The sequence below is a fragment of the Sceloporus occidentalis genome, unplaced genomic scaffold (assembly GCF_023333645.1).
Source record: "Sceloporus occidentalis isolate IW3139 unplaced genomic scaffold, rSceOcc1.0.p SCAF_252, whole genome shotgun sequence".
Classification (NCBI taxonomy): Eukaryota; Metazoa; Chordata; class Lepidosauria; order Squamata; family Phrynosomatidae; genus Sceloporus; species Sceloporus occidentalis.
This window is the reverse complement of record NW_028317232.1, coordinates 200,901-272,989: the sequence shown is the minus strand read 5'-3', so window position 1 is coordinate 272,989 and position 72,089 is coordinate 200,901. Positions and strand designations below refer to the sequence as shown.

The following is a 72,089-nucleotide window of genomic DNA, read 5'->3' as shown; positions in this document are numbered from 1 at the left end:
TACACACTAATGACTTTTATATCTATTAATAATTCTGAAAGAAAAAAGTAGTTCCTAATAGATTGTGCGAAGCGGCGAAAGACAGTTTCCTGGATGATTAGCAACGTTAGGTAATGGCAGATTATAGAAACACACATTTCAAACTCCAGTTCCAAGGGGCAGACCTGGAGACAACTTGTGGTGAAGGGTTGAGCCTCTGCCTGAATAAACCCTTATATCATCTACTTGTTCCCCTAAAGAACAAGTCCCTCCAAACTAATAAATACCATATTGGAGGACAGCGGTATTCATGATGTTTAAAAGGTCCCTCCTCTGAGGAACTTGGAGCTTTTGTAACTAAGCTAAGCATTAGAAACATCATCTGTAATATCGCTGAATGCCCACGTCATTCCCAGAACTCTTTATTCAGAATTTTTTGCCAAGAATACTTAGTTATCATGTGACACAAAAGCTGGCACTGGTGGGATATTGCCATCGAAACCAAGAAAGCTTCTTAAAGCCTACGATGATTCAGAGGAAAACATCTGATTAGAGATCTGCTGAGGTTTGCGTAACATACAAGGGAGTGCAATTAATAATTTCTAACGGGTCTTGAGATGATTTGGTTGCCCAAACGGTCAACATCGCAAAGAGTTTTCCAACCCTTAAAGGGTTAAATCTGTAAAAAAAAATAAATCTGTGATCTTCCCGGCAGTCAGTATTCCTTATAAATGTAATTTTTATAGCACAATAAACTGAGTTAAAAGGATCTTTATTACTGCAGGGTGTTCGCAGTTCTTTTGCCTTTATTGCTTGCACTCATTTTCCATGTGAAATTGTATTTTCAAAAATTCTTATTTTTTTCCAGTAAAATTCTTGAAATTTCCATTTATTTTCATACATTTAGGAATTATTATTATTATTAAATATTTTTTTACAAATATTTTCGTGCAGGATAAAAACAAAAAGATGTCCAACTCATGATTTTCATGTAAGCTACTTTGCTATCTGAAAACATTGATTATTACGTTTTAAAAATAAATAAAAAAATACAATTATGACCATTTTCATATTCAAAGATGATTGATGGAAATATAGTTTTTTCACTTAAAAAAATTCAGCAATGAGCAGCATTTCCCACATTGCCTGGTTAGCAGTTTTTCTTCTCTCACTCCCTCCTTTTCTTTCTTTCCTTCTTTATCTTTCTTCTATCACCATTCCCTCTCTCTATTTACTAAACAAATCAGTTATTCTTTAACGGATAGAAAAAGTCACCTAGCACGTGATGCCCATTGACATTTATTCCTGCCATGCATGTTGGAGCATTTACCGTTACAGGTTCTATCTATTCGATTTTATTCTTTTTCAATAGTGTGGTTTTTCTTCTTCAATGTACAACTTGGGTCTGAGATGCGGGCATCATGGCGCCAACAACACAATAAATCCAACGACCAAACCATATTGTTAGTCTTATACGGCATGTGAGTGGTCTTTAATTAAATATGGATGAGAAATGGAGTATAAGGGGGGGGTATGAATTAAAGGAAGGCGTGAAAGTGGCTTTGCTACCCCTTCTCCGCCAAAGTCTACGGCAGAATATTTCACAAATAGCACCGATCTCAGCGTTCTTTCATTGGATCTGCTCTATTACACTAGAGGCCCCCAGGGCCAGTATAATGGACATTAATGTAGTGAGCCTGAAATATTCTGAATTCTTTGAAACTGGCACGTAAAAAAAAATGCACATATTTTGAAACTGAATATTTCCTCATTCAGGTGACGGCTTTTAAGGAAATGTAAATAAACTGATTTTCTATTGACCCAGGATTGCCACGCAATAGCGGGCCGGCCGCCGGCACATTCCTGCTGCCGTTTCTAGAGTAAACATAGGAGGCATATCTTTAAGTTTACACAACTGTTCAAAAGTTTGGGGTCACTCAGCTGTTTTCTTGGAAAAACATTTCGGGCTGTAACATAATTGCAAAAGGGTTTTCTAACGACCAATTAGCCCTTTAAACTTGGATCAGCGAGCACAAATCCAGTAGGCCACCGGGCATTTGCTTGGTGTGCCAGATGGCCAGCCCAGGCCTGGTAGTAGCCTTTAAAGGCGACGTCCCTTTGCCATCCTATTTAATCCCTTAAGGACAATGGGCGGTCCCTAAACCCACTGAAAACAATGCACTTTGAGCCTGTACATGTATTGGCTTTGTCATTAACCCCTTAAGGACAATGGGCGGTCCCTAAACCCATTAAAAACAATACACTTTGAGCCTGTACATGTATGGGCTTTGTCATTAAGGGGTTAATAAACTATGTCATATTATATACATCGTAAAATAAGAGGAATGAATGGAATAAATGTGCTGTTCCACTAAGAAAAAAATTACTGGCATTCCCTAGATAGTTAAGCAAACAAACCTTAGCAGGTCTGTCATTTTATTCTTTGACTACTTAAAAATAAAAGCTTTTACAGGGCTTTCCTTCGTTTCCGTGGCAACAACCTATCCGTGCTTGTGTTTGTGCCACATAACAAGTAAGAGATCCTGGCAGAATTGGGAAGGATCTGGCATGTGTGAGCAGTGACCTCGAAACGTGCACCGCCATCAGACCGACAGCCTGGGATCAGGAGATCACCCGGTACGTTTTGTTTAAAGGGTAAGTGCGTCAGTGATGGGTGAAAGCGTGGAGTCATGCATGTCGATGGGTAAGAGGTGGATAATGGTAAACAAAATCAAGTATGTGGAAAAACAAGACACCAAGAGAAGAACATAGTTCAGATTCTCCATTTGAAACTAAAGCTTTTCACAACAAAGTGGAGATAACTTTGGTTTGTATCGGTCTCAGATGTAAATAAAGGGGGTCTGGCTTTCATAGATATTTTTTTAAATAAAAAGAATAACGGGAATGCAAACATTTTAAAACAGAGCCAAACTGGAGATCACGAGGAGGCCCGGGCACCTTAATGCTGGTGTCTACCTGATGATGTAAGGACGCTCATGTAGAGCTCACTCATCGTATTGAGCCACTGGCCGGACCCGATCTGCTGCTCGGGTGAGTATGGGGTGCTGATCGCCAGCCTGGGCCTGCTTCAAAACACTTAGCTAAAAATACACAATTATTTTGCTTAAAAACCAACACATTTTCTCAAAGCAATTTCATGGTGTCTTGAACCATAGTGGCCATAGGTCAAGACCTTGAAGGCAAATCAAGAACGTTGACTTTTTATAGAAAGACAACAAATTCCTACACCGGTTTAGAAACACCACCGTAAAAAGGAGTTTATGAAGCTCCGGAGTGTGAACCATAGAATACCATTATAAGGTTAGTTTATCTATACATTCCAGATCATGATAACCAATAACATACACAAATATAGTCTACAAAGAACACGATTTCCCTTTTCAATGTCAATCTTCTAGGGAGGTCAGAATGTCTGGTGGGTATTAGGGTGTCCAGGGCTGGACTGGTGATGACAGGGTGGCCCTGGCACTTTAAGGCCAGCGGCTGCCTGATGACATCAGAGCGACCGATGGCTGGATATGGGGCAGGATAACCAGCCACTGGCCACACCTGCAGTATGACTATAAGGCGCTGTTGCCCACCGGGCCAAATGGCCCATTCGGGCCAAAGCATATCACAGTTTTATGCATAGAAACAGCCGGAAATCTAACTTCTGTAAATAAAACACACTATTCTTCCAAATACCTTACTATGTCATACATAACATCTACATCAATCCCTGCCCTAGCCATGCCTCTAACCACACCCCTTAAAAAAAAAGGGTCCCTCTTCGGACATTTGAAATGTCAGGCATGCAGAGAAATTCCAGAGTTTCCAAATTTAAATCCTATTAGAATGTAGTAAATTAACACTTTCAACAACTCTGTGAAAATGACCAACCTCCTATTATCCTCCAACTGAATAAGCGTGTGTGATAGCGGCACCAGTAGATCAATTATATACAGCGGTTACGGATATACAAAGTTAATTAATCACAGCAAAAGCAAATAAAATAGCATCAATGCATTCAACTGGAACCGGCTTGCTTATTTGCACCTAAGATTTTGAATATACACCATTTTAACGGAATAAGACCCAAAAATATATTTTATTTAAACAGTGCCAACAACTGGCAGAGCGTCTTACATTCCATACATTCATAGGGTCTAAAAAACTACAACAGACAGACGAACCAATATTATTAAATAATGAGGCTCAACTTAAAATCATCTTACCTGTGCTGTTTTATTGTCTCTACTACCACCGAATCATGAGTCGTGTGCCGTGCTGAACTTTTAAGAATCACTAGAGAAGCCTGACAACACCTGACCGGAGGGGATGGACTATTTACCCAACCCTACCTGTTACCTGGGACGTCAGGAGTGTAACACTACACCTGCCTGCAATAATTATACTCACCAGTAGAGGGCACTTGAGTTTTACGTTCAACATGTGAAAGAGAAGAAACAGCTCATTCTGTTTATTTTTATTAAAAAAAGGTGCAGCTTGCAAGCTTACAATCTATTCTACAACACTAAAAAAAAAAAACTTTTTTTGTAGTTTCTTTTTTACTGTGGGTAAGGATCTGTTAGCTCACCTGGTCTTCATCGATGTATTTTACACCGTGTCTTAAAATTACACCAGATATTTAAGTCATCCTCTACCGTTTCTGTAAAATGTATTTCCTATGGTTCCTAAACTGTCTGCTATTTAAGTTTATAGTAAAGCTGTTAGCTCCGAACAACTGTTTTAGAGAAAAATAATACGGCTTTATATAATTGAATAATAAATGACTAATTTGTAAAATAAGTAAAAGAAATATTCAGACAAAAACTCAGGAAGCTTCCCTATAACAGTTGACGATTCTAGAGAATCATAGTTCCTATGATAGTATAGGAGGCAGAGTAAATGGACCAAGAAATGTAAAAGGGAATTATTTATCTATACATGTGGGATTTTGCACTGAGCCCTAGACTCATCAAAGCATTACTCTTTTAAATCTATCAGCAACATTCTTTAGAGAATTGCCAGTTGTGGTAAGAAACCAGAAACATAGAATTTGGTGACAGAAAAAGACCAATTCAGCCCATCCAGTCTGCTCATTTTTCATAGTTTAAAGACTCAAAATTCTAGTAGATACCGATGTACATGTTTGGATTTGTGAAGGTCCTTAATAAAGTCACTTGCACCAGATGTTTAAGCTCTGGCACAGTTCTCAAACAAGTACCAGTTGAAAGACTTGTTTCAGTCCTACAAGTAATTCATGGAACATATCTGCCCCCTTGTGTCATATTCATGTATTGCATTTTGGAATGGCACCACAATGTCACCACATTGCCGGTGATGGCAGCGAAATATCAGGCAGAATGGCTGGACATCTGCAGAATGAGGCATACGTCGGAAGGGCTAATATCTTACCATGTTCATAGAATATAGCTCTTTGGCAGTACAGTTTATAGGAAAACTATGTTATCTTGCGTTTGGCAGTCAACCAAATGGCAGATATTTAGATTCTGAATATTTCAATATAAAAAAATGGAACACGGCAAGGGTGCCCACTAGCGCCATTATTATATACATTGTCTATTGAATGCTTTGCTGTAATGATTGATTTATCGAATAAGATTCAAGGGATAAAAATGAAATTTAAAAAAACTACAAGATAACATTATATGCGGACGACACCCTCCTAACACTTACATCCCCACAAACATCAATTTCTGCCATACTGAAAACCACTAAGGAATATGGTTTCTATTCTAACTATAAAATCAAAATCTATCTAAAACTCAAGACTGGATGAAGATTGAGTTATCATGGCTGGGACGAATAAACGTGCTTAAAGCATATATAGTACCAAAACTATTTTATTTATTTAGATTTATCCCTCTACAAGTTCCAAATGACATGTAGACTTTAAATGATGCTACAGAAAACAAACCAGACAGATGACAATGATCTAAAATACGGAGACTCCATAACACTTTCATATAACTTAAATCTGATCTTCTAGATAGGATGGACATAAATTGGAGCATTCCCTTTCTAAACAGTCACACATTGCAACTGGTGTCTGCGCAGGCATGTTACGCATGATAAACGAATGTTGTATAATACAATCAATATTAAATTACATTATCAGATAAAAGAGACTTTGTGGAAATAGCATAAGCATTAACTTTTTAAGCAGACCATAACCAGACCTGGGCTGGCCATCTCAGTTGGTGGCCAATACTGTTGTAATGGTGACAGATTAGGTCTATCGGCTTGATACCGGCCAAGCCACATGCAGTGAGATTATAAAAACATAACTTGCAGCCTTTGGTCCTGAATTGCCAGAGCCATTTATCATCTTGTGTTCACAATAGTAAACAGTACTTACCATTGAATCCCATCGATCAGCATGGAACAAGGTGTAGAAGCCTACAATAAAACAGAGATTTTGCTTAGGAAAAGTCATCCATACGATGTCAACCATCCACTCCAAAGGGGAGCTTAAGGATAGAAGACAAATACATTTCAGCAGATTACAGACAATGTGGCATTTAAGATGATTTCAACGATTTTAGTCCTCATCTACAAGTTTCCAAGTCAATTAACTAGCGGTAGTTTGCCCCAAAAGTTATGAATCTTGCATACTACCTAAACTTGATGATTCCAAAAGTAATCTGGAAGAGGAAACAACCATATTCTCTAAAGAGGCCATTTCTTCATAGATTGGGTCAAAGCAGGTGATGTTAGAGCCTAACCTAGCAGATAATCTCAGATTACTAAAAGGAAGAAAATAGTAAAAAAGGTTTTCCATGGGCAGCACCAAAAATATTTATCCATCGCTCTAAACGTCCAGATCTCAATATTTCGGTGCTACAAAGTTGTATTTTTAGAATAGGATTTGTGTTCCAACTTGCTTTGAAACCTAGTGTTGCCATTCTGCTAAGATGTTCTGGAACCCTATGAAGAGGGTGGCTACTCTATTGGCATTCACCTCTAGTATTTAGTTATTTACAAGCACTTTGTTAGAGAACCCGCTGATCTCATAAACTATGTTTCAAGTTCCCCATAAAAAAAAAAAAAAACTTGGCCACAATGATGTGTTCTTGGCCACTTTTGGAAAATGGTCACTTGTTGGAGTTTTCTAGATAATCAGAACTACCTGTAACTCAGTAACTTACCTTAACAATCAAGAATAAATAATACAAAACCCATCATCACTTCTGTAAAAACAGAAGTCAGAGCAAATTTATACTAAACTTAAACTCTGCTACTGCCTAGCTCTTATGCCTACTGATGAACATAACTTCGGCAACACATTTAATACTCCTCACACTTTGCTTAAATTGAGCAATGAAAAGGAACTTACCATTAAGTAGAATTTTCTATATTCTACTTACATTCAGTAGCATGAGACCAAGTACCCAAATCCAGGCTGTGCTAGGGCTTTCCCAGACATCTTCGCAATGATGGTTGTGTGCATCAGTTCTGTGGCTTACCAGGTCCACCAGCCCACTGTGGGATTGCCTCATTGTGGCAGGTCCCAAACATGAGCTACGCAACCCTACATCCAAGGCGTCTCACCAATAAGCCCAGCATTAGAACTATTAGGTTTCTCCCTATTTGCAAAGTGAGCATAGTCAACCAAAAAGATTTTAAAACACCTCCGCTCACCCAGATGCCCCAGAGAAGACACCAAACATTATGCTCCAACTCCTAAGAATATAAGCAAGAAGCCACTGCACCAACAGGAGGAACCACTTTGATTTTTTTTTCTCGCCTAAACATTATTCAGATTTTGGATTTATTTGATATGTTGGAATTCACTTGTCCACTTAAGAAGAGCACTCCTGTGGTTTAAGGACTCTCTGCAAATATGTCATTGACTTGCTTTATTGGACCAGAACGTAAACACGATCTTGGATCTAGAACACAGTCTGAACAACCAAAGGTAAGGGGATAAGATCATAAAATAATATCCAGATAGGGTTATATGGAGTAGAATAATGTCTACATAACCCACACTCCAGAGTAAGTACCAGTCTAAGCTCCTCATGGAATGTTGTTGGCTTGAAGAGCACCAGCATTTGTCAATTGGTCAATTTTCCTCTAATTTAAATTAACGTGAAGCTGGGATATTTCAAGAAATGACTTGAGAAATTGACAAACTAATAAAAGCTTTGACTGAGAACCACAAATGTAAAGCTTTAGGTGGATATTCCTTTTATATTAAAAACCGTGGTGATGCAGCATTTGCTTTTGAAGGCTTAATAAAGTCTCCAGTCCATCTCCACCAAATGAAGAACTTCTATGCATTTTCAAAACGTTAAAGATTGTAACTGTTCTTACGACAAAGACAAACAGACCGCAATACGCATTGTCTGAGAGACAATTTAGATACATTTGGACCTCAGTTGAAACCAAGCTAAACCCTACCTAAGCAGAGTTTGAAGACGGAATACAAAGGCATAGATATTCTAAACCTTATTGTGAAGATGTATCATTCCTTTACCAAATAGTTTAAATAAACAAGGAAAGAAAAAAAAATGTAGATTTGAAAATTTTATTTTTAAATATTAAAGTTGCTTTTCTTGAAGAATTCTTCTCCATCATTTTTGTTTCTTCAGTCAAACCCACGCCATGTTGATAAAATGTAAGAGCGCCATTCACAGAGCTTTTAATAAATTTGAGGTACTGTAAACCAGGGAAAACTTTACAGTTGCTGAAGCCAGTTGTTCTGTAAAGAACATCATTTCTGAACGATTCCAACAGCGAGGTGAAGTCTTGGAATTCTGGAGCAACCTTGGCTTTGAGATCATCATCATCAGTGAAATTCCACCATTCTAGAACCACCCGTCTCCAATAACGAAGACCTGCTCAGTGCAAGATCATGTCTCGGTGACCTGAACAGCCAACAGGTGGACTCAATTCTATAAAATAACTGTAAAAGGTTGTGTTTACGGAAGACTTTATGGAGCAGCTGGATGAGGTGTATGGTATAGAGAAAAAATATGGCATTGTCCCTGGGAATTACCTACGCTTTTGATCGTCTCCATTGTATTTAAATATGTTTCAATGTAGGGTTGGATGGTAAAAATATTCTAGTCGGCAATTATAATATAGATATTTTCTTTATATGCCCAATATGATCTACAACACCACAAAGTTGACGGCCTTTTTAAACACACTATTCTGCAATAATACAGTAATCCTAGGAATCAAAATAACCATCGCGTGGATGAAGAAATGGGACACTGAAAGAGAGAAATAACCTTTTTTTTTTTGTCTTGTTCGTCTCCAAGGATAAATCGTAATGAAATAAGGGCAGCCCGGATTCTGTTTTACTTCAGGGCGACCTACAGTTAACTGCAAGACCTACTGATTAGCGAATATTAAAACAATCAGGAGTGAAACACTGGCGTCATGATGAATGAAGAGTGATTATTTATATGAACCTAAGTCAAGAGCTAACAATACACGGAACGGTTCCTTTTTATGATGTTTTCCCTTTTTCTTTTTGGTAACAACCAGTCTTTGCAAAAACAAAGAATGGAATATCTAGTTCCTCTCTTCTATGAGTGAGCTCGTGGGGCTGCTGAGGTCACTTGGGCTACTAGGGTTGGTGGGAGTGCTGGCGTTGCTGGCATTGCTGGAGTTTCCCGTGTCGACAGAACCTTTCTTGGAACGTTTGCGCCACTCGGGCGCCGGGCCTGTTGCCGCCATGCCGGGGGGCTTGATGTTTTGCCGGTCTTTCTCAGCCTCTTCCTCCTCATCGTATCGCTCGTCATCTTCTGTTTCGCTGTGGTGGGGGCTGGAGTGCCGGGACAGGGATGGAGAAGGCGGCACAGACGCTGGCCGAGGGTAGCGGAAGCCCTGTGCCTGAGAAGACATAACGAGAAAAACAAACTGCTGAGGACTTTTAATGGGTCAACGCAACTAGTGGACTACTTGAAGTTAAATTAACACCAGGAGAACGGCCTAATGTACGGGTACTGAGGCCTAAATACCTTTGAAAATCAAATTTAAGAACAATTATATGCAAGCAATAAAGACTGAAGAACTAAAAGACTTTAATGTGCAGTTAAATTGTAATTTTTGTAGACAAATCATAGCAAGCCAAGGTAGATCTACTTACTGCTGTGGGTTCGTGAGGCTCATAAGTGAAATTGTCAGGGAATGCCTTCGCTAAAGCCATGTGCCGGGCATACATGTAATACTGTAAAGAAAGTAAAAGAAAAAAAAAAACACTGAAAGAAAGAAAACTAAATGTATCTTATGAGTTATCCAGACAAAATCTCATCACCAAAGGATTGGGCACCACATAGGATCCTTGCACCGCACTCGACACCTTCTACTCTCCTGGATCCTTTCTAAATCAATCACATATTAACTCAATAATTAAATAGTTAATTAAAAAAGTGTTGCCTGCATGGCGCATTATGCGACATTTAATAAACCAAAGCAGAAGCCTACACACAAAATGTAAGGTGCCGTTTAGGTGAGGTATAGATATTTATATTTTTGAAGTTTTAAAACATATATATATATATATATATATATATAAAGATTGTCTTACGCGTCCCAGGTACTTCCAGTCTAGCAGGTCGGAGAGACGCTCTGTGCGGTTCCTCTGGATGATGCGCTGCCTTCGTGTTTGCTGGCAGAAGCTGTAGAGGAAGGACGTGAGCTGGGTGCAGGAGTCATCCACCGAACGGAAGCGCCGGTCTAAGATATAGATACCTGTTGGGGAGATAAGGAAAGAAAGCAAAACTATTTAATTCTGTAACGCGTGCTTGGGTTTCAATGGGAAACTAGGCCCAGGGAGCAGAGATGTTACGCCATATGCTCACCGTATGCGGAAGGGTCTGCAATGTGTTCTTCCATAAAACATCCAAATCCAGACAGGTTGGTGGAAATGCTCGGGATCCCCATAACCGTGCATTCAGCTAACATGAGAAAGAAAACCTCTTAACGTTAAATCTTCTCATTAATTCCACTCCATTCATTTTATTTTAAGAAACAGCTTGGGAAACTTGGATAGGGGGGGGACTAAGCATTATTAAATAGCCCAGGATACAAGCCGGTGCTAATTGGTTTACCCTGCTGCCACGGCACGACAGGAGTCGTAAGATAGGGGAGGAAATATTGAAGACCTGACGATGATCCACATTTCCCTTAGAGGGTTGGTTGCAGAAATAGGCCCGAGTCCAATGGCTGTCATACTGAGGCTAAAGTACTTAATGTGTGTCTGTCAGAAAGACACGAGGACCTGTGTATCTCCAGAGAGGGCTTAGACCGCCATGGCTGACTTGCCCACATCCAGGGCAAATTTAGTTTATTAATAAGTAATTCAGATACCATGAATGCCATAAAATGTGTTATAGCTGAGTGAGTGAGGAAAAGGAATGCTTATTGATCCCCCTTACAGAACTACATTGGGGGGGGGGGGGATTTTAGTAAAAGAAATTTGGAAACAGAAGCAGTGGCCAAAAAATAAATACAAAAACAATATTCAGAAAATCTTCAGTATTGTAACCACCTACGATAAAGGCTTCTCCAGCCAAATTAATCTTTGGCGTCTCAACCCGCCTTCCTTCTGGCCTGGTGCCATGCTTTAGATGGTAAGGCCTTCTTCTGATTTATGAACTGTGTATGTTGCTCAATGTGAAGCATTTTTTTGGCATCTGCCTAAAAGTACAATTAGCCAAATGGCCGATATAAAACTACGAGGACGGCGCTCCACACTGGCAGCCAACTGATTCATGGTCTCAAAAAGGAGCCGCGTTTCTACCACCTAGTTGTGCACGCAGTTGCATCGGTGCTAGAGAAGACCTCAGTAATCTAAATTTTAGCAGGTCCGCATATACTGGGTTTGGAGTTACGTTACATTAGCAATACTATACTATACCAAGTTTAAAAATAACATTAAACACTTACCAGGTGTGTACCCCCAGGGTTCATAATAAGAAGGGAAGACCCCCAAATGACATCCTCGTACAAACTCCTCATAATCCACTGGAAGAAGTGGGCTGGTAGAGGAGAGAAACTCTGGATGGAAAATGACCTGCGTGAAAAGTGGAAATTGAGAGGAAAAGGAGTTTGTGTGAGAGGGTTATTAAATAACACGGTGGTTCAGACGTATGCAGATGATCTCCCTCTAAACTGGATGCCAGCCAGGGCCACAAGAGTATGAGAAAGTACCATCTGAAAACACTTTCAGAAGGGGTTAATAGAGTATTTTGTTGAAATCATAAATAAAAAGATCCTTACAGTCAAGATCTAAAGTCCTACCTGAGAAAGCATGATACAACGCTAGCTTATTACAAACACAGAATTTGACCCAGTCGGACCGTCTACTCTGCCCCTATTTCCTGATGCAGAGACCCAGACTTAATCAGTCTTCGGTCTCGTCTTGGATTCACGATAGCGTTAAACCCATGTATATTTCTTCGTCGCTTATAGTGCCTTCAGGGTTCTTCATGGATGAAACTCAACACCCTAACCAACCATAGTAAAGTTGGTTCTCAAAGAGAGCAGCATTAACTAGATGCAGGATTCCGGCATGGAAGTCAGACAGTTACTACCTATAGGCCATGAAGCGTGCGTTCTCATAATACGTAGACTTGTGTTGTCCAGATGACTGCATTAACTGTACAGATAAGATGAAAGAATGACCTTTGGTTCATTGATAAAAACATCTATATATATATATTTCAGCCAGCAGAGAAATCTCATAAAGGCACACACCCGTTGAGCCCATGTCCTGGCTGCTAAAAACCACGTCAGCTGTCCCTTGTGAAAATTGGCGAGAATAAACATCTCAAGAGCAATTTCTGCACACAGCGGCTGGATTTGACATCGTAGGAGGCAACTATCTGAACCCTGGATATAAGAGAAACCTTAACCTCTGCAGTCGCATGCGGGACATACAACGTTTGGGCATGGATGTTCCCGACTCCCATACTCCATAACCAGCTATCTTGTTATTGGATATGGACGGTTGTTATCAGATTTTTGAGTTGGTAGTTTTCTTAAGCCTTCAGCGGGATGCCATCTGTCCGTACTCGAATGGAGTGTTCACCGTAAGCTTTGCTGAGCCCAGGCTGGCACCCAAAATAGTGGCATACCAGAAAGTCTCCTGTATTCTTGACATACTGGACTGTGAAGATGGTCGGTATTTTGTATCGTCTACAGACTTCAACAGTATTGGTCACTGACTTGAGTTCCAGAAAGAAGATTCTTATATGTATATAGGAGCGTTTTGGTTCTCCACGGGCCAATGTAAAGTTTGTTCTTTCTCCCATGATCAAGAATCCTAGGGAATGTAGCAGACTACACAAGGAAATAATCTACAGTGGTAGATGGGGAAAATGGAAACCAACTAATTTGGATCACCTATGGTGACTAAAACCATCTAGACATACCCACAAAGCAAAGGAGGACTTTCCACCACTCGCACAACGTGCATGACCCTTCTTTAGTCAAGGGGCGTGAGATAAATATTATTTCTTTGACAAACAGGACTTGAAGCTGAATCAACTTCTGGGACCTCAAGCGGAGGTCCACGCCAGTCAACGAGATAGATCATGACCATCCCCACTGACTTCACAGTAATATGTATATAAAAGAATCCAAGGTGCATATTAGGATATGAAATCGAGCAGCAAATTGCCATGTGTTCACTTTTCAAATCAAATGCCTTGTGTCAGAAGAATGTTTAAATAGTTATTCCATAAATTAGCAATTTAACCTATAAATATGAAAACTACACAGTGCCAACGAAACAGAAACAACATGCCAAGATCTGGCTGCTGAAATAACCAATACGTGAAACACACATGTGGGGGTCCTCTCTCACCTTCACCCGGTCAGCGCTGCTGTTGAAGAGTCCAATTCTCCGAATGGTGTTCAGAATAGCGTCGGTGGAGTCATCAAGCATGTTGTGGGTGCAAATGGGAGGGAATGAATGCCTCTGTGGAGAAAGTACATGGTCATTAAACTATTCAACCGTAAAAAGAACAATCGGAAACTTTGGTAACGCAAACTGGAGCCGGCTCCCTTTAGTTATTGGCGTTAGACATTGAGACTTCTGTCTTGTCTTTCTCCACCCTCTGCAACTACTTAATCCAGTAAGACTTAGTATGTAAACTTCTTGCACATGCTCAGTAGCTCCGTTTTAAGTCGCTAAAGTTGCCGCCGTCACATGAAAGCTGGCTGCTGCTACTCCCTTTGATTCCAATGGAAGCTCGGCTGACATTCACTAGGCCGGGGTTCTACTGAGCATGTGCAGGAAGCATACTTAGGTATGCTTCCTGCATTCGGTAGAAGTATAAAAGGGAGGGGTGAAATAAGACAGAATTCCAATACCTAAATAAATGAATGCACAGATTTACATGCAGAAAAACACACGGAAGTGGACTACAATATGTATTTTATATGAATACAAGGTTGGTTCCTTTTAACAATGCCAAGAGGAAGAATTATATTCTGCGAGGCTCCACTAGAGCTAGTTTTGCCAGGAATTATTTATTGCCGTCCAGACTGGAACAATTATTATTGGAAGGAATTAAGAGGCAGAGGGGGGCTTTTCTTTCTCTGGATGGTCCAGCAGTAATACATCCCTAGCCATGCTTAACATTTCGCTTACCTGTGTGGCGAAGATGGCTCTCTTCATCATCGTGAAATCTTCCTTATCAAGCATCTTATTCATATCTGGTAGGTTGCCCCTGCAAACGTAAAATAAATAGATTCACACACCTTTCAACAAAACTTCAAAATAAAATAAAAAAATAATTAAAAGATACACGTTAAGCATGGAAATTGACTACTGTGCACATAAGAACTAAAGGGGGAATTAGATCACAATTTCCATAATTAAGAAATATTTTTTAAAAAGGTAGACTTACAAATAAAAATATTTACAAAGCCAAGTAATGTCAGGGTGTCCAATTTATAGTAGTTCTCCCATAAGCCAATTTTCTATGAAACTCAATATATTTTCCCAATTCATTATGTCAATGAAGGAAGGGACCACATGTTTGTCTAGTCTTACAGACATATAATGTAAATATTATTATTATTAATTAGTGCATAATAAGGCGAAGATCTTGGGTCAGGATAGAAAGTTTGTTTTAGGATACTTACACTAGTAATGATTCATACAGCTTTTTCCCAAATTTCTCCTTTACTGCGTTAGCCGTGTCCCTGGAGAGAAGTAATGGTACAGATGGTACGATCGGTTAGAATAAGTCTCGGATGCAGAATACACACTAGAGTTCCCAAATTTGGGGTCATTTAGAAATAGCTTTTCTTAAAAAAATAAGGGACATTTTGTCCATTAAAATAACAAGAAATGGATCAGAAATCCAGCGCAGACGGGGTTAATGTTGTAGATTACTATTGTAACTGGAAACGGCTGATTTTTAATGGAATCTCTTCATAGGCGTACAGAGGCCCTTTATCACTCCCATCACTCCTGTGTTCCAATGGCCCTTTATCACTCCCATCACTCCTGTGTTCCAATTGCCCTTTATCAGTCTCATCACTTCTGTGTTCCAATGGCCCTTTATCACTCCCATCACTCCTGGGTTCCAATGGCCCTTTATCACTCCCATCACTCCTGGGTTCCAACGGCCCCTTTATCACTCCCATCACTCCTGGGTTCCAATGGCCCTTTATCACTCCCATCACTCCTGGGTTCCAATGACACGTTGTGTTCGCTGATCCAAGTTTAAGTTTAAAAGGCTAATAAATCGTTAGAAAACCCTTTTGCAATTATGTTACAGCGAGAAATTGCCCTATTTTCCATGGAAACAGCCGTGTGACCCCAAACTTTCGAACAGTAGTGTAAAAAAAACCCCTGCTTTATAACACCGTGAGTGCCCCCTCACATAATATATAATGTTTTCTAAGACTGTGAGCTCACAAGACCAGGGCGCTCTCCTCCTTCTGTGTCAGTATTTATTAAATTTACTATCTTGGTTGGGACTCCTTCTTCACACAGAAGACGACATTCTCTCACTCACCATAGCTGTTTCCGGACGGCCTGACCTTTCAGAGTTTCCACATTAAAGTTATTGGTCCGTGCCGGCATGATGAAAAACGTGACTACGGTGAGATCGCTCTGATTAACCTGTGAAGAGATTTCAATACTTGCAATGAATCGAAAAGCAACAATTTAACTCCCGATGATTCAACCCGCTACGTTCCATTCTATAGGTAGGTGCAAAGAGTATAAGAAAATGTTTACCCTAATAAACACACACTGTTGGTTAATTGTACGCAATGATTAAACAATTGTAAACATTTAAAAATTAAAAAATAAAATTAATTAAAAAAAATAATACATAATATATATATATATATATATATATAATATTTTTTTTTTTTTTTTACACCATAAATAAATTATTATAAACTGTAATTTACTCTCAGAAGGTAGTTGAGCCTGGCTAAGGCCTCCAGGAATATGTCAGCTCCTTTATTTGAGAACTCATAGCGTCCAGCAATGAAGAAAAACAGGGTCTTATCTAAATTAAAATCCAGATGCCTGAAAGAGAACAGCAGATTGCAGATGTGAAAGCTACATTTATAATACAGAACAAAAAATACATTAATAGGATAGGTACAAAATTTGAACATCAGATATACACACGTGGTTTATATTTAAAATTTCAGATCTTTCATTAAAAGTCACAATTTTTATTTACTTCAAATTAAAGCATTAAATACAGAAGACGTGTTCATGCGAGGGAATTGCAATAATGACAAAGGTTCCGTCATTTTTTAAACACTCTTAAAATCTCACCCGTAGAAGTGGCCTCGTATGAACTCCTGAATGCGGTTTTTGCTCTGGGCGTGCAAGTTTTGAAACTCGTGCATGGCGGAAAATTTCTTTACATTCAAACCGTTCGGGGTGACTACATCTGCGTTCGAGGGAAGAAAGAAGTACAGAGAAAAAGGTTGTCAGCGTAAAGGAGAGGTGAAGACTCAATGTAAACATTGCGGTCGAGAAATGTTCATATTCACACACACATACATACATTATATATATATATATATATATATATATATATATATATATATTTAATTTATTTATTGTCCAGGAAATACACACATTGTGAAATACATCCAATGGTCAAAATGGAAAATCTAATCTTTGTCCATTTATACCCATCTTCTAATATAATTTCCATCTAAGAGGTCAGCAGGGTTCTAATACAATCCCAGTTTGTTATTATATATACACACACATATATATATATACACACACACACACACATATACATATACACACACACATATATATATATATACATACACACACACATATATATATATACATACACACACACACAGTATATATTCTAAGAGATTAGGGAATGTATCCCAGTTAGTGTAGTGGGAACGTATTGAAACCTGTGGATCGAGGACGTTATAGATTATTACCAGGCTTGCGTTTTAATAGATGCTCTGCTTCTATGGCGGTGATTTGCGACACCGTGGTGAAGACGTGGGTGCACTGGACGGCTGCCCTCTCCATACAGTAACGATGATAGATCTGGCGATCTCCGGCTTCCTTGTCAACGTTAAACTGCCAGAAACAATAGAAAACATACATATTAAGCAAACACTCAGGAATTCAGACACGGTTTTAGAGCGAGTTCCCCGACCTACATGGTGTCAAGACAAATACTGCAACGTTTTCTGGCGTAAAAAACACACAAAAAGAGACAGACAATCAGTTACGATTCAAAAGTCTCAGTCTGAACCAGCTACTTAATATGGACCTCAAGGTCCATCTCCTGCATGTGGAACCTCATATAGGAGGACCAGAGCTGGCACTTCATAACGCTAAGTTAAAGGGTTAACTTTTCCATCGCTTGCAATGAACCTACAGTTGTTTGTTTTCTGAAAGCGGATTAAAAACCGCCTGCTGATTTGAGATAATATGCTGAAACCCTGTAACGTTGGGGACTCTTTAAAACCCCGTAGAGTTTGGAGCTAAACTTCTCCAAGCCTTCAAGAATTAGATCTTTCTTCGTCTTTGGAAGAAATAAATAAAAAAAACAAACCAGTAAAATATATTAAAAACAGTCCCTAATTACACCTTTTACATTTCATTAAATCAATGTATTCACTAGAGGCCCTTACCCAATAATTAATAATCAGAAGTACACTTACTAGGTTTAACCTTCAAAATGTTCAATGTACGTTAAACTGCTCTAATGTTTATTATATTGTACAGCGTTGTGGAATATGTGGATGTTTTTGGTGTTTTTTTGTTTACCCGCACATTAATCGAGCATTTGGATAAGCAGGCGCAATCTCACCGTTTGTAGATTGTTGTAGAAGTCCACGCTCCCAGCACAGAGATAGCGCCCCAAGAGAGTTGCGTGGGTCGTAAATATAGTGGCTACCGGGAGCTTGCGAATTCGGCACAGGCATAGGCCCACGCCGGCAAGCCACTCGTGGAAGTGGGCGATAATAAACGGCTTCTCGTCTTCGCACTGGGCAGCAAACTGAAGAAAGAGGAGGAAAGCGATGAAAGGTCGTGGAGAAAAAAAAAAAAAAGGAGCAGGAAAGAGAAGGATAAAATCGGGAGAAGAGAACTAAAGCATGTTGCTTGGATAATCTATGAAATATTAAAATTATTTTATTAATAGTGCCTCTCAGTTCCGTACCTTGAACAAAACATATAATCATTTATGGATTTAAAACCCGTGTTATGTGTATAAGCAGCCATTCTAATGTCCTGTTCCCAGGAACGGGGGGGATTATTCCTCTGAGTTAAGGTAGGTCTCCTCTGTTGAGTGTTGTTGGTGGCCTTTGTCGGGTACGGGGGTTCAGGACATTGATTGATAACGCAGATCTGAAGCTGCTAAGGCTAACCTTGCCACTTTCTTAAAATAAGCTTGCTTTAAAACATAGAATCTGAAGGGGTATGTTGACAATTGGTGCAATAGCGGCCCCCCTGTTCAGCTGAACGCTCCTTCTGCAGCGCGGTCTCGGGTACTTACCTCCCCAAGGAGCCAGGCGGTAAGAAAGCCAAAAAGAACCGCATCATTGGCTTCACGGTCATACCATGGGATTCCAATGGCACAGCTGTCCCACAGCTCGGTCTTCCAACGGTCAAGACTCCAAGCCGTGGCGGCAATATCAATTAGGATTACATAGGGGCTTCCTTCTATGAGCCAGCGGCCAAAATACACCTGCGCAGAAGACGGAGAGAAAGGGTTTTATTTTGTTTGGAGGAAATGTCATATAAACTTTAGTTTAATAATTATTTTGTTTATTATTGTGATAACGGTCACTCTACAAAAAAAAAAAAAACAACTAAAATTCCTTCAAACTATGCATGGTTTAATTCTCCCTATTAAACTGGAATAAGTCAAAAGGGAAAAACGGCCAGAAACCAAACACAAAATTATAATAAATGTTATAATAAAAAAACAAACACTGGATTATAAACAACTAAAATATAATAAGGCAGTTCTTTTCATTGATCGGGACTTCAGGACACATACACTGAGAATGCAGACTAAATTTCATAATTTAGTAAAAATAAATCATAAATCACCCTTCCGGCAAAACGTTTTCTGTGACATAAATATCCGCTCCAGCTCCACGCAGATCGAGTCGATGTCGCACGGACTTCGATGCATTTTACTGCATGCGTCCTTTAGATATCTAAGAACGAGACTTCTGTCTCTATCCAAAACTCATTTGGTCACCAACAAACATTATGGATTTGGAATTGTCAGACCTCACTTTGGACAGAAATTGGTTGAAATAAGTAAAAAAAAAAAATCCCCAGAACGCAATCTGTCAATTTTGCACACAAATCCTGGGGTTACCTAATGAAGCCTTGTGAAGATCCACAAAATTCCAACATTCTTCAGCAATTTTAAATTTTCCACCTTATTTTTTTTTTTTTATAAAAAAGTATTTTTTCCTTATTTTCTTCTTATTTCACTTTTTATTTTATTCACCTTTGCTTTGTTAAACAGGAAACGATCTGTGAAAGGTCTTTTCTTATTAAATGTCACTTCCCATTTTGTCAACTTAAATAATCACTAATCTGAACACGCCTTTCTCCTATTTTATAGAAACAGGCGTTATTTAGAACACGCTGCATATGGACTATTCATGGACTGAACCGGTCAACCTAAAGTGGAATTGTGGTGCCATGACATCTACTGATACACCGCTACTTATTACCTATAGCGGATGGTCAATTAGATATTTATTATATGATTTTCTTCTTTTTTTCCACAATCCCAGCAAAATTTCCTAGGCCTTCTTGCACAAAATCTCCAAAACCACAAACAAATAAAACAAGACTTGTCTGCGTTCACCACAGATCCCGTAGATGCATTGAGAGCCTGATTGTGCCCATGCTTCGTACTTAATTTTAATAGAACGTTCGATTTTTACATTAGAAGAAATGTACAGAAACGTACAGCATGCATGATGTCCATCTTTATTTCTTGAATGGTCTGAGAGGTCCTCACAACCGGTACTTGAAGGTGAGGACTCATCAGGTTTACGTAAGAAAATCACGTATTATGGAGTAACCTTGTAGATTGTGAAGAATCTAGAAAAAAAATTCCATACACAGAGTGAAATATTAACTCACGGCTTGGGAGAGGCGTAGGGCACGGGCTCAGAGAATGTTTGCAATAAATATTTGTGGTTTTGACGGCAATTATACAGTTTAAAAAAAAAAACTAGAGGACAAACTTAAAAACACCAGACGGTGTTAGGTAAGAGGATCGGTTAAAAAGGATAAGTCTAAGTAGACAAGTGTAAGGAAATGAAGGCACATATTGATTTTATGCTTTGTAATTTGCTATATGGTCCCTATGCTGTAGTCACTTCCTGCGTCACTTCCTGTGTATCACTTTGTCCAATTCTCAGTTACGTCTGGACCACGGTTTAAATGTCTAGAACGTTCTCAAAGCTACTTCCCTCGACGATATTGTGTAGAAGTTTTGGAGACATTGCCCCAAAGCACGTTTGGCCTCTACGGAGGGCACCCAAAGGGGCAAGTGAATGGCGGTGTGGGATTGTCTACAAGTCCTTCCGGTCCTAATGTACCTTACAGATAATTATTTACTCTCTAAAGTATCATGTATCTGCGTTCGGATTCGGTTTTCTGAAGATGCCTGTTTTTATGAACAGAAAGTTTTGACAAGCCGAGCCTCACCTAACCGGATAACATCACCGCGACCCAGCCAACAAACAGCCGGTTACAGGTTACAACAAGGTGAAGAAGAGGAGACATGGAGGTCACTTAGTGGACATCAGAACCCAAAATAATGTGGACACTTCGAAGGTTACCAAGAGAAGATAAACAGTCGAACAAAGCAGGACTGAAGATCTCTTGTCGTTGCTGTCACAACGTTATACGTTACGGGGTTATAGAAGCAGAAGTCATCCACTACAGTAGATTTATAAATCTGCTTCTATTGTTTAATCTTTTTCCCCTGCAAGGAGGAAACGCGCCGGGAGCACATTAACGCATAGCTTCCCGAGCGTAAATACGTAGCATATGCAGACGGCCGCCGGGTAAAGCAACAAGGCACTTCTCAGAGCTGCCGCGATCACCGGCCATCGAGCGACGATCACAATCCTTCCAAACAATTTCCTAATTTCTGCTACACACCGGCATTTATTTTGCACACGCTGGTTTCTCGAGTTCTAAGGAGTATATTCACTAAATAGGGAATTTGTTGGTGGGTTGAACCCCAGTGAGCTTCTTCTGCAAGCGAACCGATCTATATAACGCATAAAGAACGCGGGGAGAACCATCTGACCGATTTAAGATTACGTGGTTCTTGCGGAAGCCGCTGAGGGTTGATCCCTCACATAGTAAAGTTCAACCTGCGTGGGAAAAAAACCTGGTTTAGTTAATACACCCCAAAAATGCGGATAACTATTTTCCATTCATAATCTCGCTGCATTACCTTTGATTTTGTGAATCATATATTAGTCTCTTCAGATTCCATATGTGATATAAGTAAGACTCCAGCAGCGAACATTTGTGGCTTGTCTAGTATTGAAACATTTTCATCTCCCAATGCAATTAACAGATACTAAGCGTTAGATCGTCGACCTTCATATGACATATTTGACCCCTCCGCGCAGACTTTGAGACGTCTAAACTACAGTCACAGCTGTGAGCTCAGGACAGACAGCCCCCCCCCCCATACACTCTTTACGTGCTTCTGGAATCTGCAGCTTCATACTAACACGGTCTAGATTTGGCATACTGACCTTTCAATCGGCCGGTAACTAAATCTCTGCATAACAAGGGGTCACGGCAGACAGATGCTAAATTTAGTGACCCAACATGTGATTGTGAGCTCAGACACAACCAGGCGGGGGGGGCGGGCATGAGCAGACAAAGAGACGAGAGTTGAAAAGGGCACATTTTAGCAAAACCATGCTACAAAGACCTACGTGCAGCAATAAACTGCTTGCCCCGTTGGGAGGTAGAAAAGACGTCCTCGTCTCTTATGAGATCAAAGTTTGAGAACCTTTCATAGAGTCCTATCTAAGAATTTAGATTTTGCAAGTCAACATTCCGTCTGCTTGGGCTGATATAATTACATAATTATTACTAAACAGTTACTAAAGTCCTTGAAGTTAAGACGCAATCCTATTGCAAACCATGACAGGCATTTACAGTGTTAACCCTTTCTGCTTGCCAGGAACAAAAACAAGGTTAATCAGTAACCTTGTGAAAGCCCAATAAGTAGTGAAGAGCCTATATGAAAAAGACAAAGTCACCCGTAACCATATACACATAATATATAGAGATCAATAATAAGTTGCATCATGCATATTTAGTTACAGCAAAATGATGTAATGACGTTGCGCTCATTCATCCAGGAGCCAATAAATGTGACATGAATAAGAAGTTAGGAATTTCATCTGTTTTAGTCAAGGATGATGGCATGTTAGGTGCACTCTCTCATACTGGAACATAGCAGGTAAAACCTAGTATGTGCTTCTAATTCCAGCGTCATAGAGAACTGCTGGTCTTGGTCATGGAGTCATTACCAACAGAGAACTTTATAGAGACTTTAGGATTTCAAGTCAGACAATTTATTCCTAGGTTTAACCAGTAGCTCTCCATCTTTTATGGAATTCTAAAACCAGATTAAGTTTTTTTTGTAGAATGCTAGATAAGCCCGAGTGGAATTAGTTCCACCCACCAGGGGCAGCTAGACCTCTATGTGATACGAGAAGAAGCAGCATAGATCAAGGAATAAGCATTCACAGTTACTAGTCTAAAGGGTTCAAAACTGGGATCTAAGATAATCACTTGCTAATGGCACCGAGGAAGGACTTCAATCTCTCACCTTGCATCCCTTGGAGTTCATGGAGTCCAGAGTACGCTTGAGAGCTGGATTTGAAGGCTCAATCAACTCAACCTGAGTTCTCACATTGTGCTCAAAGTAGGGCCCGATTAGGAAGTAGTTTTCTCCCCATTCATCTGTAGTGATCTTTGCTTTTGTCTGGATAACCGTATAGATACCTCCAACTAGAAAAAAAATAAAATAATAATAATAATTGAATAGTATTCTACAAAAAATAACATATCACGAGAGATAAAAACATTGCAATATTCATTGCCAACATTAACTTGGTCACGTGCAAAAAATTTTACAGACAAAAATGATTAAGACTGGAGTAAGTACCCTGTCCCCACTCGCAATGACGTTCAGTGACCTATTCCACCAAAATTCCAACCTTAGATTTAGACACTCTGGATGGACTTGGGCTAACTGATTTGGGAAGTTCCCTTGATCCAGACAGTGTGACCCTTAGAATCTGTCTGTTCAGCCTGACATTGGGGTAAAGGTCCTGATAGTGCTGATGGAACCACACAGGGCCACAACCATACATTGACAAACGCGTAATGCAGTCGCGGCAGTGGCTCTAACCATGGACGGACTGGGGTTGATGAGGTGGCACTTTAAGATCGGTGGCCACCAAATGATGTATTTGCAGCCGGTGGGTGGATAAGAGGGGTGGCACGTAACGTTTTTATGCTCACACACTGTGCAGCCGGGTCTATTCAGCCTGCAGCAGTTTGAAGCGCTGTTAGCCAGCGACCCACCGCCATTTGCCTAGGATGCCAGGTGGCCAGTCTGGGCCTGGCTCTAACATTTCGACAAATCAATTCCACCAGATACTACAGCACTTTTACAATTTAGGGGAGAGTAAAAGTTAGTAAAATTAAAATGGTTGATAATATACATTAAGACATACTGGTCCAGAAGGAAAAGAGGACACAGCTCTAGGGATCCTGCACCCTATCAGGAAAGTGGTAAGAAGAATCTGAATTTCAGTGCTTAGCTATGCAAAGGTCATCAGGACCTTCTGGCAGGAGAAGTTTACTGATGGTTGGTCTTCTATAATCGGCAAGATTCTCTTCTACAGTCCCTGCAAAATGTAAGAAGCCCTATCCCTAATGACCCCGCCATGCCAAGGAACATTAGTAGGGTAAGATCTTGCTCTGCTCATCTTGCAACAGGGAACACTTAATTCTAACTTGTAGTCTTATGACACGGGGAGAGGTGCCAAAAAAGGCTTTCACAGAAAAAAAAAAAAACCTCTGCCTGTCACAGTGTTGTTTTTAGAAGTTTAAACTTTGAGGACAGACAAAAAAAAGACAAGTCTGCTGAGGTTACTCCGATTAGCTGGGTCATGCAGTTGATGTTTGGTTTAAGTAAAACGGCACCTACGAGCGGGCGAGATAACATGTTTCACCTCGAATCACCTGTGGTTCATCGTTGGGTGAATGAACCCTTTTATGTAAACTTGCATGTCCCCAAGCATTAGTTAGGAATAGACCATTTCACGGGTATCCAATATTTGGCTAATTTATATGGCATGGAGTGGAGGTCAATTAGGCACCAATACCTGCGTAGATAAGGCTGATTTATTAAGTTTTTTTTCTGTTCCTTTGCTATATGGGGAATGGCAGCACTCCTTTGCTTCACGTAGTGTCAGATGCCCTACAAAATGTTTTAAATTTAATTTTATAATGCTCAGAACAGGAGGCATCGCCAGGTCCATCAGTGGAAAACTGAGACGCACACACGATATAAGAGTGTGACCATAACACCGCTTGTATAATGCGTAATGCATGCCAAGGACATCTCACAGGTACAGGGAGATGCTGGCGTTTCAGGTCTGACAAAGTACAGAAAATGTCAAGGACTGTACAAAACGATCAGCGGCCGGCGGTCTCTTGTTTGAGTGCTCTACTTCCAGCTTGGGAAATTATTATGCTAAAAAGAGAACGGTTAGGAAGGAAGAGAAAGTCCTCAAATCCTTACTTTGTCCTTGGCTTTATCTTCTGTTCAGGATACCCTTAAGCCTATCCCAACTATATCAGTCACCACCACTTCTACCAAGCAGCTAACCCACTTGTATATCAGCCGAAGACTGCATGTCTAGGAGCTTGGGGGCAGGGGACGAGGTCAATCCCTAGAACGGGATTCTACAGAACCTTTCAACGAGAGAAGAGACGATCATTTAACGGGGAGCACAGCTATCGTTTTAATTAAAGAGCATATGACAGCTGGACGACCCGTTTAATCGTGCCCAACATTTTAAAAGTGATCTTGTAAGACCACTTATCAAACTTTTTACTGGAATATGTTCTTATACGTAGCCCACTTTGTGTCTGTGGTTTTTAAGAACTGGTAATCTGTGTGGGTATACATATGTTACACGTACATAGATTAGGCAGATCTATGTATGTTTGAAACACAAACTATTTTTAAAGCGTACAAATGTCAAAAGGAGCCAAGATTGACCTCATTTACACCTGTGCTGGGCAGATTTTGTCTTGGAGTGGGACGACGCAGCTGCTGCCCACCAACATGGCCTTACGACCTCTATCTGCCGGCTGGAAGGGTGACCATGTCCTCCATACTGAATTAGTTTCTTACATAACACAACGTCGTCGTCTAATTGGGAAGGGGTTAGAACTGATGATTCTGGACAATAGGGTTTAACACATCAAGTTCCTTTAACACAGAGTTCTTTTGAGGCTTCAGCCATAGCTACTAAACACGATAAACAAAGAGTCTGCACGTGGAGGTAATTGGTGCTTATGGGACATTTATTCTGCCCGTCACTTTATACTCCTACCATACACATTTTCCTTAAACATATTAAATCTCACAAGCCTAGCTGGACCCCACCATCTGTATTCAATATATTTCTTATGAATATATGGGGGTATCAGGTCCTGACCCTACATTTCAGAATGGTTATTCCAATCTCACTATGGACCACAAAACTTGTAGACAACAAGTTTATTATGTTCCCATTAATAAACCAGAGTTAAAATTGCCAGTGGAGCACAAGTGGTCCATTTAAGATACCATCAAGAAATTACAAGCTAGTGCTTCCCACGAGGAACATCTTATGACCTGTCATTTGTTCCAATGGCAAAGCTGGCCACGGCTTTACCAAGGCTTTTAAAACTTTTTGATGGCCAAGTATGCGACAAGTTAAGGTATTTAGAAAGGGAACAATGTATCTGTTTGATTTATAAACAGATTTACCAGATAGCATAACATTATTATGACTTTTAAGATTATAGAACACTTTGAAACCACAAGCAAACACCTGGAGCTCCTAAAAAGAGGGCAAAGAGGTTGTTTAGGTCCTAAAGACAGGGCTAGGCCTAGGCAACCTAGAACTGTGTCTCAGATGCTCCCCTCCTTGATCTACAAAATTGTCCTCTGCAACATACCCGACAACTGCCTAATTCGCCTATATGGTATACTATAGATGCTAAGCCTACTCAACATGACCATTGTCTAAATATAGAACATATGTTCTGCAACATGTGTTATTATTAATCCATGGGTTTTAAGTATTAACCTCACTGTTGATGCAGAAGAAGCCAAAACTCCCACAATAAAGCCATTTCCAATTTTGCCTCAACAAGGGAAGATATTCCTTCTTGACTCCAAAACAGCCTCCGACTTCTCACTAGATCAATAAACTCTAAGTAATCCGGTCCTTATAACCAATTATATCCACGTATATTCTCCTTTTTGCTAAAAAGTCGTCCAGGCCAAACGTAAAGGCATCTCTGTGGTTGACGTACATTCAATAAACTGTTTCTTATAAAAATAAGTCAAAAGAACCAAAAAAAGAAAAGTTGGGAGGCCTTCAAAATGTAGATCGCTTTAGAACGGTTATGTTTAAGAGAAACGCTACAAGTGAAGGTTAATAAACATTCCCACCGGGGAAAAGATCTATGTAGAGCCTATAGCTGGGGGATGTGCTATATGTTTCCCTGACACAGAATGCACCTATTGATTCGCTCCAAGCAGGAACGGAATATGTCACAACCTCGAGATCCAGCCCGATAACATCGCCCCAACCCTGCCACGAGAAAGGTACAATAACCAGCGAACGGGCCCAGCCTTCCTGTACATTATTTGCTCAGCAGCTGGCACCGGACCAAGGGGGAAGCCACATTTCCCACAGTCTCCCAACAGCATGCGGCTACGGAGAATAATACAGTTTAGAGATCTAACACAAACCTTCAGCGTCCATCGGACGTGCAGAGACGCCAAGCTCTACAGAGCCCGATTCAGAGCCAAGCATCATTTCATTGATTTATTTGTATGTGTTCCCCGTTAGAGTGTAAGCTCTTCTTGTCTCAATTTGTTTCTGTATTTATTTTTTTTATGCATAGCTGTCATCGTAAAGAGCTGTGGAACCTATATGCGCTATATAAATATTATTATTATTAATAATAATAATAATAATTCTATAGGATAGTCTCCTGTAGACCACCGTATTAAAGCGAGAGCAGGATGACCTCGGACATTCTTCATGGATTGTGCAGCCTGCTTGACAAAGTGATGGTTAAATATATTATATATACACACATACATATACATATATATATATATATATATATACCATATTTATCCAGTGAATTGTCACACAATACATCTACGACGTGCTCATACATGACATATCTCTAGGACAACAGTAACCTTGGCAGATGCCATGTAGGATCGTCAGTAAGAAAGGACTGATTCATTTCCAGTCTGATTGCGCTCTTTCCCCAACCCCAGGGCTTTAAACTCCACCTTTAACCCTTTAAGATGCCTGAGAAGTGAGGCACAAACTTTGCCTCCCAGTGGAACTTAGAACATTAAACAACCAGCAACAGAAAGAAGAACAAAAAAAAAAGAAAAAAGGCATGAATGGTTAATTACACAACCACACAGGAAACCCAAAGAGCTGCAGCTGGCTGCTGCATGGTGTACCTGGTATAGGTGGCAGATACTCACCTTTATTGGCCACTTCCCAGGCCACCTCAAACAGCACTGTGTTCTCCAGGTCCAGATCATCGTCCCAGTCCTCCAAACCAGTGAGGGAGGTGACTGACAGGCTACGGGCCAGGGGCATTTTGCTGGATATCAGGGCACGAGGGCTCCGAGCAGCTTTAGCTTAGGAAAGCCAAACTAGGCAATTTCCTAGGAAATGCAGGGTGGGGGTTGGGGGGTTACAAGCTGTGTAATGCCCCCCACCGATCAGATGCTGCAGGCTTGCTTGCCCTTGAACTGTCACCCCCCCGAGACTCCTCTCCTGCTACTCCCACCCTGAGGATGAGGACTCGGGCTCCAGCTGATCAGATCTCCTACAGACCTACTGCAGCATTGACAGGAACAGTTACCAGGCAAGCCCACTATGGGAGAGGGGGCGTGATAGTGGGCGTGGTTTCATCACCAACACCCGCCCCTAGAATGGAAAAATCTAACCGTTTGCTACAATGTGGCGCCCAGGCAATAAGACGGAGAGGGAACGGAAGGTTATAGAATCATAGCGTGCACATAAAAAATAAACAGCGACTGTCTAACCCCTGTATTTGGAAGGGAAACCCGTACAGCTAGCTTTGATTGGCTACTAAAAACGCAACTCAAACAGCAGCCGCTATCTGATAGGCGTAGCGGGTCTCTAGTGAGGCGGGGATTGGGAAGAGGCGGTCCTTGTGCGGAAAGGATAAGCTGTCCGCTGTGTCAATCAAAGTGAAGTGGCAGGTGGTGAAGCGTGGCATACGTGCCTATAATAATAACTGCGCAATATCTGGACAATAACTACTCCTATCACTCTCGGACATTGTCCGCGTCTGGCTTGTTAGAGAGCTTGTGCTCCTGCGCGTATAAATGCCGATTTTAGTATGGCTAGTTCGCTTAAAATGAGGTAATACCTTAAAACAATGGCTTGTCATTTACTTTCAATAATGCCATCTGGTAGAACCCCCACCTGACGTTACAAACAGGCAAAGAGGGTCACTTGGGTGTAGGCAGGCAATGTAAGCTGGGCCTGACTGGGTAGCCAACGTTCCGTTAGCCAGGGGTGACCGGGTATCCGACGTTCTGTTAGCCTTAGGCCTTAAACTGCAATGGCTGATTTTATCGCTCCTTCACGTTACTTGCCCCCAAGTGGTTGTTTGGGGTGTGTGAGGAATAGACAGGGCCTTCCCGGAACTATTTATGTCTCTACTCATAGCGCCCCGTGGGCCATGGTTTAATGGGTCTGGGTAGTTGGTGTGTGATGGGCAGCCCCGGCAGCCACTTAATTATGTAGTTCCAAACAATTTCTTGCTGGTTCTATACATGTTAGAAAAATGGAGTGTTGGTAGAACCACAATGGCGAGTAATAATTCAATAAAGATATTTTTTGTATTAAAAGACAGAGATAACTATCATATGACAGTAACTCGATGCATTTAGGCATGTAGACGTGGTTAAGACAACTTTCTGAAGTTCAAACGGAGCATCAGAATGGGGAAGAAAGGGGATTTAAGTGACTTTGAACGCGGCATGGTGGTTGTTGGTGCCAGACGGGCTGGTCTTTCAGAAACTGCTAATCTACTGGGATTTTCACGCACAACCATCTCTAGGGTTTACAGAGAACGGTCCAAAAAAGAGAAAGCGAGCGGCAGCTGTGTGACAGAAATGTTGTTGATGTCAGAGGAGAACGGGCAGACTGGTTCGAGATGAGAGAAAGACAACAGTAACTCAAATAACCGCTCGTTACAACCAAGGTATGCAGAATACCTTCTCTGAACGCACAACACATCAAACCTAGAAGCAGATGGCCTACAGCAGCAGAAGACCCCACCGGGTGCCGCTCCTGTCAGCCAAGAACTGGAAGAACGTTGCCTGGTCTGGTGAGTCTCGATTCCAGCTGCGACATTCAGATGGCCGGGTCAGACTTTGGTGTAAACAACATGAAAGCATGGATCCATCCTGCCTTGTATCAACGGTTCAGACTGGCGATGTCATGGTGTGGGGGACATTTTCTTGGCACACTTTGGGCCCCTTGAGCATCGTTTGAATGCGACAGCCTACCTGAGTATTGTTGCTGACCATATCCATCCCTTTATGATCACAGTGTACCCATCTTCTGATGGCTACTTCCAGAAGGATAATGCACCGTGCCACAAATCTCACATCATCGCAAACTGGTTTCTTGAACATGACAATGAGTTCACTGAACTCCAACGGCCTCCACAGCCACCAGATCTCAATCCAATAGAACACCTTTGGGATGCGGTGGAACGGGAGATTCGCATCATGGATATGCAGCCAACAAATCTGCAGCAACTGCGTGATGCCATCATGTCCATATGGACCAAAATCTCTGAGGAATGTTTCCAGCACCTTGTAGAAAGTATTCCACGAAGAATGAAGGCAAAAGGGGGTCCAACCCTGTACTAGCAAGGTGTACCTAATAAAGTGGCCAGTGTGTGTGTGTGTGTGTGTGTATATATATATATATATATATATATATATATATATATATATACAGCAAAAAAACTCCTTTCTTTTGGTGAAGGTGACAACCCCCTTTCATGATTACGTTAGCATAAAATTGACAATTTGCCGTGATGTACTCACACACACACTCACACATCGGAGATGTACTACTCCCTTATATAAGAAATGGCATTATCGTACTGATCAAAATACTTTGTTGCAACAAACAAGATACTAATGACATTCTGTTGAGTTGTATCCATTTATGTGCTCAAGCTTAATGTTCCACCTTCTTTACTGAACATAATCACATTTATAATAATACATGGACATTATGAATTCATATTTACTATTGATATATAAATGGCTATATTTGAATGATGAAGGATTACATTTCATTTCAAACATGATTATTAATAATTTAAAAAAAAACATTAAAATTCAATTTTGGATTTCAAAAATGATTATTGATTATAGGAGATATTATGAAATTGAATATTTTATACTTTTTGTTAAGATGAATCATATAAATAAGCAACCAATGTAACATGTATAATTAAATTTTAAAAATTCAAAAGGACAAGTATTTTCATACTGATTTAAAATAAGTACATTCCATACACATGGTTAGTTATTGTTTTATCTCACAATGTTCTATTAATCTTCAAAGTTATTGAAATCACACACAGATGATATACATCGCAAACAATATAAATACGTCCCCTTAAGATCTTCAAAATGCTCAAAGACATATTCCTCAAAGAAAGAGAATACAAGTAAAAGGAATACAATGAAGTAGGTATAAACCAAATAATGCAAATCACGTTAGGAAAGGTTCTTATACCCTGCTCTGTTATGTAGGCTCAATTCACCATCTAGCGGTTGAAGAAGGGATCATCTAATACATATCAGTGGTGGATGTTGATCTTTCTCTAGAAAAGACCTTAAGAGAGGTTAAGGATAGAATGTATGACTTTTATTTAAACAATTAAATCTCCAATCTTACATGGAGGTTCTAAATCCAAAGTGAAGACAGAAACTTCCCGATAGCGTTGCTTAGTACGATGCTCCTGTGGTTCCCAGTCTCTATTTACTGGCTTGGTTCCTCCGGCGTTCGTGGGTTGGACAGAGCTGGCGGCAGACGTGTACGAAAAAGTAGTAATCAGGTGGCCGCTGGTATACCAGTCCCAAGTAGGCAGAAGCATTCTTCCTTGCAAACAGTTGAACTACTCCTACCATGATTCATTTTGTAACAATTACAACCAAGGACTCGCTGTGGGGTCAGGATCCAGGGAGAAGATAGCTTGTACGCTATTTTATGGTAAAGCATGGAATAAAACCACCACTACCAGTGTAACCACAACCGCCCTTGAGGCTTCCACTACCACCTCTGGCGCTACCACCACTGTAAGCACTGGCAGCACTCTCCAGAGCAAAGTGGGCAGCAAGCAGTGGCACTGTCAGATGATAGCAGCAGATCTATTTTTGCCCCAGAATATAGTGAGGAAGAAGAGGGAAGGTCTACTCTTGCAGCAAGAATGGACCTTATTCCGCCTTCTTCCCAGGTGGAAAAAGGATAGGGACGATGTTGATGAAGACAATGACCTGTATTTAGATTATGAGCCAGACTTGGTGGAATCGAGCAAGATATCTTCCAGTTTCTCTGTTGAATGTGTTCATCCTTCCACAGTGCAAAAGCAGCATCAGCAGCGTACCTATGCTCTCGCTCCCCACTACCACCTCCCCTGTTACACCACCTTCAACAGGACTGTAGTGTCCTCCCTTTACCAGTTTTGTGTGTCATTGTTAAAGGGGAGCTGTCCAAGGCTGCTGGAAAAACCTCTGACATATGGAGTGATTCGCATCGTGGATGTGCAGCCGACAAATGTACAGCAACTGTGTGATATCATCATGTCCAGACCAAAATCTCTGAGCACCTTGTAGAAAGTATTCCACGAAGAATGAAGGCAAAAGGGGGTCCAACCCAGTACTAGCAAGGTGTACCTAATAAAGTAGCACGTGAATGTGTGTATATATATATATATATATATAACCAAATGCTTATATATTCTTGTATATTCCACTCTTCTTTCTTCTTCCCTATAGATCTTAATAAATGTTTTTTTTTGTAAATGCTTTAACACGTCATAGCTGGTCTTTCAGTATCATACAATATTCTCTGGCTTTTTATCCTTGAAATCCATGGACCACTTCCTCACCACTGAGGAGAGATGGTTAATGTGTAGCAAATATTTACTTATTTCAGCTCCAGTGATGTTCCAGGCGCAGTCTTTGTTATCCGATTTCAGAACAACCTGCTTAAGATGGCTAAAAAACAGATATAGTTCTTGTTTAATCTGATGTTTTCTTCCATTCTTGGGAAAACATACTTTCAGTTCCTTTTCAAAGTTTTCAAATTGTGCCTTTAGCTGAACCCAGTTCTCCTTCTTATAGCCAAGTTTCTTGTGATTTTTCTTCAGGAATAATTTTATTTTCAAGAGGACCTGTTTGATGATGCTGGCAGCCTTAACCTGGGTTTCTGTAGATGTCACCTTCAGTTGGAAAAGATGTTCTATAGAAGGAAGCATTCCGACATTCTGACATTCTAAAGACCCTTCACCAGGACTCATCAGATGAAAACGTTGGAGAAACATCTTATTCTGAATCTCTTGTTGTAACTGAAGCCACTTGCATTTTCGGGAGTAGGAATAGGTGGCGACACACAGCAAAAGTAAACATGTCATTCTCTGAGGTTGTCTTATGTATGTCTTCTACTCTACTATTACATGACACGTTTAATAGATCAAAACTGATGTGAAGTTGGGAACTGTTGTCATACGATGACAACATACGATGTTTCGTATTTTTCTCTCGTTCAACATTTGAGGAGTGAATCATACAGAACATCATGTTGACTGGTACAGGTATAGGTGTGACTCATGAAAACATAGTATGATATACAGTAACAATTTAAGTTTTAGAAGAGAAACTTAATCGCAGCGCTTGCATAATGAACGCGTGCCACTTGTCTGACTCCCCGGTGATTTTTCCCGATAGTAAAAGTATAGCTACAGGAAATATTTATAACAAGAGGGAGAAAAATGGACAAACAAAGAAAGCAGAATAAATGGACTATCTCCAGTGGACCATCATAGTTGTTATACAATATCACATTGTCTGGTTAGTGTGATAATGGCCTAGCGAGTACATAGTAAGTAAGCGAACACCTCCCGAGCAGTACAGGTTGTAGATTATATAGATCTGATCGATCATTATGGCAAGCATATAATTATTTCTTAATTTTCATTATGCTTTTGTACAGCTTTGACATGGAAAAAAATTCTACTTTTGATTCACTCCATGGGGGGGCATGAAGTGCATTGAAATGAAATCTGTCTATTCACGCATATAAACCTTCTTGATCAGAACCAGAAGGGCCGTATCAAAGCCCAATTGGAATCCAGCAGGAGAGTCAGAACAAGCCAGGCCAACACAAGCACAGTGGAAGAGCCAAATCAGGAACCAAGGGATGAAGTCAGAAGCAAGCCAGGTCACAACGGGTTAATCCAAAGCAGAATGCTGCTAGAAGGAGAACAGAGCCAGATAAACTGCAATGCGAAGGCTCTGAATGGAGGAGTAAGCAGGTACTTAAGGGGAGAGTTACACCCAGGTGAGCAGATGGAACTTAGCATACACAGTACTGTGTTCTGACAGGTGGCCTCTAGAGGCTACAGTGGATATGGCACCTATAAACAAATACAGAGTCCGGGCAAACAGGGTGCAATCCTGACACTAGTTTTCAGAAAAGTATGGTTTGATGGGGGTAAATTGAATTGGCTGGGTTGAAAGAAATGCCCAAAAGGACATGAACACAAACTGGCTAGATGTGAAAATTCCCCCCACAAATGCAGACAACCCTCCAAACATATAAATGGGTGATATCACTGTACTCAGGAAATGCTGCTAAATACATATTGTGGCGTTGTTTGGCTGTGAGATATACCAGGGGCTGTAAATTCATACAATAATTACAATGTGTGGTAAAAACACAAAAAAATACTACCACAAACTACGACAAAGGCTAGTGATAAAATTAGGGAATGGGCAGAGCCCAATTATAAGCATTTGAAATACTGTGAGGCGAATTGTATCGGTCAGCTTCCAAGATATCCCAAATAGGAGGGCAACACAAGTCGACTGCTCAGCTGGTCAGGACAATCAGCCATAAGGTCATAAGATTGATGATACAATAGTAAAAGCTGGCCCTACGTATTTCATCTATATAATACATCATCTGGGGTTTAAAATTACTTTTTTTGGCAGAAACAACTAGAAAAATAAAAGTATAGTTGGAATACGGTGACAGAAGCCTACAAATACACAAGTGCTGGTGTTTTTTAAGGGTTTTATTTCTTAAAACAAAGTTGTTCGGAGGAAGATGTTATTCTTGGATTATGATCAAGGCTATGGATGATCGTCTAAACACTTTTGTGTGGCAGAGAGTGCATCTTTACACCTTGGTGATCGGTAATGGACTCACAAATGAGAAGCCACTGAAAAGCTTCTGATCTTCAGGAGATATGACCTGATCAGCTTCATCCAGCGATAGTAAGAAAGACTTCTCTCTGTTGTCCGGAGGTGTCTAAAAGAGAAAAAGAGAACACAAATCTTAGAAGATTGCAAAGGAATTGATACAAAGAAGGGTTTAGATGAATTCTGTTTGTTTCATTGCGGAAAGTAGCCTAAGGAGCCCTTATTGGCGCAATGCTTATTTCAAAATCACACATATAAGAAATACAGAACTGTTTAATTAACACCCTTTATAAGAAATCCAACCAAAAAACTTGCACCATGACACACACAGGGCAGTTGACCACCAATGGGACATCTGTTGGTAAACTTACTTTGACTACAACTGATGATGGGGGATCTACCCGGCCGGCTTCCAGATCTTCCCACACAACAGAACAGAAGAAAGGATGAGCTCTTATTTCTGTTGGTGAACGAAGCCGTAACTCAGGGTTCTTGCAGAGTAGCTGAAAATAGAAAGAATGCTTGCGATGAAATATTGTAACTGGCATTCAAATAAAAAGCCCTAGAAATTAATTTATAAAATAACACAGCTCTTGATTCCTCCCCTCAACTCTACTTCATACTCACTCTTTTCAAGATGTTCTGTTCTGCCGGACGGATCCACTCTGGGTAATCTGGTGAGCCGTGCACCGCCCATCTGGCAATCTCAAAGTTGTCTTTTCCATAATCAAATGGGGTTGTTCCAGTAATCAACTCATACAACACAACCCCAAATGCCCACCAGTCCACAGAGGAGTTATACGCCTTATTCAAGATCATCTGAAGGAAACCAGGGAAACACAGATTAGAAAACTATCTACAGTAAAACTCTAATGAGATAGACAGACAGACGGACATATTTCTTACCTCTGGGGGAATGTACCCGACGGTCCCGGCTAACCCAGTCGCTGTTTCGTTCTCAAACACGTTTAATAGTGCAAGTCCGAAATCAGCGATTTTCACGTGTCCCTTGCAGTCCATCAGGATGTTGCTGGGCTTGAGGTCACTGTGAAGAGAAACATTCAGAGCTCAATCTGTCGTTTAAATAAAAAAAACTAAAGCGAGAGATCCGAGGTCTTTTAGCCCCTCACTCGGCTGCACGGTGTGAAGCCCCCAGATATGAGGCAGGAGGACAGGCCGGTGAATGGAGAGCAGGATATAAGACACGGCGCAGTACATAGACGGCGATGGAGAAACATTAATGCTTACCGGTGGATGATGCCTTTGCCGTGGAGAAATTGCAGACCACAAACTATCTCTGCAGCAAAGAATCTGTTGGACGAGAGAGAAATTAGCCTTGAACAATTTTATAATAGCATTACTTCCGATAACGGAAATTAATTTGGCGTATTTAGTAGAAATTTACTAAATTGGGGTTTAAGAACTATCCCAACATATTAGAGAAAAACATATATGAAATTAAATACATTTTGTAGACAACCCTTAAAATGTATAATTGTGCCAGTTAAACTATTACATTCTCATTCAAATATCCTTTTGCAAAAAAGGATATTAAACCTTTACCCTTTGAATCCAATATAAACTATTTCAGGGACTAATTTACTGCTTTTCTGCAGAATAATCTGTAAACAATGTTTTTTGAGGGCCATGTAGTAGCTCTTACGTTATGGAGCTGCTATCCAGTGGCGAGTGGTCTATGATGTAGTCTAAGAGGTCACCTCCAGGTAAGTACTCCATGACGTAGTATAGATGGCTCTGTAGAGAGAAGAAAGTTATCAAACATCATCGTAAAAACTGCACCTCATTCACTGTCTCACTATTTCATCGCAGTATATCGTTACATAGAATGTCTTCAATGGGTTTTGTTAATAGGGTATGGGGTTTATATAGTGACTTTGTTTCAATACTCTTTAGGTTTCCAAGTTGTAGTCTCTATAAAAACATCAGCCACGTCTGATTTTATTTTATATAAATAAGGACATTCTTTTTAAACAGGTTCAAGATAACCTTACAGAAATTGGGATTTGGCCGTAGAACATCTCACTAAGTCTCTTGGGAATCAACATTAAGTTTAAAATGTCTGGGATAGTAAATGATAAAGCTTGGATGATAGGGAAATGTACCTCAGTCTGGAAGGTGGAATAAGCCTGGGTGAGGAAGGGGCATCCTACTGCCATGTCCAGCACTCGGCGCTCAACAAGAATATCCTCCTTGGTGCTTTTTAAAAGGCTACTCTTTTTAACTGATTTCACAGCAACCTTTTGCTTGGTGACGTCATCAGATGCTAGCAGGACCTGGAAGAGACAATAAAGACAGTGTTCATCCTAAACATTTCCCTTAAAAAATAAAAAAGAACGCTGCCTGCTGTTTCTAGAAATTTGCCAGAAACAAAACATATAAACAGAAGTATACCATTTCTGTCATTCTGGTTATTTAGTATCAGCTTTCAAAAACATAACAGCACTTTTAAATACAGAGCCTTGTTTGCAGAAACCCGGATAGTCCTACTTACCTTCCCAAAGCTTCCTCTTCCAAGTTCACTAAGAAAGGAAAATCTGTCAAGAGTCGGAGGGGTGGTCACCTGGGGCCTTGAACACTCTGCCTCAACGCTCATCCTCTTTTTCTTTTTGGGGTGTGATGTAGGGCTGGATGAGCGTTTTCTTTTCCTGCAAGACATCGGCCTCTCGTTTTCTTCATGTAAGGGTCTTTCCAGCACCTTACACTCCCTCTGGGAAGCAGAGTTCCTTTTCTGTCTCTTGTTCGGGCGCTCTCCACTTCCAGAGTTGGGCCTCTTCTTCCCCTTTCCTCCGAACCTGTTCTTCACCCTTATCCAGATATTTGTCATAAAGTTTTGCAGTCTTTTCAGGATGGGCACAGGTTGAACTGGTGGAATGAATGCCTCCTGTCCCTGCTGTTGCACAGAAGCCCCATCTGATGTTTTGAGAGATCTGGCTTCAGAATGTTTAGACTCTTTTGGAAGATGTTTCTTCTTGGTGACCACTTTGCTTCCTTGACTCTCTGAACTTTTCTTTCTTTTCATCCTTAAATGCGTTTTGATTCCGCGAGAATTATCAAGACTTCCTTATCGCTTTATCGCTCTGAGGAAATGATACCAGGTATCTCCAGTGACAGAGATTTATGAGGTGTTGTTCTATTGTGACATCATCTGCTGCACACTGTATTGTGACATCATCAGCTGCACACTGTATTGTGACATCACAGAGGTGACACCTGCAGCTAACCGTAAACACTTCATATTTGTAACTTCATAACTATAATGTTTTATCCAAATGAAGACTTTTTCATATTAGATTTTATATTGTGATATAAAAAGCCTTATGGCCCAATAAATATGGTGGCGATTACTACAAAACATCTTGAGATTTGTCATGAAAAGAATAATTAGCTCTTTTTTTGCAATATCAGTATAAAATAAAGGTGGCTTAAAAGAGTTTGTGAATTTATTAATCAAATGACTAAATTAGAAGAGGGAGATTAGGACAGAGATGAATGGATCCTTGTCCTATTATTTCAGATTAAAAAGAATCCTAATCCAGCAGGACCGTTGGAAACATTATTTCTATTTCCAGGTGTTGTAAATGTAGTAATGTTTATGAGATCGCGCCCTCGGATCCCTTTCTGTATTATAAGCAGATTGATAGATTTCACAGACTGCGCCTGCAGCGTGCAGATTGGGATTGGATGCAGGTTCCTAGCGCCCCGTATCAGAGGGGTAAAAAAATATTTAAATCAAACGTATCCCACTCTGTTCATAGATAGGAGGAGGTATTTCTTTTGGAGATAACGTCACGTTGAATTAATTATATATATATTTCTTGTGATTAAATACTGGGGTGGGTCTCTCGTGGTGGGATGATGGACGTTTTCATGGCTGCTCCGAATGTCTTTCAAAACATCTTCATTCTTGTATAAAGATCGTTGGGATGGATCAGCGGTGGGATGATGGACATTTCCACGGCTGCTGCTAATGTTAATGGAAATAATACTTTTTTTTAAATTTATTTATTTTATTATTCTTTTTATGAATTTTTAATCCTTTCAGATTAAAAAGAATGCTAATCCAGCAGGACCGTTGGAAACATTATTTCTATTTCCAGATGTTGTAAATGTAGTAATGTTTATGAGATCGCGCCCTCGGATCCCTTTCTGTATTACAAGCAGATTGATAGATTTCACAGACTGCGCCTCCAGCGTGCAGATTGGGATTGGATGCAGGTTCCTAGCGCCCCGTATCAGAGGGGTAAAAAAAAATATTTAAATCAAACGTATCCCACTCTGTTCATAGATAGGAGGAGGTATTTCTTTTGGAGATAACATCAGGTTGAATTAATTAATTATATATTTCTTGTGATTAAATACTGGGGTTGGTCTCTCGTGGTGGGATGATGGACGTTTTCATGGCTGCTCCGAATGTCTTTCAAGACATCTTCATTCTTGTATAAAGATTGTTGGGATGGATCAGCGGTGGGATGATGGACATTTCCACGGCTGCTGCTAATGTTAATGGAAATAATACTTCTGACTCTTTCATTCTTCATTCTGTTATAAAGATCATTCTTATATTGTCCTCTGTAGCAGTGAACTGATTGAGTCACATAGTGATCTCTATTGTACTTAGAGGGAACCCTTGATTCTTTTGTGAGAATATTAACCGTCGGTGGACTAGATATTTGTTATTTTTGTTCAGATTAATTTTTTCTGTTAATGAACAGTTGGTCAATGCCAAGTTGCTAACTGTTTTCCTCTCTAAGATGCAATAACAAGTAAATGACTACTGAACATCGTGATTAAATGTCGGACTTCCATGGCTGTATTTGTTGAAAGTTGCACAGGATGAGAGGCAGAACACTTTTAGGTGGCGGACCATACGCGTCATTTTGTTAGTTAAATGTGCAGTGGCAAACATCTGAATTCTGTATATGATAAATCAGTGGTGTGGTGACATAAGTTTTGTTGTCAATGTTTTAGCCAGTTGAACTCTTCCTGTATTACATGTCTTTTGATATGTTAACGAGGGCACACCTACAGTGATTTAATATGCCTGTGGAATGAAAAATCTTAGTTCAGTTTCTCTCTGCCCACCATCCTGCATGGATGGGGTAATCGGTGGTGTGCTGGGTTATGTTGGACCTTTAGGTTGCAGGTTAGTCTTGGAAAGTGTTGCATTGTATGTTGGGCTGTCACTCATTTATTGTATGTTACTGTGTTTTTGTCTCTTATTAAATATCTGTTAAATGTAGACGAACCTTTGTGTTATATTTTTATATTTGGTTTAAACACCACAAGTGGTAGTGATATATGAATCAGCCTTCCATCAGAAGTGATGGCGTTGAAACGTGCATGGGACAGGCGTATGGCTCCTGAATCTGAGACCAATTAGGGTTTAAGGTCTGAGTCTTTTCATCAGGTAACTTGACTGAATGAGTCTGATCTGTGGAGCTTTCTGTCAAATTATATTTTTTGTAATAATATTTGTATAAAATTAATATATAATTTGTAATATATATATATATATAATTTGTAATTATTTTTAATAATAATAATAATAATAATGTTGGAATTAACTTTATCATATATTGTGATTTTTTTTTACACTTATAATGAAGTATTTTAAAAATCCTTCACATTTAACGAAAGGAAGGAGACGATCATTATAGTATTTTATTGGCATAGATACATCTATACTTGGAATGCGCTAACCTATGCCCTGAGGAAACTGTTCGCTCTAAGTTTGGTTGGTTGATGGTCATCCCTCTGAGAAACCTCAACCCCAGGTCTGATTAAAGTATTATCACCAAAAGAGAAATGTTTCCACGTAACAGAATTAGAAAATGACTGGTGTCTCATAAGGTTTAAGGCGCGCAGGTACGCGGTAAAGTGTTGGGGAGACTGAAGGAGTGGAGATGCAATTGGTCTTAATGAAGCGCATCTTCTGGAAGGTCCAAGATTGTAATTTCATTATTAAGGTTAATGAATAACCCAGCTGTGGAAAACAGAGCAAAGTAAAATAGAATGCTAGTAACCTAGAACAGAGAGCCAGGCCCGTGAGAGAGGAAATCTGGTCATGGCGAGCATGAGTAGGAGTGCGGTGTGTGTGGCTGAGAGTGGTGAGTGCACCTTAAGCAATGACTTTACTGTAAGTAGCATCATACAATCATATTGCCTAATAACTGGTTCATAACCAAGCCGTATACAGTCCCCTCTGAATTTTAGTTCAGTTTTCTACATGCTTGATGATTTTAAAAAGTTATTTATATTATTTAAAAATAAAATATCATCTCATGTATTGAGATTCAACAAGAGAAGGGTTAATTCCTATATAAAAGCGAGTGAGTATTTGGGAACGATCCTATTTTTGTTGTACTTGTGTTAACACAGCTGTAATTTTCAACCAATCGAACTAAAAAGCACGTGATCCTGTTGTGTATGGATATATGTTACTGAACAGCTGATTGGCCGCCAGCATTACCTGACCCTCGCAAAAAAGCCCTTAAAATATAAAGGCTGTGTAACCATTGCTATATTTCTTAATGCTTCATACCATATTTTTGTTAAACCCATTGAATTATATCTGAAAGTCTTCACTTGAATCAAATTACCTTTCAAATCCATACGGATCCAAATCATTAACAGTGTGTCCCTGTCCAAATATTTATGGACCTGACTGTTTAATTCTATAAACATTTATTAAGAGTCTTAACTTGTGACATATGTATCTGTGACCCAAAAAACATTGATTTCTATTTTTTTATCTTCCACCAACCTCCTCTTCTTTTTCATATTAAGTAAACGTAATACTCTAGGAAGATAACAAAAAGAAAAAAATTGCTGGTTGAACAAATAAGATCAGTGGCGGAACTACCGGGGTCGCAACTGCGACCGGGCCCCGGCAGCAGGGGGGCTCAAGCCAAGGGGCCGCCCAAAATGTTTTTTACGTTTTTTGGGGTTTTTTTTAAATAAGGCAGGGGCGTCCAACATGCAGCCCGCGGGCCAAATGGGCCCTGTGAGGCCTCGAGGTGCGGCCCGCGTAAGATCGGCAGCCAGGGCAACCGATCTTACGCGAGCCGCACCTCAAGCCCTGCTACTTACTTGTGGGACGGTCTTCTGGACTGCACAGAGGAAGCGGAGTTCACGTGACATCCTACTTCCTCTGTGCTTTAGCAGAGAAGGCAGAGGGAGGCCGCGCCCCCTGCTGAAGTCTGTGAGCGGCATCGAGGAGCTGCAGTGCAGGTAAGGGGGTGGGGAGGGTGTTTGAATGAGTGTGTGTGATTGAGGGAATGAATCTGTGAATGAATGATTATATGAATAAATGAGTGTGTGTGTGTGATAGCATGGATGTGTAAGTGCTGGAACCTAGGCATGATGGGACTGTGATTGCTGTTAGTAATCACACTCCTATCATGCCAAGTCAGCCAGTACATGCTGAAACCTGGCCAGCTGCCCCCCTTGTGTAGTGATGCTGCCAGCAGTATGGGGTCTGCACTTACAGCCACCCTGTACCAGCATGTACTGGCTGACTTGGCATGATAGGAGTGTGATTGCTAACAGCAATCACAGTCCCATAATGCCTAGGTTCCAGCATTTACTGGATGGATGTGTAAGTGCTGGAACCTAGGCATGATGGGACTGTGATTGCTGTTAGCAATCACACTCCTATCATGCCAAGTCAGCCAGTACATGCTGAAACCTGGCTAGCTGCCCCCCTTGTGTATTGATGCTGCCAGCAGTATGGGGTCTGCACTTACAGCCACCCTGTACCAGCATGTACTGGCTGACTTGGCATGATAGGAGTGTGATTGCTAACAGCAATCACAGCGAGCACAGTCCCATCATGCCTAGGTACCAGCATTTACTGGTTGCCTGGGTATGATAGGAGTGTGATTGCTGTTAGCAATCACACTCCTATCATGCCAAGTCATATTGCTAATTTTGTCCAATTGTGTGTTACCTACTTTTATTAAACATGTGAGTTTTTATTATTATTTTTAAAGGTGGGGGTCATTTTCGGTTTTGGCTAAGTGAACCCTGAATGTTTTGGTCCAGAATTTTCATTTTCGTTCATCCCTAGAATAAATCTAGGGAATCCTGAATTTGTAGTCGCAAAACTTTCAAGGCCCAGAAATCAGTGAGAGGAAGAGTAAAGGTTTTGTGTCATTTACTTTATTTTAATCTGCATATTTTATTAAAGGCCATATTTTTTGTCACAGTGAAAAATGAGTGCGGCCCGCGCATGTATACAATTCTGATGAAGTGGCCCACTGCAGAAAAAACTTGGACACCCCTGGATTATGCCCTTTGTACATGCGCCCCTTTTTCTTTGATTTTTTTACAGCTATGATTCAATATGTAAATTGAATTTGTTGAAACAAAATTGTTGGGTAAAAATCATGTTTTTTTTGGGGGGGGGTGAGGGGGTGGGGGGGCCCTTAACAGATTCTCGCACCCGGGCCCTGAGGCGTCTAGTTACGCCCCTGAATAAGATGCTTACCCAGTATAGGTGTGCGAAACGCGTTAACCTGTATTTCACCTGTATCTTTCTTATTGATTTGATCCAGTAATCAAGATTTCAATATAAACCCCTTAAGGACAATGGGCGGTCCCTAAACCCATGGAAAACAATGCATTTTACATGTACGGGCTTTGTCACTAAGGGGTTAAATACTTAATATTACTGGGGGCACATTTTTAAATCTTGCTGGATCCACCCTGCTGGATTTACACAGACTACCGAATTAAAATTAGCGGCGTCTGCAAACCAGATCTTCCTGTTTTACTTATTGATAAAAGAATACCTTGCCTCTCATGCTATTTGAATGCTTAATGCTAATATTGACATTGTTTGGAGGATCTCTATGGAATCTTAATAGATCTGGATCCTAGATGATGATCCTGGCTCAGGATGTGGACAGCTTGGTGGCCCACAAAGGATCTTGTTTCAAGACATTCTAATTACCTTGAACAAGTAAAAGGTCGTAGGACGTAATTTCGTCAAATAGACAAGCCTCACAACGGAAGTAATGAATGAACTTTAATGAATGAAACAGGTATGGCAATGAATAAGTTTAGGATGGTGATGCTTGATCTAATCTAACATTACAGCGTGTAATCTAGTCCATTTTCTCCTGGAATCTGCCGTGGAATTACTCTACCGATCACAACCAGCAAGGAATTATCAAATCATGTACATCAAAGAATTCGGTTAAAAAGGGGTCTCAGCTATACATGTACTTTGAAGTTTATGAACTAATGATATCCTGTACACAATAACATTCATATTAATTTACTGAATTATTTGATGAATTTACCATACAAATCCTATTGAAAATTCATAAATATAATAAAATATAATATTTATAAAAATACAGGTGATCGGTTATATAGTTCCGATACCAGATTATGGTTTCTGGCATGTGTTTTGAAAGCATTTATGTATGTTTCAATATTTGTGTATTTTATTACACTTATTTTTGATGTGAATCCATTTCTATAACCCTGTATGTATAACGAGCGCCTACACCAGATATTTATTGTATTTCCGGCCCACTCTTGTGTGAGCAATTGGGAACATGTTCGCTGGTAGTGGCTAGCTGCGGTTGTTTATTCCACACTGTTTTGTTGGGTTTTTTTTTTCTTTTTTTTTATATTTTCTATATACTGAAATTTGAATTACTTCCACAAAGTTGTTTTTTTGGGCAACAGTGGTACAAATGTTGTGGTTTAATCAAACATTTATTACCACTCACTTGAAATATGTTTGCCACAAACATCCGTCTACTGCCATCTTCTGCTTCTTTTATTATTCTCATAATTTAACAATTAATCCTGTAGATGGCAGCCCATTCATAAATTAAGCCAATTTCCCTACCCACAAAGTACTCGCTTACTCGTGCTAATGGAGCCAAAATCAACTGGACAAAACTTTGGGCTAGATCGAACAAATACATTTCCAAAATTGGTGCTAGGCCAATAATTTAGTGGTCAGTAAGAGACGGAAGGGACAACTAAGATAAATTTCCAAAAGCAGTTGTTGCCCAAACATAGCCACTCAGAGTCAGCTTGGTAGTAAAAATAACCAAAATATTTCCATATTATACCAACCAGGCTCTGGTATCCTGCTTTATGGCGATGTCTATAAGTGTGGTATGGTTGCGTTCAATGCTCGGCATGCCAAAGCAGGGCAACATAGAACAACTCCTGCCCATGAATGCTTAGCTCCCTGTGTAGTCCAGTAAGGGTTTTTGCCATACTGGTCTTTCAGACAGTCTTTAGAGTCCATATTTGTTTCTCTGGTCTTAGACATCCCACACAATGCTGACCAGCACATGGCATATGGTGGCATTTTACACGCACTGTTCATCGACGTGCGTAATGCAAAACACGGCCAAGGTGGTCATCCTTCTAGGCAGGACTTTGAAAGGTATTCATTGTTTGACTTCACGCCACCAGTTATTTTAACATAAAGAAAGCCATGTAAAGTGATCAGTATATCCCAAGGTTGGAGGAGACTTTAGAGTGTGTGATTGTGGCTTAGAACGTGGTAAGGTGACCTTCACTTGGGTTTTTCCCATGGAGAGAAAAAAAACTGGATCTCCTCCAACTCACCCCATTAGTCCTTCAAAAACCATGTTTCTAAAATACGTTTTATCATATTATAGGTTCTATGATTTTGGATGTTTGAGCCTGCTTTGGGTCATTGTTGACAATTATTTATTTGTTACACTGCATTAAGTTCTTGCAGCCGTATCGTTCGGCCCTCGGTATGAGGAAGGTGGGGTTTGACATCAGTGTATTCAAGAGGGTTTTAGTTTCGCAATGACTGGATGGCAAGTTCTTTATTAGAAAGGATTCATGCGAAACGCTTCATTAGTGCCAGTGCTTAAAGGAAATCAAGATGCCTTTATCTCTTTCGTCCGTTTTCGCTGTTGCTGGTGAGTACCGGATCCTCACCCTGAAAATCGCTTTCAGTAGCTGCAAGTTTATTTTTAAAGAAGTCATTTTTAAAGTGATCTTAAGTGAGGAGAAATGTAAGAAGAAGAAGGCATAGTCTTAAACTGGAGGGTCAGAGGCTTAGATGTTAAGTAAGGAAGTTTTACTTTACTGAGAGGGTGGTAGATAAATGGAACAGCCTCCCAGCAAGAGTGGTAGAAGATAATATAGTGAGGGGATTTAAACATGCATGCCAAGACCAAGGACTAGTTCAGGACTGCAGTCTCTACATCACAAAAAAACAAGCAGACTAGTTGGGCGGAATGGATCTTGTTTGTTGTCACATTCTATGTTAACTATATACTGTGTGTGTATATATATATATATTTATACACACACAAATTACACAAATATTTGCAAAACATTTATAAATAAATATTCTCTTTGAAATATAAAACTAAGTCAGCTTTAGAAATGCCATTTTAACTCTATAATATGTACTCATCTCTGATATGTACTCAAAGTAAAGATTGAAATATAATTTGATTGAACAAATGTCCATTTTTGGGTTGACTATGAAGTACAATGTTTTTGTTTCTTTAAAGTGCAAATTGTGCTTCATTATATGTGGCAGGTGACATCAGACTCTGTGTGAAAAAGAAAGCGAAACACACACTGCGTTTCTGCACTGAACGTACATTATAAAGAGTCGCCGGTTAAAATTCGAGGCATCGCGAGGCCGTGCTTGTTAGGTTATATCCAGGGCTGGCTTTAACTCTTTAGGCGCCATACGTGGACCCCTTTGTCCCCTCCTTCACATCTCTCTTACCCACCCCATGCAGTTCTAGTATCAATCAAATAAACAAAACAAGGAAACATAGCATTGCAGGTATAGATAATCTGAATAAGACATGCAAACCCTGTATTTGGAGGTATAGAGTAAATTACTAAGCCATAAAAAAATATAGCATCTCAAACCCAGCAGTGCAGATATAGATCAACTGAAAATGCATGTGCAAACTCAGCACTTAATGTATAGATCAAATGAAAAATGCATGGAAACCCTACATTGCAGGTATAGCTCATAGGACTTGCTCAGCACCCAGATTGCTCTATTTTTTATCTGTCTTTTCTTCCCGTCTCTCCCCTTACACATTACCCCACTTATCTCTCCCTCTCTCATTCACCTTTATCTCCCTATGAGCTCCCTCTCAGTAACCACCCAAAAGAGCGACGTGGAAGGGCAAAGGATGTCCATAGCAACTCAGTTCCAAAGGTCAGATGCCGCACACTTCCAAGGATTCGTGGCTACGTCCCAGTCAGGCACAAGGCAGGGAGGAAAGCGAGTTTAGCTAACACAAGGAGAACAGAGGGTCTATGAACCCATAACCCTTCGGAAAGTCAGTTTTACTGAAGATGTAAAACACAGGGACGGGGTAAAATACACACAAACAGGGCCAGGACCATACCGTCCAAAGCAAAGTAGAGCAGGAGGGAACTGATGGGGCTGTCACACTTCCCTTTCTCTCTCCTTTATTTGATCTTCCCCTTTCTCATTATCTCCCTCTTTTCCCTTTATCTCCCCCTTTCTCTTTATTGCTCCCCTTCCATTTTATCCCCTTTTCCTATTATCTTTCTTCCTCTTTCTCTCTGATTTATATCTCTCCCCTTTTCCCCCATTTCTTTTTCTCATCATCTCTTTCTCACTATTTCTCCTTTTTTTCTCACATTCATTTTTCTCACTGTCTCCTCTTCTCTTTATCTTTCTCTCTAGTCATTATCTCTCCTCTCTTTCTTTTTATCTCTACTTTTTTCTTGCCATCTATTCTATATAATCCTTTTCTCCCCACCTCTTACTTTTCTGAAGTCCTGTGGAGGGAGAGTGAGGTCTGCTCATACTGAGCAACTCAGCATCCACAGTGTCAGATATTTTATCACAGAAAACATGTATTCTATATATTCTGTATTTTACATGAACACAAAATGACGTCAGAGCCATTTTATTTTACTTAAGCATATAGTGATTATTTCTTTGTCTTTGTTCCCTTTATAATTGAGAACAAAGGAGTATTCATGTATAATGATGTTTCAGTGTATATATGATACAATTAATTTTATCTTCCATGAGAAAGTTAAGTAGACACTGCATATCCTTAGGAATGTAAATTGGAGCGGGAGATACATGGGAAGACTACAAGACCTGAGTTACTATCTAGGAAGTAACATTTGGCGATTAGGGTGACCAAGGATAAATTCCAAACACATATGTCATGGTTTTAAGTTAATTCTTAGACAAGAGCCTCTCTCACGGGTAAATTAAGAAATTACAATGGTGTAAATATGAGTAGAAATTCTAATTATAATGAGTAAAACCCACCATTATGATTGGAGAATTCCAATCAAAAGGTGGAAGCTATGATAATAAGCCCTGTCGTTAAAAGCTTAGGTCTTAAATAAAAAAAAAAGATCGCACCCTGAAATGGACAGACCCTGACGGACTTATTCACCAAATTTACCCCAGAGAATTGGAATCTTAAGTTTCTGGCACCCTATTTCACTCTTAGAGTTACTTTGAGTTCTAACGTATATAACTTGTAGAAAGTTATATTCTTTCCTACTTAATTTCTTGCCACTGAACCTGGATTAATTTCTACAAGGACCAGTTGGACCACAGCAACAAGCGGTGGTAAATATAATTGTTTTATTATTCTCAATAGAGATGAATTTTGTCTTCTTCATATAGAATTCCCTGTTTCTGGGAAGTACTATATTGCATTATTGTATATGACGGCTTGCGAGACTGCAGCTTAGAACCCGTGATGATAACAATAATGAAAAGGTATTTTTACCTATAGACGAAGTTTGACATTATTTGCATCTTTTAGGAATTTCACTAATACTCGTAGACATTATTAAATTATTTTTCATTTGTCATATTAGTTAAACTAATATAAGAGAAATAGTGATATCTTTATTACTGCCCTGATTATTATCAATTTTTGGTTGCTGAGTGGACTGGAAATTAATGGTGTGTGTTAGACTCATAAAATAACAATTCCTATTGATAACTATCGATAATAAACTGTATTTGAATTGATTTATTTTTGACATGTTTTAAGAATTTTGTGTTTTATATCATGCACTGTGTGACTCATATATAAATTTTATAAATTGTATTTACAATAAATAATATTTTTATTGACTATCGTGGCGATATCTATCTAATTTGAGTTATAATTTTCGGCGATCTGAAAGAATTTAGGATCGGAGATAAAATATAGGGTATCGCCTTAAATTAATATTGTGGGTGTGGTACTACAATATTTGGTAGCGTCGTTATTTTGTGTGTGTGACGAAATATTGTTTTTGCCTATTTTGTCTCATTAATATCCCTAACAACAGCAAGCATGTATCGCAAGGGAGCAGTGAAACAGAGGTCTCTATGAACTCATCTTGCTCTCCCTTTATTTTGGGGCATTTAGAGGGAGTGCCATGATGTCCCCAACCGACCCTGCTCCTCCAGATGCAGGCTGTCTAGCACCCCTCTGAAGGGAGCTGGCAGGGTGGCAGTAGGGTGACCACACGTGTATAAGATAACACATATGCACACACCGTGACATACACTTAGAATACATTTTATATTAGGAAGCATTGGGAACCATGTTGATTTCAGCACATGGGCAGTTTCAGAGAATTAACCCCGCTATTACCAGACATCAGCAGTGTTGACACTGTAAGGTCTTCCTCAACCTGGTGAAACAATCATGGGGCTACCGTGTTTCCCCGATAGTAAGACACCCCCGATAGTAAGACGTATCGGGAGTTTCAGAGGGGTCAGCTAATATAAGCCGTACCCCGAAAGTAAGACATATGTCTTACTTTCGGGGAAACACGGGGGATTTGCCTACGGCCTACGGCCGCATTAACGCAGGGCATAAGGGGCGCCTGCCCCTTAGGCCCGCCGCACCTGCGACCGGGTCCGCCACTCTAAGGGGCCGGGAAGTCCCCACCAAGGCCGGCCTTACGTGTCTGCGGCCGCACAGGATTTAAATTAAAACATCGGGGTTTTTTTTTTAACTTTATTTAACATCCTCCATGTTAAATAAAGTTAAAAAAAACTTTATTTAACATGGAGGATGTTAAATAAAGTTTTTTTAACTTTATTTAACATGGAGGATGTTAAATAAAGTTGAAAAAAAACCCCGATGTTTTTATTTAAACCCTGTGCGGCCGCAGACCCCTAAGGCCGGCCCCTTAGAGCAGGGCCGACCTTTGGGGTGTGCGACCGCACAGGGCGCCACACTCCAGGGGGTGCCAACCTGCGGCACCCGGCACCCCTCCAGAGACGGACAGTAATGTCCGCCGCTGGAGGAGCAGGCTCGCAAGGGAGCGGTATCGGAGGTCTTTAACAGACCTCCGGCTCCCTTGAGTGATTTTAAGCCGGGTTCAACCCGGCTTAAAATCACTCAAGGGAGCCGGAGGTCTGTTAATGACCTCCGATACCGCTCCCTTGTGATCTGCGCGGCAACAGCTGTTGTGCGCCGGGGTTTCTTGTCAGATCCCGGCGCACAACACTGAAGCCGCGCCCACCGCTGTCCGTGCCCTCTGACCCGGAAGGAGACAAGAACTGGCGAAGAGGAGGAAAAGAAGCTGAAAGAAGAAAGGAAAGGTAGGAAAGCATTAAATTCGAAAATTTTTTCCCAATATAAGACATACCCCGAAAGTAAGACATAGTGGGGCTTTTAGGGATAAAAAGAAAGTAAGACGCTGTCTTACTTTCGGGGAAACACGGTAGTTATAATGACCTATGTGTTCTAGAGAGAAAGAACAACAGTTCTGCAGTTCCCGTGTTATGTTAGGAATTCCGTACGCAGGTAACGATTGCTCTGAGGTTTTTTTTTCAGAAAATGTGATTTTCCCAAGAAGATTTTATTTCCTTCTCTGAAATGCAGTTTAATAATATCTTAAGTACTGAAAACCAATTGCATAATTCTTACAATTTCGCCTTACATGTGATTTCTGCTACATATCAACATAACAAAAATAGAAAGTGGTACACCCAAAAGGAAGTCTGTGAAGAACTTACTGTTTTTTTCTTATACATTTTTATTGTACAGATAGTATATATATATATATATATACTGTATATTTATATCTATACAGTATAATTATGCATTATGCGCTTATTACAGGACTATCAAGTTGCTCTTGTAACTAGAAGGCATCCTGTTTAAATATTCTGAATTTTAGTTACATTCTTTAAAGATTTTTATTTTTTTGTTTTAATCAGGAAGCAGGATTGCTGAACACAGTTGGTAATTTCAGCCAGCCGGGTGGGGGGCGATTAGGGACCCCAGCAGCATCTATACAGATCCTTATGGGTCGTCCTTGTAGGCACATTTTCAATGGTGTCAGTATTTATACTGCTGCAAGGGATTTCCCAAATGTTTAATTAAACACTGGACATTTAAAGCGATTAGCAACTGCAGATCGTTTTAGAGGTTACTAACAATATATATTCCCTTAATAGAATAGCGGTTGTGCATTCGGATTTGTACAAATTGTAATGATTTTTGCTTAATTTGTGCTTTTGTACAAATCTCCCAAAACAAGTAGGGCTCCCCTCACTTGGAACCTGGCTCATATTTTCTGGAATATTATCCAACAGTCAATTATTGCTTGTTGCATTTTATGATTCCCACTTCCAAGTTAATAAGGAAAAGAAGGGCGAGGTGAGGTTGCAATGGTGCCAAAACAGAAACAGGGTAACCAGCATTCGGAGGATTCCCATTCATTTGTGTTTGTTTCATTTCGGTTTTCTCCTCATAGTATGGTGGATTTGCTGCATTTCTGTCTCAGAACATCAAAAGATGCTGCCACAAGATGCTGCTGCTGCTTGAAGTACATCTTGTTAAGTCCCAGAAGATAGCAGGCACTTCTTCCATTGAAAATGCTGCAACAAATTTTGTTTTAAACCAAATGTGCCAAAAACAAAATGAAAAGTTAATCTAAATTGATTTTGCTCACCTTGCACAAGTCTTTTCAAAGTACACTTTTGTAGCATTCAACATTTAGAAGGGGCATTAACCAGATCAATTTGAAAAATACAGTAGTGTGAAGAAGAATGTACACCCTCTTTAAATTCTATGCTTTTACATATCAGTTCATAATAACAATTATCTGTTAGCAGTTCCAAAAATAGATAAATACAACCTCGGATGAACAACAACAAGTTACATTACACGTGTCATGATTTATTCAACAAAAATAAAGCCAAATGGAGAAGCCATGTGTGAAAAGCTAAGTACACCTTTACTCTTTCCATAGCAAATAAGATGCCCTTGATTAATTGATCATCAGCAAGTGTGACAACCTCTATAAAACCTGAAGTTTTAGCAGTTTGCTGGTCTGGAGCATTCTGGTGTGTGTTCACACAATGCCAAAGAGGAAAGACATCAGCAAACTACTTAAAACTTTTACAGAGGTGGCTTTTCACACATGGCTTCTTCATTTTGGCTTTTATTTTTGTTGAATAAATCATGACATGGTGCAATATTTTAGGCCTGCTAAGAAAAGATGATTTTTATTATACCCTGATAATATAAAACCGTAGTATTCAAAGAGGGTGTACTTTCTTTTTCACACGACTGTACCTTGTGAGATAAACAGATTATTAACTTGTAGTTTGTTGCTATTATATATATACACATATATACATACAGATACATATATATTTCTATTTCAAATGTGTCTTTCAGGCTTCTTTTTGATCATGGATCAGAAGGTGTTTGCCCGTAAGTACCTTATAATACATCATTTAAATAAAAACAAAAAAACTATTTAAAGTGTCCTTAGTTCACATATTTAGTGGTAAAAACTCTATTGTTCCATATATTAATGTTCTATATACTCACAATACATTAACATCAGCTTTAATTAACTTTCTGTTATTAATAAACAGTTTATTTTCGACTTTATTTTTTTAAAAAAAATATAATGCTTTTATCTGCTTTCTTATTTGTTTTGCTGTCCAGAAAAACTCCCGAAGCCTACCCTAATATTATACACGAATGATCCTGAAGACGTGATTATGGCTGAGGAAAATATTAGTTTTGTCTGTAAAACTGATGTAAAAGCTGAAAGATTTAATTTATATAACAACACCAGCTTTATACTACAGCAGACTGAGCCAACGTTTAATCTGTCCAAGGTAATGAGCAACCAGACTGGAGTATACAAGTGCGACTACTGTTATCAGTCAACATGCTCGGAAACCAGCGATCCGGAGTATATCTACGTCAAAAGTAAGGCAGAATTCGTGTATCTTTATGTAGTTTAAAAGTGGAGATACTGCCCCACAATCTTTCGCAAAAGTCGATCTTCCCTTTATTTTAATCCACCCTTACAAAAAGCTGCATTAGCTTCCTTTAAGCTTAAAAAAGGGGAAAGAAGTACATTAATAGGAAGTAATAATCATAAGTCCTGAGAAATGACTGTTCCCTGTGGTGTACATATATTGTACAATTACGATGCATATATTGTTCTATTTAATCCGTAAACATAATTGCATGGGTTTATTCAGTTTATTCAAATGACAAAAAATGTGAAATTTGGGAAAAAAGTTTGTTAAAGACAAGGAGTAACGGTTCATGGGCAATGAATAATGTTGAGTAATTATCCTACCTGGGAACTATCAGGGTTTGACCCTGAGTTTCTGGGGTTTTGCCCCAATATAAGGGTCTCAGGGTAAAGGGCAGATTCTCAGGGTAAAGGGCAGATTCTCAGGGTCATAGAGCCGACTCCTTCATATTCTACACTACCAGGATCATATATAAGACTCCCCATTGGTGCTTTTACTACCCGTATGTTCTGGCTGATATCCCTGCTTGAATGACTCAAATAAGTGTATCTTGAAATAATGTCCAGGATTCCATGTGAACCCATATTAGAGCTACTTGGTTAACACATAGAATATTCACAATGTGCTATTAAAAGGTTAATATTTAAACAATCTCAGGGTCAGTTCATTTCGAAAGATCCCAGCTAGGATACTTACAGCCCCAGAATAAACATAAAATATAAATATAATTACCCTTAGTGACATGCCCGGCCCAAGCCATTGTCCTGCCCGTGTTCAAGGATGAAATGCTGCCCCCCCCCCAACAAAACCACAACCACTAAAACCATGCCCAAACCCAGACACACATACACAAACTCAGACACACACATACACAAATAAACTCACACAGACATACATACACACAAACCTAGACAGACCATCTGATGACACTGCACTTATGTAATTTGGTGGCCACTGGCCTTAAAGTGGTAAGATCACTTTTCTTGCTCAGTCCAGCCCTGAACATTTGTGTCCGTGGATAAAAACATGAGACTGCAGAGGCCTCAAAGAATGGTCCTGCCTCATGAATTCATAATTTTATTTAAACATGCGATGGAAACAAACAAGTCTTCAAGCGTGGTGGTTTATTTTTTTTTTTTACAGAAACCTTTCCAGAACCAGAGATAACTGCCAAGCCAAGGAAGATTGTCCATTCAGGAGACAGAATCACAATAACATGCAGAGCTCCGTATCCAAATCTACACTTTTTTCTATATAAGGGAGAACAGGAGGTCATGAATGATATTGCTGTCGGAAATGAAGTATCATACACAATGGAAAGTGCAAGCAAGAAGGACATCGGACAATATGTCTGCATTTACAAGACAAAAAATGACAGCACCTATCAGATGGAATCTGCAAGGAGCAACCCCATCATGATAAGAGTTAAAGGTAAAATGATTTCACGCTAATAAACCAAGATAAAATCGTAAGGGATTCATTCAAACAACTAGGGTTTGGTGAGGTTATTAATAACATGCATCACTTTTTTTGCGCTGGATCATAAGCATGAGAAAAAATGAGAAACACAAATATATTTAGAATAGTGTTGCCCCCCCCCATGGGGCAAATAGGCTACCTCTGTTTTATTGGTCTATTTCTGGTATAGTTGGAATGGAAATGATGCAGAGTTCATGAATTAATATGACTAATCAATACACTCGAGTCTAGTCATAAAGATCAAATCTAAAGCTAAGGGTTAGAAGTGATGCTATTACCATAGCAACCATTGGAACATTGTTGGATTATTCATATCGACTGAAATCACTCAGATTAAATTGACTTTATTGTGAGGAGAAATCTTCACTAAGAAAGCAAGTTAATCTTATTAGGGAAAAACATAACTTCTTAATCTAGGCTCACCAGCGGTCTCCCTCTTCTGGGGAGTGGCTTTTCATTGGGGGGGTAGTGTGGCTAGCCCCAAAAGCCTTTAGTGGAAGGGAGGTGGGCTGAGAGTAGATGTGACATGTGTGGGGAGTGGCTTTTCATGGGGAGGTGTAGTGGGGCTAGCCCCCACAAAGCCTTTAGTGGAAGGGAGGTGGGCAGAGTGGGCCGAGAGTAGATGTGACATGTGTGGGGATTGGCTATAGCTACATGCCACGCCTCTGCCCAGAGAAATAAGAATCTGACCCAGAGACCCGGGGACGCAGGGCTCCCTGGTATGAGTAAAAATAATTTTTTAAGAATTTATATTCAGGTCCAGTAAACACTTGCTATATAATTCTTTTATTAGATATGTTTTTATCATGTTCTTTATTGCATATAAATAGATCTTCAGAGACCTTCCATTGCCATTGGAGTTGACCCTAGGGACAGCGAAAACGTAATTATCGACTGCAAGTCTCCTACTATCCAAAACTGGAAGTGGTTCCAACTACTGAATGACAGTAAAGAAGTTGAAAATGAAATCCAGTCCGATAAAAATTTGGTACAATTTACTGTCAACAGAACTGAATATTCCAAAAAGAAATTTTACTGTATTTACCGCATACGGATAGGGGACGACTTTGCGGATTCTAAGCCGAGTTACTCGATAATTGTAGATCAGGGTAAGTATTACGGATCTGTGCCCACTGACACTTTCCACGTCTAGATAAGGATATGTATAATAGTCTATAATAGATATTGTTCTGAATGCCACAACACAATAAAATGTACTCAAAAGGTAATATAACCACATATCTCAGATTATAGGCTACAGAAGAGATAACCCCAAATTGGGTTTAGGGGCCACAGGAGGGGCATACCATGGACCCCTTTAAGTTTAAATCAATGGTATGGTCCAATCAGCAGGACTACGGTTGATTCAAACTTGAACATTTCCATATATACCCCCTACTGGGGTTACAAGTACTTACCTCTGTATATATTTTGCTCTGATGTAACGCTAACCGATAATACGATGCTTTGTTGCAGTGATTGATTACACCACTAACAACATCATCCGGCTTTTGTTATCAGCAGTGATACTGCTAGTCCTTGGTGTCATTGTTTGGAAACACTTCAGATTTTTGCAAGAGAGAACACAGTATCTCCCCACGTTGCCCCCAGCACTAGTTGTTGAAGACAAGTCCAAAGGAAATCCGGAAAACCCAGGGGTGACATACATACGCAACCCCCAAGAGGATACTATTGTATTCGATACGCTCTAAATAAAACGCTTGCTGTTTGCAGCTGTATATGCCTGTCTCTAGATTCACAAAATGGCAAGTTTGGCCTTAATCATTAACTCAAAATCCTATTGTCCAAGAGAATGGAATCTTACTTTGCCATCTTCATATTAAATATTACTGACAGATCTTTAATAGTGCAATGTATAGAGTATAGGCTTCAAATAAGGTTGGTTTAGGGGTTTTTTTGTATGCACCTTAATTTTCTTGTACATTAAAATTAAAATATTTAGACCGCTACAGTCTCTGCTTTTTTTGTCAATGATCCAATTGAGGCTTCACTTTTAGTGGTTATTAATTCATATTTAATACAAACCTGTAGCTTGTAGTTTGGAGAACTTGATGAGAGATAAGAGCCATCAAAACCCATCTAGTCTAAGTGTTTCTCCTGATGTAGACCTTAATCAGCCCTGAAATATATAGTAATGGAATATTTTGCCTCAGGGAAGTTGAGTTCTGTGGCATAAGGTGGCAAGGCTAGCACGTCTAATTTATTATCTCTCCGTTCTCCTCACCACGTCTTTACAACGCCGATCTAAAGCTAACAGCAGCAATATGTGGACAAGCCAGTTCCCAGCAACGTTGGGGCTTTGCCAAAAATGTAATTTCACAAACCACAAACTTTTGCACAAACACTTCATTTGAAATTTTGTAACTGTGTCTAGTGGGGTGATTTTGCATAATTTTGTATCATTTATAAGAGTGAGCATACAAACTATACAAAAAAAAAAAACAAATAAAAACTTTAGACTCTAAAGTTACATAGTTATATAATAAATGTGAAAAATTGACTTTGGTTCATTTAGTTCAGGCTTTCCAAGATATGCCTAAGTATGCTGTTCTATTGAAGCAAATAAGACACCCCCCCCAAAAAAAAACAATAATAGAACCTGTATGGATCATAATAATAAGAAAACTGCAGAAAACATGTTTATAAATTATTAAAATTTCATATTCTTCTTTTTGATAAATCCCAATATTTGGTATAGAGCTGTACCATATTAGCCATAGAAAGAGAGAAAGCCAATTTGGTAAACATGATACCTTTATTGGCTGACGTATAATGGATTCCAATCTTTCAAGGGAGTTAAACCTTAAATGAACATTTTGCGTATACATTTCCCAGCTAATCGGCTAGCCCAATGTATAGGTGAAAATGTAGAGAGCAATACCTTGTCAATTTTCAGTCTTGAAGCATACTTTCTAATGTACAGTTCTACAGGCTGCCTTCACATCAGTGTCCATGACAAGGCTTGTGGAAGCCCTTGTTGCCTATGAAGCATTAATGAAATGTCCACCACGAAGCATGCTGCACATCGAGTGATTATCCATTAGGCACATTGAGAATTAGTGCCCACCAAGCTCAATGGAAGATCCAGCCACCCCAGCACCACCGCCTAATAGTAACCACACTGTGCAGACTGGGCATGGACCTCCATAGTGCAAATGGGCCACTTACAAGACATCATTGATCTCCTCGATCGCCCAATGGAGCCTGGCACCGAAGAGGTTAAACACACACACTTCAGCATTTAAGAGGTTAGCTACACACACTGTAGAAACAAAGATACGTGATATAACTTCTGAAAATGATATCGGGACGATGTTTCACAAGCATGTGATAACACCGTTTGTGATGTTTCTCTTATAGACATATGGCTTTTGAAATTTCCTCTTAAAGCTGGCTTTAAGACACTTCTGACATTTTGATTGGGGGGCTGATACGCTGAGACAGGCGTTCACAACTTTTTAAAGATTCCTTTTCAATACAAACCTATAGCTCATAATTTGGAGATAGAAGCCTACAAACTGATGGCAGATAAAAAGCATTCGGTCCATCTAGAATACGCGTTTCTCCTGATGTAAAGAGTCGGACCTTAATAAGTCCTGAAATATATCGTTTTAAAGAACATTTTGCACCTGGGAAGGCAAATTCTGTGGCATAACGTGGCAAGGCTGGTATGTCTAATTGATCATCTCTTCTTTCTCCTCACCTCCACTTCTTCTTAATTTCATTTTTGTAAAGAATATTATAAAATCCCATTTACTGTAGTGCATGGAAATGTTACATTTAGGGATTAAGGAAAAGTGCATTAAAAGATCATAATATGAAAAAGGTATCTATGATGAAAGGTTCTAACCCAGCTTGCAATCAGGTGTCAATTCAATGTAAGTACTACTCAATTTAAGATGATTAGATATATGCCAAGGACTCCCTTTATACAACACATGCTCAACAGAGAATGAACGATACTAAATAACTTTCAGCATTTGGTTCTTAGGGCATCTCCAAATTGGGCGTCAATGTCAACAAAGCACACTGGGTTTTTTTTTTTTAATCTAGAAAAATAAAAAACATTTAAAATATAATTTCTGTTTTTTCTATTCAAATAAGCAATACGTATTTGATTCCCGGCAATCTTGCAACATATCAAGACTGCAAACAAAGCAGTAGATATTTTTAATCGAATCAAACCAAGAGGAAGTATCTAATTCCCTGTAGTTGACTACATGGTTTGAACGGGTGCTAAGAACCGTCCAGACCATGTAACCTGTCCATTTCTTCCCTGTTGTAGAACCTTAAACCTTATCCGGCCCTCGTCTTGTCTTTTATTCAGGATAACCTCATCCCGATCCCATGTATGTTTCAATTCCCTCACAATATCAAGGTCTATCACTTCTTCTGGAAGATTGTTGCACTTGTCTACCACACTCTCTATGAATAACATAACATTATAGAGTTGAATTTGATGGCGCTATATAAAACAATAAATAATAATGATACAGTAGGATAGCAAATATAAAACTTTTTCTTGTTTTTGGCTATTGCACATTTTTGGGGTTATTGCACATTTTGTGGTTGAAACTTGTTGCACAAGCAGAAGCAAAGCTGCCAGGCTCATGTCGAGGAGTTTCCTTCACTCATGCTGCTAGCATTCGATTGCTATATTTCAAAAGTCTAAAGACCCCACACATTAAGGTGATTGTGCCTCTAAAAAGGCGGTAGGTTGAGGTGGGGTGAGGTTGGGATCGGTGTAATCCTTCCTGCTCTAAAATATGATTTCTGAGTGGATCTAAAAGCTATAATTAGCCAAGTCCATATTGCTATCCCTGCTTATTCTGCTTTGCCAAAAAAGTGATTCAGCCCATTTTAAGACATAGTTGCTTTTGGTCATACACCCTCTGTGGAGAGAGAATTCCACATCTTTACTGCTCTTACCGTAAAGAAACTATTTCTTTGGTTTAGGTGAAAAGGTCTTTCCTCGAGTCTCAGTAGATGACCTCTTGTTCTCTGTAAGGTCCTCTTAATAAAGAGATCACCGCAGAGCGGTTTGCATTGCCCCTAACTATATTTGCCTAATATCATATTGTCTCCCACAATGTAACTTTGTTCATAACTAAAGAGGAACAGACATTGAGAGCTTCCCGAGTTGGAAGTCTTCTTGGAAGTGGTGTGAGATGGAGTGCGTGTTAGCATGAGTGGTGTGTTTGTTAGTGAGTCTAAGTGTGTGTTAGCATATGTACATTTTTGTAAGCATGTTTACACATGTGCACCAGAGTGTACTACAGTATGTTGGAGGGGGGACAAGGGGCAATGATGGCACAGACAAGCTGTTTGGGGCTGTCAGGTAATGGCGCCTGTGGCAGGGTGTCAGGTACTCTCACAGCAGGTGAGGCCATGGAAGCTTCAAAAGAAAGTCTGGTTTATTTAATCTCTACAGCCCAACAAACACAGTCTCTTAACTTCAGAGACGCGCAGCTTCGACCAACCTGGAGATTTCTTTAATCCCCTGGTGCCTTTCTAGTGGGAAGGGTTTGTACGCACTCCATCAGAATGTTCATCAACTATTATATATATCATTTAAACGTTTTTAGGGAGATTGTTCCTTGGAATTTCAAGGATAATTTGTTTCGAAACAAAGAAGCACGGATCACTATGAAATTATCACTCGAATGAGCGTTCTTGATTACATGTAGTCATGTAGTTACATGGGGACGAAGAGATAAAGTATTACACGGAGAAGAAAGAACCTGTGTCATTTCATAGCGATAAGCCACAGTTCATTTTGATACATTTTGAACATGGGGCATGAATCTCTTCTTTAATAACCCTTCATGTAAGAACGATTGATCTTATTTGTATTTGTGAAGTCATTTTTTTGTGTCCCAGAAGAAATATTTTTAACTCAACTCACAGCCACCAGATCCACAGATGCACAAGACCTCGAATAAAGTGCCAGCCCATAGCATCATAAACCAGTAATCAGAACCCTGTGGGGTTATTCACGTCACGTTTTGTGCCAAATTTTAGCTTAAGGTAAGGTCATTAGTGTTCAGTTATTTGGTGGTAAACAATACATTCAAAAATGTATACGCAATTGTTGTATAAAGTTTAATGGCCACAAGGGGGCGACTATTACACTTGGAAAATGGCTTATAAATTGTTTCTATTTTTTTTTCATATGCACGATACATGTCCCAGACTGTCAATGGGTATTTGTCTCGTAAATACAAATTTACTGAATGTATTGATAGCTGAAGGCAAATAGACAACACCAAGCAGTCTGTGGATTCCTTGATCAGAGTGAAAAAATCCAGATAAAGACAACATTACATGTTCTGAAATTAACATTGTGTTTTAGAGTTGATGGTTCATCCAGTATGCATTAACTAATACTGTATAAATCTTCCTTGTCAAAACCAAAAATCATTACTTTGAACAATTTAGAAAACTTCCATTTTATATTTGTTATTGTTTAAATATTTAAACATAAATGCACACTTTATATTTATCTTTTTATTCTTTAAATAATATTTTAATATACAAAAAACTAAAGAGAAACTGCACTCTATGGATTTATGTAACGGTAAAGTTATTTCGACCAGGATTCCCTGCGGTTACACGAAAAATAGAAAGACAGGTTTGTTTAAACAGCATCTGGCTGTGTTATATGTAAGGGGATTTTAAATGCAACTTATTGCAAGGTAGACTCACATAACAGGATGTTAAATCCATAAATATGCTAGAGAAACAAAATCTAGCTGGAAAACACATTTAAGCAGGTAGGACACACTTTCTGCACCTACATGTGTGCACTACAACTCCCATATCCATCATCCATGGGCATAAATAGAAACCACAAGGCCCTGTTGAGAAAATTGCCCCAGGGCCCCCAACTTCAACAGCTGGTCTTTGCTGCCCCTTCCAACATACACGCCGGCAAACATATGTACGCATTACACATCTGTGCACAAACACAGTTATACATCCATGCTTACACACACACAATTGCACATCCATGCTCACACACACACAATTGCACATCCATGCTCACACACACACACACACACAATTGCACATCCAGGCTCACACACACGCAATTGCACATCTGTCCTCTCACACATAATTTCACATCCGTGCTCACACACACACAATTGTACACCCATGCTCCCACGCACAATTGCACATCCATGCTCAACCACACAATTGCACATCCATGCTGAACCACACAATTGCACATCCATGCTCTCATACACAATTGCACATCCATGCTCTCATACACAATTGCACATCCATGCTCACACACACACAATTGCACATCCATGCTCTCATACACAATTGCACATCCATGCTCTCACACACAATTACACATCCACGCTCACACACACACAATTGCACATCCATGCTCACACACGCACACAATTGCACACCCATGCTCACACACACAATTGCACATCCATGCTCACACACACATACACAATTGCACATTCATGCTCACACACACAATTTCACATCCATGCTCACACACACAATTTCACATCCATGCTCACACACACAATTACACATCCATGCTCACACACATACATAGATACAAACACATATACATACATCCCAAATCCCGCCCCTGCTTACCTCTCACCTCTCCAGCAGATTTATTAAACTGCAGCTCCCACATTCTCGAACATTCTACGGATCCCTAAGGTACCCCACTAGTCACAAGTCCTTCCTTAAAATATACGCCATTAACTAGAACCTTCCGCCTCTATCATTCAACCATTGGTTTATCCATTCAACTATACTGCAATTTATAAGCCTTACTAAAGTCTTGATACGCTATATCAGCAGCTCCTCCTTGGCCTATATATCTATTACCCAGTCAAATAAATAGTTAGTTTGACAAGATCTTCCGGTAGTAAACCTGTGCTGTTTCTGTGGTACTACGGTTGCCAATTTCCAATCTTCTGGAACTACTTCTGTCATTAGTGACTGATTAAATAGATCTGCTAGTGGTTTCGCCAGGATACCTTGAAGCTCTTTTAATAATTTTGGGTGGATGTCTCATCAGGTCCCATTGATTTGTCCCATTGATTTGGCGATTTCAAGTAGAACTTCTTTTTCTGTAAACACAGCTGGGTCTCATGTCACCCCATATCTCTTGGCTAACAAGGGTCCCTCACACAAAACAGAAGTATTTGTTTCAGGATTAATTTACACAATTCTCTTCATTTGTATTTAGTTTAATTATTCCTGGTTTCTGTTTTCCTCTCTCACACTTATATATCTAAAAAAGGTTTTATCACCCTTTTATGTTAACGCAGCAATTTTATCCTCCGTGTGCGCTTTGGTGCATCTAATCATGCGCTTGGCCTTCCTAAGCTTAGGTGTGTTTTTGTTCCCATCTTCTATTTATATTTCTTAACAGCTCACTTCTTATTCAATATATTTGCCTTCTTTGTGGAGTACTACCGTACAGCAGCTTTCTTTTTCTTTTACTCTTGCTAACAAGTTGAATGAAATGTTCTGCTGACTTTAGCTCCATCTCACCTAGACTGCACCTAAATGACCCGACCATCACAGACTTGCCTAGCAGTCTCTCTATTTTTGGAAATCCACATTTCTAAAAATCAAAAACCTTGGTTTCATTGTGCAATCTAACCACTCTCCATACATTAAACCACATGGTCACTGGAGCCCTACCCCTCTCCCCCCCCCCTTACAGTGATATCCAAAATCAAGTCTCCATTTGTAAATGCTAAATCCAGCACAATTTCTTGTTGGCTACTCTACCCACTGCTTTAGACACAGACACAGTCCTTTAGGATCCATCTACTTCTAGCAAACCCAGCTGTTTATCCACGCTACATCAGGGAGATTAAACTGATAATAATGATAAGTTTACCTTTCATTGACATGTTAGCCATTTCTTCAAGCTCCTCTTCTTTTTCAGGGGGTCTACACGAAACATTGCGAGCATTCGCTTTGTTACAAAGTTCTAAAGTTACCCAAATGGTTTCTAAGTTCTCCTCCTTACTTTGTACAAGAGTTACCTTTAAGTAATTTTTTACATAAATGGAAACCCCACCTCTCTTTCCTTTCTATTTAACATGTATCCTGGTATGGCAACCTCCCAGTCATTTTGCTGATTACCGAGTCTCTGTAACCGCGACTAAATCCACATTATCACTTGTCACTAATGCAATAAGTCTTATTCCTTAAACTATGGGCATTTGTACACATCACCACCAAGCTATGTGTCACAACATGTAATGGTTTAGCTACAATGATTCCATTATTGCTTTGCCAACTTCCCAACTTGGTTCATTTGTTTTTGGAAAACAAATTTAGTTTTTTGCCCTTTTGGTTCGGACAAAAAACAGAGGGCACTTTACATTCGGAAATTAAATTCCTTGTTACTCTCATTCAAACGCTCAAACTCATGCTCATGCTCTCTCACGCTCTCATTCACGTTCTCTTACACCATCACACACACTCTCAGGATGTCTTCCGCAAACCTTTCTATCGTTCTGTCAATCAGAGGTTCACCTGGAGGCCATCTCCACGGGGAAGCAGAGGGGGGAAAAAAAGACGCAAGGAGCAGTGGATAACAGTGTGAGAGAAAGTTAGTGAGAGTGAAAAATACAAACCAAAATTCAGAGCTTATTGCCTCATTTTTGTTTCGTCAAGGGACCCTCTTCATTTTTGAATCTGTGTAAAGTAACAAAATGTATGATTTTTTTTATAATTGAAACTTGCACTAATCTGAATGCACAAGCCTAATGGACGCCATGTAGTGTGTCAAACAAATAGACCTTAGTAGATGTCATTTTATGTATTTCTTCATGCAGGTTTTTATAGGTTTTTGCAAACTATGTATTCCTTTCTATCAATAGTGCAGCCTAAGACAGCAAAGAAAAATCATATTTTTAATAAGGTAGATGAATGGAATTGTTACATGGCTTTATTTTAGTAAATGACAATACAATTATTTTTCTTAACCAAGAATCTTAAAAAAAAAAATGTCAAATATGAAAAGTAGGATACATACAAATCATGATGATTGACCTGGTGGAATGAAAGATATCTACTGTTTGTGAGAAGCAGTGGAAGGCACTAAACCTAAAGCTTCTTTTTGTCAAAGATCCATCTGTGGTCCTGCGCAGCAAAGGTTCAAACCGTTTTAAGGACAAGGGCAAAAGCATAACTACAATCTGCAAATCACTCACTAGAGGGCGCTATAGCCCCACTAGCTTTATAAACCATGTATCTATGGTTTATATGGAAAAACAATGATCCTCCTGCCCTGCATTTGCATCTAAATCAGATTAGTGATATTCCTGAAAAGACGTATAAAAGCCTTATTTCGTCGAAGTAGGACCTAAGGTCAGCTCATCTAGTCAGTTCAAAAGAAGCACACTTATAATGTTATTGAAGTATATTATAATAGGATAAGTTCACTTCCAAAGTCATAAATTACATAATATTAGCATATCAGCATGAATGAGTATACATATATGAAAATGCATACCTAAGGCATAAGATACAATGAAACCAGGCTGTACCCATGAGATCTTACCCAACATTTTGGCGTGGACATCTTTATCGTTTGTAAATAAGATCTAGATAAGTCCACGGAAATTTCCACATAAGATAAAACAATAATATTGCCTGAAATTAGTATCCTAGCACACATCATTACACAAATACTACATGAGCTTACAGAATCAATCAATTTACATAACAAATGTATATATGATATAAATGTATATCACAAACATAATCATCAGTAAGTTTAACAAGTCATCAATAAATCATAAAAGTCCATATTTCTGGCAGTCAAACATCCAAGTTGGAAAAATCTGAAGCTAAATGCAAAAAAGGGAAGATAAGTCTTCCCCCCCCCCCCAACCCCTTGTTTAAGTATTCTTTATGTATGTTGACACACAGGTATTTTTATCATATTTGTGAATTTTTCCGAATTTTGTTTTTTCTATTTTTAGTTCGAGGGTGGTAAGAGGATTGACACTTATTGCTGAGCTGCTAATAATTTACTGAATTCTGTACACGTTTTGTTATTATTTTTCTTAAATGTGGGATTGTTATAATCATATGATTAGAACCTTTCCCATGTTTATATATGTATAGGATTAAAGCTAACATAAGATTTAAACAAATTATCTAGAAATAAATGTAACGTTAACATGTGGGGGTAAGTAGAAAAAAAAGAAGGCAATTCACAAATATGCAAATTATCTGCAAATTTAATTTAAAAAAAACTAATAACCCTGGGGTATAATAGGGAGATGATTAAATAATATTTAAATATCCCCTAAAATAAAACATATAAGGGTACCGTCCATAGGGACATTTTTTATTTTATTTTTTAAATGGCTGCCAGCTCTGCAGGAGGGTGTTTGAGAAAATCTTGAGTAACAAATAAGAAATATAAAACATGAAAATAATATATATTGATATAAACACTAGCAAATAAATAACATATATAGCTATCTAATAAATATATTATTTGCAATATTAAAATCAATACTGGTAATATAGAATAAATAATATAGAACTGCCACACACTCTATATGAGCGCTGGCTAGGCTGCTAAACTTGCTTTTTATTTGGATTTGTCATTAAAGGTTAAGAAGATAATTGTTTACCTATATAATAATTTTCCCCTTTGATGCAGGACAGCCTATGATCTGCCCATCGTAGTTCTGCACTTTATATTTTATTATTTTATTTCAAGTAAATTATTCGTGACTGTATATGCGGGATGAGAACACACACTCCTTTTTACTTACACACACTTTTGTCTGTAGTGATTCAAGGGGAAATGTATCAGAAGAAATTGGGGCATTCTGGACCCTTCGCTCCCAACAATATTTAGAAACCAACCAATGGCGTGTCATAAAAGAAATAAAAACCTACGGGATTGGCTGGTGAAGATGGATCCACGATTGAGCTACTCCAAGGATACCAACAAATTCCAGAATTTTGGTAGCGTACGATGTCTTGGGTGTGTAACGTGTGTATCGGGGACTTTGGCTCCATCAGGGCTCAATGAAAAATTAACCTATACTTCCTTACTTTAGGGTCCTCACATATCATCCGTAAAGATAAAAAAAAAAAAAATGTAAAAATTATTATATGTAAATATAAAGGGTAGAAGAGAAAAATCGCATGGTTAATCTAACTTTAAATCTATGCTTATTTTTAATTTATATTATTCGCTTAAATGTAAGCTTTAGTTCTTTTTTTATCTATACATGTGCTCCAGGGTTATTAATGTATTTTGAGCACTTCGATTGTGGTTATGTCACCTTTTGTATTGACTATTTCCACGTTGGCACATCTTTTTCACAATAGTTTTACTTGTTTAGTCACGTATTTCGCCATGCCCTGGGTCCCGTTAATACTCTCGGTAAGGGCGATGTAAAACGAGACTGCGCTCTGTCTTTCACAGGGGTTAATTACTTTAAACAATTGTAGATAGCAGCATCACAACACCTGACGCCAGCTCCACAAGCACTACACCACGAAGCACTCACGCATGAGAGTAGGTAAGGAATCCACCTGGTGAGTTTGGACACGGCGTGGAATAGGGGTAAGTCTTTCCCTTTACTATAGGGTATTTAAAGATTCATTTTGCCCCTGTTTAATTGCTTGTCTTGATGAAAGTCCACAAGTCTTGCGATAAAAGTACTATTGAAAACCGTGAGTTCTGGCTTTATTACCATTTGATTATTGTTATTTTGCAACAGGCACCATTTTTAAACTGGGGGAACTAGTATTTGTCACCATTTCTATGTTTTTGTAGGAGTTATTTATTTATTTTATATATATAATGATTAGCAGGTTAGTCTTCTCTCAAAAAGTGGCACTGACCGGGGTTACCCAGAGGGCCCCCTTTACCCCTAGGACTCATTTACATACCCTACATTTACATACCCCAATCAAAAACACCCATGCCAAAAGTACGCACTCACCCGCACACACACACGCTCCCTGTCCATTCAGCTACGCCGATTCCCAGGGGCCGGAGCGAATACAAGGCAAGATTCCTAAAAGCTTTATGCAAAAAAAAAAAAAGTGAAATTATGTTAAAACCCTAAGCGAGCCTGGGGCTGAAGTGAGCTGCAGCCAGATTAAAAATACCTATTTGTATCGTTATGTGCCTTTGTCCCAAAACGCCTGGAATTACGTGCTTTCAGAAACACCCACAACACGCTTTCATTAGGCGATGTTCCTGTGTGAAATCTCCTTCACTTCTCCACGCAGAGCATGAGATCATTCCAATTTTCTTTTAATTTACACCTCTAACAAAAAAGGCTGGACGCGCAAGATCACAAGGGAGCCGGGTAATAAAGCATTCATGGTTAAAGGTAGTGAGAGTTAAAGGGACATATTGTGACCTTTCCTCTTTATATTTGCTATCTTGGTAAGCAAATTGTGCGATAAATGAGATGCATAAATCGTGAGCACCAAAAGGTGACTAAAAAGAGTTGGTTTAAACATTTTTTGATTTTTATTTATGTATTTACTTGTGTATTTTAATATATCCGTAATACCAAAATATATTAAAATCAAAAAATGTCAAGCTAAGAAACATTTCAACCCCGTTACCATCTGATATACTTTAGAAGACTTATTTAAGGAACATACAATAAAATGTACGTATTGAAGTTACACACACATTATATATATATTTTAATTATTCTTTTTTTTTTTTAATTGCAGTTTGATTGTAATAGATTTAAAAAATGTTTTTATCCAAAATGAGATTTTATTATTATTATTTGTTTTATATAGCTCCATCATGTTCCGTAGCGCTGTACAATGGGTAGACGGGACATAACAAGTAGTATGTAACATAACAAATTGACAAACAGAGACAACAAGTGAATCATCTAAATAATAGACATTTTTTACAGAATTAATGAATGTATTTATATATTTTACTATCTGAGATTTTAAAATAACTTCAGGGATTTGTACTTGGACCGTTCTATTTAATATTTTCATTAGTGGAATTGCAAAAAGGTCTTGATGGTAAGGTCTTTCTTTTTTTCTGAAGACACAAAGATTTGCAACAGGGTTGATGTTCCTGGAGGCATAAGTCGAATGGCAAATGATTTAGGTAAACTGAAAAAGTCATCAGAGCTGTAGTAACATGTTTAACGTGCATAAGTGTAAGATAATGCACTTGGGGCATAAAACCCAAGGGCAGAGTATAGAATATCTGATACTGTCCTAACCTCAACGTGTGAGGAAAGGGATTTAGGGGTAATTATTCCTGAAGATTTAAAGGTAGGCAGACAATGCAGTAGAGCAGCATTTAATGCTAGCAGAATGCTTGGTTGTATAGCGAGAGGTATTAGCAGTAGAGGGAAGAGCTCATGCCGTTGTACAGAGCACTGGTGAGACCTCACTTGGAGTATTGTGTACAGCACTGAAGACCGGATCTCCAGAAGGATACAGATACTTTGGAGAAAGTTTAAGTCACCTTGGCAAGTTGCTATTTCAGTGACTTTACCACGTTATACTGTAGAGTGTGGCTTTACAAAGTGCCAAATATTCCTTAGCTGTACAATGGGTAGGCAGGACATAAAAAGTAGTCTATAACATAATAATTGGACTTACAGAAACAACAAGTGAGGAGGACCCTGCACACAGGAGCTTACAATCTATATAAAGTAGAACAAGTTGGGGGGAAAAAGCAAAACACCAAAAACATCTTATTCGCTGTTTTCTTGGGATTTTAGTCTATTGGTAACTCAGAACCTCAAAACTATTGCAATATCCGGTGTGTGTCATAAAAAATAAACGGGTTTCGTTTGCCTTTGTACTTCATGGCTTCTCACCCTGTTAAAAAGCAATTTTTAGGGCTCTGTTTGCTCAATACCTCCTACAAGGAAGTTCAACTTTGAAACTAAAACTCTCCAAAACACACAATGACAAACAAAAAGCACAATGTATCTATAATTTAAATAAATGAATGTACTTGTATTTGTAATTTAGTCAACTATAGGTTTGTCTTCAATTCACTGCAATAAACAAAAAATGGACCTAACGTTACTATAATTTTAGTATAATTTTGTGACCCGTTTTCCCTTTACACCTTACCAACAATTCTAAATATTTCAACAGGATCATAACTACACATAACTCTCATGGCTTCAAGAAACAAATACCATATTCCTGTATTGGTGGCGATCATCTTCTTAGCGAGTTTCATGTGGAAGCGCAATGTATTTCAGGTAAGAATGGGGACAATTTCTAATTTTCTATGAAAGGTACTTCTCGAATTTGTTTGTTATTCTGTATCGCTACACAGAGTTGTTAAGGTTCCATCATAGATGATTTGCCAACAGGTCAACATACTTTCTTTGGTTTCTGTAATTAGGTAATTGTGGGAGTTACAGAAAGATCCAACTAAATCCTTTTGCTGACGGGTCTAAAATCCAACAGCTAATCCTATGAACCAAAACTCGGTTTTTCCCTAATTCCTTCAAAAAAAATTCAAAATCTCTCTTCTGTGTAATTCTCTCTAATAGAATTCTATTAGAATCATCTTGCAAAACTCAACTTGTCCAGTGAAAGAAGCGCCCGCGCTACCCAAACTGGACGTAAAGAACGTCGCAGATGAGCCAAGCAAACTCCAAGTAAAGATCAATGAAATTTTCGATAAAATTAAAAACCGTTTCCCAAATGTTGGGTTTTCCAAATTCAGTAGCACTACAAGCGGACAAAAAAGTAAGGCTTTTATAGCGTACCCCAAGGACAAATACTGCGTCGGTGAGGATTTTGTTGTTGAACTTGAGATGCAAGATCACACAGGCGTCAAGAAGGCATATGGTGGAGACTTTTTAATGCCTAGGATATTCTCTCCAGAGCTTGGAGCCTCTGTGTCTGGAAGAGTAGAAGACTTCAGCAATGGAACATACCATGTCCACTTCCCGTTATATTGGGAGGGGAAGGTCAAAGTCTCTGTTATGTTATTTCATCCCAGTGAAGGAATATCAGCTCTATGGAGAGCTAGACATGCAAGTTTAGGGGTTCTTGGTTTTCACGGAAGATTCGTATATCATAACCAAGAAGTTATTACTAAGTGTGGCTTTAAACCAAACACGGATGAGGAGTATTGTGAGTATTTAGACCCGGATGATGAAGAAGCCTTTTATTGCGTCAAGCCCTCCAATCTACCGTGTGAATGTTTGCATGATATGAGGGCAGTTGACATTCAAGCGTCATATCTCACCAACGAAGAAAAGCAAATGTTTCAAAGGTATAGTATGCAGATTGGTCTATAACAACAACAACAACATATACAATGGCCTAAAAACCAATATTTTTTTATAAGGGTTCATTGACCCTTTTATTCAAAACGCAGCAATTGAATTTAATATCCTCTTGGCATTGTTGCTAATATTTAATTGTTAATAATGTGGGGTCCTGTTGGGTAAGCCAGGGTTCCCACCTTTAATTGGGGTCTTATTATAGGAATGGCCGTTCTGTAGTCAACGGTACATAAAAAGTTGCCTGGGATGAATGTACCCATTAAAGTAGACGATAATGTTTCTAATCACATTTGAATTCAAATTAGAACAACCAAGTCTTACGAGATTTACATTAACTGAACGAGGAGTGGCCAGTTTTTTAGGCAATATAGCTTTTAATAATAGGGGTTAAGGAGCTGAAATGAGTAATGTAAAGGTGATATTTTCCAGCAACCCACTGGCCATTTGCCCGGTGTATATAAGGTAAGTGATACACACATATTATATACCCAAATAAATAATAAATCAGTGAAAGTGAAAAAATCAAGGTGCCAAATCAATATACACATAAATAGACTTCCTCCTTCTGTTCTCACAGCTGCCTCCCAACCACAACTCTCCAAATGCTGAACAGTACCAAAACAAATCCACTTGGGGGCGCTCATATAAGAGAAAAGGAAAGAA

The 72,089-nt window shown here is 39.4% G+C and overlaps 3 protein-coding genes across 4 annotated transcripts in view; 2 read left to right on the top strand and 1 right to left on the bottom strand.

Moving 5' to 3' along the window:
• Positions 1-9,528: 9,528 nt before the first annotated feature.
• Positions 9,529-28,437, bottom strand: LOC149275998 (glycogen [starch] synthase, muscle-like). 2 transcript variants are annotated; one of them, XM_089503996.1, is made up of 16 exons: positions 28,320-28,437; positions 23,340-23,521; positions 18,990-19,181; positions 18,303-18,491; positions 17,419-17,563; positions 16,778-16,895; positions 16,399-16,519; positions 15,996-16,102; positions 15,115-15,174; positions 14,618-14,696; positions 13,829-13,942; positions 11,908-12,034; positions 10,821-10,916; positions 10,547-10,710; positions 10,106-10,186; positions 9,529-9,849 (listed from the first exon to the last, which is right to left on the bottom strand). In XM_089503996.1, the coding sequence occupies exons 1-16, from the start codon at positions 28,435-28,437 to the stop codon at positions 9,529-9,531; spliced, it is 2,214 nt and encodes a 737-aa protein (XP_089360122.1). The 2 variants fall into 2 exon arrangements, with proteins under 2 accessions (XP_089360122.1, XP_089360123.1); XM_089503997.1 differs by lacking the exon at positions 18,990-19,181.
• A 24,609-nt stretch (positions 28,438-53,046) lies between these two features.
• On the top strand, positions 53,047-58,167 carry LOC149275997 (immunoglobulin superfamily member 1-like). The gene is made up of 5 exons (XM_089504023.1): positions 53,047-53,068; positions 53,309-53,578; positions 54,778-55,065; positions 55,944-56,222; positions 58,058-58,167. Exons 1-5 carry the CDS (start codon positions 53,047-53,049, stop codon positions 58,165-58,167), a joined length of 969 nt encoding a protein of 322 aa, XP_089360149.1.
• Positions 58,168-70,298: 12,131 nt separating this feature from the next.
• LOC149275996 (NXPE family member 4-like) overlaps positions 70,299-72,089 on the top strand; it is a 5,207-nt gene continuing 3,416 nt past the window's right edge. Inside the window, exons 1-2 of the mRNA XM_089504022.1 lie at positions 70,299-70,385; positions 70,683-71,413. Of these exons, the coding sequence (XP_089360148.1) occupies positions 70,299-70,385; positions 70,683-71,413 (818 nt within the window). The remainder of the gene's footprint in view (positions 70,386-70,682; positions 71,414-72,089) is intronic.

Bases quoted from the DNA above. Each gene is read 5' to 3' on its own strand.
- LOC149275998 (XM_089503996.1), bottom strand. From the start codon at position 28,437: ATGCCCCTGGCCCGTAGCCTGTCAGTCACCTCCCTCACTGGTTTGGAG. The intron at 16,896-17,418 runs GTAATAATCTAT...CCTCGAACGCAG, and splicing joins TCTATTAAAACGCAAGCCTG to ATGTAGTCACCCCGAACGGT. The intron at 9,850-10,105 runs GTAAGTAGATCT...ATGTCTTCTCAG, and splicing joins AGCCTCACGAACCCACAGCA to GCACAGGGCTTCCGCTACCC.
- LOC149275997 (XM_089504023.1), top strand. From the start codon at position 53,047: ATGGATCAGAAGGTGTTTGCCC. The intron at 53,579-54,777 runs GTAAGGCAGAAT...TTTTTTTTACAG, and splicing joins GGAGTATATCTACGTCAAAA to AAACCTTTCCAGAACCAGAG. The intron at 55,066-55,943 runs GTAAAATGATTT...GCATATAAATAG, and splicing joins CATCATGATAAGAGTTAAAG to ATCTTCAGAGACCTTCCATT.